The sequence below is a fragment of the Eucyclogobius newberryi genome, unplaced genomic scaffold, assembly GCF_026437365.1.
Source record: "Eucyclogobius newberryi isolate DKJ021-1_F unplaced genomic scaffold, fEucNew1.0.hap1 SCAF_7, whole genome shotgun sequence".
NCBI lineage: Eukaryota > Metazoa > Chordata > Actinopteri > Gobiiformes > Gobiidae > Eucyclogobius > Eucyclogobius newberryi.
In genome coordinates, this window is record NW_027316389.1 from 6,535,908 (window position 1) to 6,597,857 (window position 61,950).

The 61,950-nt window shown below is 43.5% G+C and overlaps 6 protein-coding genes and 1 non-coding gene across 7 annotated transcripts; 1 reads left to right on the plus strand and 6 right to left on the minus strand.

The window, feature by feature from the left end:
• Positions 1 to 534: 534 nt before the first annotated feature.
• On the plus strand, positions 535 to 7,118 carry kcnj11l (potassium inwardly rectifying channel subfamily J member 11, like). Its single transcript, XM_072435697.1, has 6 exons — positions 535 to 700; positions 1,925 to 2,164; positions 3,041 to 3,310; positions 4,417 to 4,624; positions 6,015 to 6,244; positions 6,743 to 7,118. The coding sequence occupies exons 1-6, from the start codon at positions 542 to 544 to the stop codon at positions 7,007 to 7,009; spliced, it is 1,374 nt and encodes a 457-aa protein (XP_072291798.1). The 5' UTR covers positions 535 to 541; the 3' UTR covers positions 7,010 to 7,118.
• Positions 7,119 to 10,571: 3,453 nt separating this feature from the next.
• Positions 10,572 to 14,865, minus strand: cd59b (CD59 molecule (CD59 blood group) b). Its single transcript, XM_072435204.1, has 3 exons — positions 14,712 to 14,865; positions 12,755 to 12,856; positions 10,572 to 10,943 (listed from the first exon to the last, which is right to left on the minus strand). The coding sequence occupies exons 1-3, from the start codon at positions 14,770 to 14,772 to the stop codon at positions 10,738 to 10,740; spliced, it is 369 nt and encodes a 122-aa protein (XP_072291305.1). The 5' UTR covers positions 14,773 to 14,865; the 3' UTR covers positions 10,572 to 10,737.
• An 11,845-nt stretch (positions 14,866 to 26,710) lies between these two features.
• Positions 26,711 to 45,640, minus strand: prdm11 (PR domain containing 11). The gene is made up of 6 exons (XM_072435599.1): positions 45,590 to 45,640; positions 34,447 to 34,725; positions 34,072 to 34,139; positions 32,476 to 32,663; positions 31,285 to 31,695; positions 26,711 to 29,359 (listed from the first exon to the last, which is right to left on the minus strand). The coding sequence occupies exons 1-6, from the start codon at positions 45,638 to 45,640 to the stop codon at positions 27,219 to 27,221; spliced, it is 3,138 nt and encodes a 1,045-aa protein (XP_072291700.1). The 3' UTR covers positions 26,711 to 27,218.
• Positions 45,641 to 46,862: 1,222 nt separating this feature from the next.
• Positions 46,863 to 46,934, minus strand: trnam-cau (transfer RNA methionine (anticodon CAU)). Its single transcript has one exon. It is a non-coding gene; the product is annotated as a tRNA-Met (tRNA).
• Positions 46,935 to 49,010: 2,076 nt separating this feature from the next.
• Positions 49,011 to 51,032, minus strand: LOC140349116 (dispanin subfamily A member 2b-like). Its single transcript, XM_072435341.1, has 2 exons — positions 50,817 to 51,032; positions 49,011 to 49,178 (listed from the first exon to the last, which is right to left on the minus strand). Exons 1-2 carry the CDS (start codon positions 51,015 to 51,017, stop codon positions 49,026 to 49,028), a joined length of 354 nt encoding a protein of 117 aa, XP_072291442.1. The 5' UTR covers positions 51,018 to 51,032; the 3' UTR covers positions 49,011 to 49,025.
• A 216-nt stretch (positions 51,033 to 51,248) lies between these two features.
• LOC140349055 (dispanin subfamily A member 2b-like) lies at positions 51,249 to 57,186 on the minus strand. The gene is made up of 2 exons (XM_072435262.1): positions 56,874 to 57,186; positions 51,249 to 52,205 (listed from the first exon to the last, which is right to left on the minus strand). The coding sequence occupies exons 1-2, from the start codon at positions 57,072 to 57,074 to the stop codon at positions 51,993 to 51,995; spliced, it is 414 nt and encodes a 137-aa protein (XP_072291363.1). The 5' UTR covers positions 57,075 to 57,186; the 3' UTR covers positions 51,249 to 51,992.
• A 1,415-nt stretch (positions 57,187 to 58,601) lies between these two features.
• Positions 58,602 to 60,381, minus strand: LOC140349569 (interferon-induced transmembrane protein 1-like). Its single transcript, XM_072435954.1, has 2 exons — positions 60,144 to 60,381; positions 58,602 to 58,860 (listed from the first exon to the last, which is right to left on the minus strand). The coding sequence occupies exons 1-2, from the start codon at positions 60,354 to 60,356 to the stop codon at positions 58,651 to 58,653; spliced, it is 423 nt and encodes a 140-aa protein (XP_072292055.1). The 5' UTR covers positions 60,357 to 60,381; the 3' UTR covers positions 58,602 to 58,650.
• Between the last annotated feature and the right edge of the window lie 1,569 nt (positions 60,382 to 61,950).

The window sequence follows — 61,950 nt, forward strand, 5'->3', positions numbered from 1 at the left end:
CGCTTGAGCAGTGTCTGGGCTCGGAATTTAATAAATGTTATTTTAAGGAAGTCGAGATGATTTGGAGAATCGATAATCACGATTGTTCAGGTCACAATGTATTTGAAAGAAGTAATACAAAAATCAATATCATTGCTTTTTTTGTAGAAGGTTGGATTTAATAAAGCTGGACTTGTGAATGCAAATGAAGGATTTCACGGTTGTTTGGACAAAGTGCCAACAATCATGATTACCGTATTTTCCGGACTATAAGTCGCACCGGAGTATAAGTCGCACCAGCCATAAAATGCATAAAAGAGAAGAAAAAAACATATATAAGTCGCACTGGAGTATGAAATTCGGTTGCAAGTGTGAAAATAACATATAATATCACATATAAGTCGCTCCGGAGTATAAGTATATAAGTAGAAATATAAGTATAAGTCGCACCCCAGCCAAAACTATGAAAAAATACTTATAGTCTGGAAAGTACGGTAATGGTGAAATTAAGACTGCTCTAAACTCAATGGTGTAGTTCCTCTTTGTGTCCAGCAGGTGGAGCATGTTGGCCCGTAAAGGTCTGCTGCCCAACGGGTTCCTCTTGACCCGTCTGGCAGAGAACCAGAACCAGCCCAAGAGCACCCGGACCCGAGCACAGAGAGCCCGCTTCATCACCAAGTCTGGATCCTGCAACGTGGCTCACAAGAACATCAGGGAGCAGGTACCACACACACCAGGGAGCAGGTACCACACACACCAGGGAGCAGGTACCACACACACCAGGGAGCAGGTACCACACACGCACCAGGGAGCAGGTACCACACACGCACCAGGGAGCAGGTACCACACACGCACCAGGGAGCAGGTACCACACACACCAGGGAGCAGGTACCACACACACCAGGGAGCAGGTACCACACACACCAGGGAGCAGGTACCACACACGCACCAGGCAGCAGGTACCACACACACCAGGGAGCAGGTACCACACACACCAGGGAGCAGGTACCACACACACCAGGGAGCAGGTACCACACGCACCAGGGAGCAGGTACCACACACGCACCAGGGAGCAGGTACCACACACGCACCAGGGAGCAGGTACCACACACACCAGGGAGCAGGTACCACACACACCAGGGAGCAGGTACCACACACACCAGGGAGCAGGTACCACACACGCACCAGGGAGCAGGTACCACACACGCACCAGGGAGCAGGTACCACACACGCACCAGGGAGCAGGTACCACACACGCACCAGGGAGCAGGTACCACACACACCAGGGAGCAGGTACCACACACACCAGGGAGCAGGTACCACACACGCACCAGGGAGCAGGTACCACACACGCACCAGGGAGCAGGTACCACACACGCACCAGGGAGCAGGTACCACACACACCAGGGAGCAGGTACCACATACGCACCAGGGAGCAGGTACCACACACGCACCAGGGAGCAGGTACCACACACGCACCAGGGAGCAGGTACCACACACGCACCAGGGAGCAGGTACCACACACGCACCAGGGAGCAGGTACCACACACGCACCAGGGAGCAGGTACCACACACACACACACACACACCAGGGAGCAGGTACCACACACACCAGGGAGCAGGTACCACACATGCACCAGGGAGCAGGTACCACACATGCACCAGGGAGCAGGTACCACACATGCACCAGGGAGCAGGTACCACACACGCACCAGGAAGCAGGTACCACACACACCAGGGAGCAGGTACCACACACACCAGGGAGCAGGTACCACACACACCAGGGAGCAGGTACCACACACACACACACACACCAGGGAGCAGGTACCACACACACAAACACACACACACACACGGTCCAAAACTATAAAATAAGGTGTGCCTTATAGTCTGGAGAATACGGTATGTACAAACCTCCTCATGGTCCTCTCCTCGTGGCTCTCAGGGCCGGTTCTTGCAGGACGTCTTCACGACGATGGTGGACCTGAAATGGCAGCACTCGTTCCTGATCTTCACCTCGGCGTTCCTCTGCTCCTGGATGCTCTTCGCTATGGTCTGGTGGCTCCTGGCGTTCGCTCACGGCGACCTGGAGCCTCGCGACCCCAACGGAGAGCCGGGCCCCGTGCCCTGCGTCACCGCCATCCACTCCTTCACCTCAGCGTTCCTCTTCTCCATTGAGGTCCAGGTGAGCGCCTGGTCCGAGTTTGTAATATCGCTGGTCTTTTTGTCCTTGCTTCGTCCCGCCTCTTCCTCTCTCTCCGTCCCATCTGTCTCCTCTCTCTCTCCGTTCCCTCTCATGCTCCGTCTCCTCTCTCGCTCTGTCCCCCCTCTCGCTCCAGCCCTCTGTCCCCCCTCTCGCTCCAGCCCTCTGTCCCCCCTCTCGCTCCGGCCCTCTCTGTCCCCCTTCTCGCTCCGTCCCTCCTCTCGCTCCGTCCCCTCTCTGTCCCCCCTCTCGCTCCGTCCCTCCTCTCGCTCCATCCCCTCTCTGTCCCCCCTCTCGCTCCGGCCATCTCTGTCCCCTCTCTCGCTTCGTCTCCTCTCTCGCTTCGTCTCCTCTCTCACTCCGTCTCCTCTCTCGCTTCGTCTCCTCTCTTTCTCCGTCCCCTCTCTCGCTTCGTCTCCTCTCTCGCTCCGTCTCCTCTCTCGCTTCGTCTCCTCTCTTTCTCCGTCCCCTCTCTCGCTTCGTCTCCTCTCTCGCTCCGTCCCCTCTCTCGCTTCGTCTCCCCTCTCGCTCCGTCTCCTCTCTTGCTCCGTCTCCTCTCGCTCCGTCCCCCCTTTCGCTCCGTCCCCTCTCTCGCTCCGTCCTCCCTTTCTCGCTCCGTCCCCCCTCTCGCTCCGTCCTCCCTCTCTCGTTCCGTCCTCCCTCTCTCGTTCCGTCCTCCCTCTCTCGCTCCGTCCTCCCTCTCTCGCTCCGTCCTCCCTCTCTCGCTCCGTCCTCCCTCTCTCGTTTCGTCCCCTTTGACATCTTTTGCGTTTTATCCATGTTTTAACGGGGCTCCCTCGTCATAAACACCCCTGCAGTTGTGTCTAGCTTCGTTAATCCCGTCGATCCGCTCCTCAGGTGACAATCGGGTTCGGCGGGCGCATGGTGACGGAGGAGTGTCCGCTGGCCATCACGGTCCTCATCATTCAGAACATCCTGGGCCTCATCATAAACGCCGTGATGCTGGGCTGCGTGTTCATGAAGACGGCGCAGGCCAACCGCCGCGCCGAGACGCTCATCTTCTCCCGGAACGCCGTGATCGCGCCCCGAAACGGACGGCCCACCTTCATGTTCCGACTGGGGGACCTGAGGAAGAGCATGATCATCTCGGCCACCATTCAGCTGCAGGTAAACGGGGAGAATGGGGTTCAACAGGTGGAGTTCAGGACGAGGGCGACCACCTCAAAAAGGGGGACAGGTCATGGGATTTGGTGGGACAGACCGACATGACTTGATGTAATAACACACTTATATTATATATATATATATATATATATATATATATATATATATATATATATATATATATATATATATATATATATATATATATATATATATATATATATATATATATATATATATATATATATATATATATATATATATATATATATATATATATATATATATATAGTATATAAGTGTGTTATTACATCTCTTGAGCATAAGAGAGAAGAGAAGGGGAAAGAGAGAGATGGAGAGAGGGATGAATAAATGGAAGAGGAGAGGGATAAAGGGAAGGAGAGAGGAAAGGATGAGTAAAAAGAATGATGATAAAGAGGAGAGGGGGAGGAAGAGAAGAAGGGAGGGAGGGAGGGTGGTGTAGAGGGAAAATATGAAGAAGAGGAAAAGCAGAGGAAGAGGAGCGGTGGAGCTGATGGGTGAACGAGGGAGGAGGAAAGAAAGGAAAGTGAACGAGCGGAGGAAAAAGAATAAGGACGGGAGAGAGGAAGAGAGAGCGAGAAGAGGAAAGAGGGAGAGAAGAGGAGTAAAGAAGGAGAGGGGGAAATGAGACGGAGACAAGGAGCAGAAGTGGAAACGGAAAGGAGGAGAGGAAGAGAAGGGAAGAGAGGATGTGAGGTGCAGAGGGAAAGATAGAGGAATAGTAAGGGAGGTAGAGGAGCGGTGGAGCTGAGGGGGTAACGAGGGAAGAGTAAAGAAATGAAAATGAACTAGAGGAGGAAAAAGAATGAGAGAGGAAAGAGAGAGAGAGAAGAGGAGGAAAGAAGGAGGGGGGAAATGAGATGGAAAGAAAGGCAGAGGAGAGAGAGAGACAAGGAGCAGAAGTGGAAAGAAGGAGAGGAGAGAGAGGACATGAAGAGAATTCAAAGACATTATCGAGGTCGAATCAAACGTCGGCAGATGTTAGACGTGCGGGACGCGGGACGGTAGCCCAAACGGCACGACTGTGTTTCACCCTAAAAGGACGACATCCCCGCCCCCTCCCGCAGGTGATCCGGCGCACGGTGACGACGGAGGGAGAGGTGATCCCGGTGTGCCAGCTCGACATCCAGGTGGAGAACCCGCTGCGCTCCAACGGCATCTTCATGGTGTCTCCCCTGGTCATCAGCCACACCATCGACCGCGGCAGCCCCCTGTACGAGATGTCCCAGCACAGCCTGCCCACCGAGGACCTGGAGATCATCGTCATACTGGAAGGTAAAGGCGAGGGGAGGAGACAAGGGGCGGGGCGGGGGCAAAGGCCGCCGTCGGACGCTGAAACTAGCCCCAGAGGTTTGGATGGAAATGTGTTATGAGCTGTTTTTATCTGTTTGTGTGGAAAATGGAGTAATAATAATCGGGGTTACTATGTAGTTGGGCCTCAGAACTCCTGCCATGGATACAACCAGTAGCCATCTCCTGGAGCGCCCTCCTGGCAGCGAAAAAGGCCCTCTCAAAATGCACCCACGATCAAGGACCGGACTGACATCATAAAGGACGTTCGTAAAATGGAGAACAAATTACATTCTGACTTAATTTGAAAATGGACAAATTTGACAGACTTTGGACTAAATGGAATGTTTTTTGTGGGTTTTCTCTTCTTTTCCCCCCTTTTTTTTCTGTTGATGAGCGCAATAAGCGACCAAGCCTTTGAAAAACAGGTCAAAACAAGCGACCCGAGATCCACAAAAATATGAAAAAACGTATTCAAACTTGTGTGTCGAGCGTTTATGAGAAGTGCACGTGGTTAATTGTATATTTTTGCATAAATAACCACTTTAAAACGGTCTGTATTTCAGTAAATGTTTAGCCTAGCAGCGAGAAACGGAACTGTCCCTGACCCTGACACGGTCCCTGACACGGTCCCTGACACAGTCCCTGACACAGTCCCTGACCCTGACACGGTCCCTGACAGGGTCCCTGACCCTGACACGGTCCCTGACACGGTCCCTGACCCTGACACGGTCCCTGACACAGTCCCTGACCATAACACGGTCCCTGACACGGTCCCTGACCCTGACACGGTCCCTGACACGGTCCCTGACACGGTCCCTGACACGGTCCCTGACAGGGTCCCTGACCCTGACACGGTCCCTGACACGGTCCCTGACAGGGTCCCTGACCCTGACACGGTCCCTGACACGGTCCCTGACACGGTCCCTGACACGGTCCCTGACCCTGACACGGTCCCTGACACGGTCCCTGACAGGGTCCCTGACAGGGTCCCTGACCCTGACACGGTCCCTGACACGGTCCCTGACAGGGTCCCTGACCCTGACACAGTCCCTGACACGGTCCCTGACACGGTCCCTGACACGGTCCCTGACCCTGACACGGTCCCTGACACGGTCCCTGACCCTGACACGGTCCCTGACACGGTCCCTGACCCTGACACGGTTCCTGACACGGTTCCTGACACGGTCCCTGACACGGTCCCTGACCCTGACACGGTCCCTGACACAGTCCCTGACCATAACACGGTCCCTGACACGGTCCCTGACCCTGACACGGTCCCTGACAGGGTCCCTGACAGGGTCCCTGACCCTGACACGGTCCCTGACACGGTCCCTGACACGGTCCCTGACACAGTCTGCCGTGTGCGTTGCAGGAGTGGTGGAGACGACAGGGATCACGATGCAGGCGCGCACCTCCTACACTCCCGATGAGATCCTGTGGGGGCGCCGCTTCGTCTCCATCATCACAGAAGAGGACGGCCGCTACTGCGTCGACTACTCCAAGTTCGGGAACACGGTGCCGATCCGCATGCCCTCGCTGAGCGCCAAAGACCTGGACCTGACCAGAGGCGTGCAGGACAGCGGCAACGATGCCCATCTACAGGTAAAGGCACCCATCATCGTCATTATCATCGTCATTATCATCGTCATTATCATCGTCATTATCATCGTCATCATCATCGTCATTATCATCGTCATCATCATCGTCATTATCATCGTCATTATCATCGTCATCATCATCGTCATTATCATCGTCATTATCATCGTCATTATCATCGTCATCATCATCGTCATCATCATCGTCATTATCATCGTCATTATCATCGTCATCATCATCGTCATTATCATCGTCATCATCATCGTCATTATCATCGTCATTATCATCGTCATTATCATCGTCATCATCATCGTCATTATCATCGTCATTATCATCGTCATTATCATCGTCATCGTCATCGTCGTCATCATGAACTCATTGCCCCCGATCTCCGTCCGCTGCTTCTTTAAAAATGTCCTTTTACCCAATAAAATATGTAAAATAAAATAAAACGGCCGACCATTGCGCTCACATAAATAAGCCCCGTTGTGCTTTTCCGCTCAGGGCTGGGGTCTCGTGCGAGCGGGACGAGGCGGCTTCAGGAGAGGCCGAGGCGGGGGAGAGGGCGCCCAGCCGTGGTACGCCTCGGTCCACCCGCCGGCACAAACGCAGTCTGAAGCAACACAGGGCATTCTGAAGGGCCGCCACCACCAGCAGGGGGAGCCGTCCGCCGCCAACGGTGGCGAGCGCAGGGGGCAGAAGAAGACGGTGACGCTTGAGGTGATCGGACGGCAGATGGAAGAGGACTCGCTCGGAGATATCAGCGACTGAAACGGGACGAAACCAGGTCCAAACTACGACGGAGCCCGGACTAAACCAGGTACAAATACTGGACGAAGACTAAAGGAAGAAAACACCAACTGCAAAAAGACAATGGCACATAAACAGGACCAAATCAGGACTATATTAAGATGAAGAACGGAAATAATAAAGATTAAAATAATTAAATATGACATGCCAAGGACTAAACCAGGACTGTTAAACCAGACAAGGCGGGATCAAACCAGCGCGACATCGAAACAAAAGGACTACCGTATTTTCCGGACTATAAGTCGCACCAGCCAAAAAATACATAATAGAGAAGAAAAAACGTATATAAGTCGCACTGGAGTATGAGTGGTATTTTTTGGGGAATAATTTTTGATAAAATCCAAGACCAAGACCAGACATTTGATCTTGAAATGCAGTTTGAAATAATAACAGATGAGAGAACATGGTGAATAGGTGTACGTATGCTAACGCTAACACCTTCAGCTACATGACGTATGCTAACGCTAACACCTTCAGCTACATGACGTATGCTAACGCTAACACCTTCAGCTACATGACGTATGCTAACGCTAACACCTTCAGCTACATGACGTATGCTAACGCTAACACCTTCAGCTACATGACGTATGCTAACGCTAACACCTTCAGCTACATGACGTATACTAACGCTAACACCTTCAGCTACATGACGTATGCTAACGCTAACACCTTCAGCTACATGACGTATGCTAACGCTAACACCTTCAGCTACATGACGTATGCTAACGCTAACACCTTCAGCTACATGACGTATGCTAACGCTAACACCTTCAGCTACATGACGTATGCTAACGCTAACACCTTCAGCTACATGACGTATACTAACGCTAACACCTTCAGCTACATGACGTATGCTAACGCTAACACCTTCAGCTACATGACGTATGCTAACGCTAACACTTTCAGCTACATGACGTATGCTAACGCTAACACCTTCAGCTACATGACGTATGCTAACGCTAACACCTTCAGCTACATGACGTATGCTAACGCTAACACCTTCAGCTACATGAGGCACAAACAGAACTGTGGTAAGTGTCTGGTATGTTAACGTAACATATGAACAGTTATTCAGATAACTATAGCATAAAGAACATGCTAACAAGTTTAGCAAAGCATCAGTTTTACCCCAAATCACTAAATCCATTGAATTCTTCTTCCTCTGTGTCACTTCTAAACAACTCCACAAACTCCAGAGGTAGAGGAAGTGCAGATTCTTCTTCTGCGTCGCCTAGAGCCTAGAGCGCCCTAAATTGAAAATAAACAGGACTAAACCAGAACTAAATGAGCAAAGACTATTCCATCTAAACCAAGACGTAAACCAGCAAAAAACAAGTCTAAACCATGAATAATGACCAGTCTGGGCCATAACAAACCTAATAAGCTTAATAAGCTCTTCATTCCCTTGTGAAACTGTTTTTGTCTTTACTATTTAAAATGATTGGCGGGTTTCGACTCGCATTTAGCGCCTCTTTGTGTCTAATAGTTAAACTTTCCAAAGCACAAAGTCTTATTCATTTTGTCGTTGATGTCTAAATGTAAAAGCATAACGGCACAGTGACTTTTCAACCACCAGCCATTGACTTTTACTGCCATTTGCCTGTTATTTATGTATTATCTATATTAAATATTTTATAAGAGAACGTTCGAGTGGCCTTTTAATGCTGTTTGAACCGGTGGCGTAACAAATGCTAAAATGTCAATATTAGCACGTGGAGGATGTACAATATACTGGTCTGAATATGATGATTTAAACGTAAAAACAAGAAAATATAACTCCCGTTTTGTTAATGAAGGAAGTTTGAAATTGTCAATCTTTATTTATGAAATTGTCGGTAAAGGTTTCGGAGCAGAGTTCAGACATTTGACTTTGTTTGTGTCGAATGAAAAGGCGGAAATGTCTGTGGTGTTTTTCAGGGCTGCACGATTTTAGAATATTTCTGGCAAGTACTGGGATTTGTGAAGTTGTAAAATCAGGATTCAGGTCTCGGTGCACATTTTACACGCGTTAACGACCGAAATATGCTGAAAAGAAGGGAAATACAGCAGTTTGTAAAGGTTTGTAAAGATTTTGAAAGCTAGGTTTGTTGATTTACTGTTTGGTTAGGAAAAAAATGAATAGGAATAGTCACGTTATTTTCTTTATTTTGATTTTTCCTTCTTTTTTTGCCATTTCGCCCGGCCCGATCTCCTGGTACAATGTTACAAGCAAATAAAATAATAATCCAGCTCAAAATCTCAACACCGACTACAAATTAGTAAAACATTTGTAAAAAAATAACATACTTTTTGTGGCGCGTGTACAGTAAATGCCAGTTCTTATGTCACGGTGGTAGCTCGCCGTTTTGATAAATGGCGAGCTACCAATAAAAGAAGGCCTGATTTTATTTATTTTGTATAATAATAATAATATAAATAATATACGTGAGACGAGTCAAAGAATCAGATGAAGTACACAGAAAGTGCCAGCAGAGGGCGCATAACTTCCAGTGGAATTGAATATAGTTAAATGTGTAAATTGTGCGCTAAATGATCCAAAAGAGATTTAAAAACACAGAGGAGCACATTCTGGATTATATGTATTGTACTTAAACGTGTGGAAATGAAACTAAATCTACTCCATTATATACATTATTTATTTGTCTATGGGAGTTTTTTATTTATTTATAGGAGATCTTCTACTGAAAGTGTTTTTCAGACTTCCTATAAGTGATCTGTTCTTCTGTATCTACCTCTGTATCTACCTGCGTTGCACCAATGAAATTTCCCCATGTGGGACAATAAAGGAATATCTTATCTTATCTTATCTTATCTTATCTTATTTATATAACATTAGCGGTTCCCAGACTTTTCACACCAAGAACCACCTGAGAAAACGTTTGGCCCTGGTCGTACCGCCAGGTCTAAACCAGGTCTAAACCAGGTCTAAACCAGGTCTAAACCAGGTCTAAACCAGGTTTAAACCAGCTCTAAACCAGCTCTAAACCAGCTCTAAACCAGCTCTAAACCAGCTCTAAACCAGCTCTAAACCAGCTCTAAACCAGCTCTAAACCAGGTCTAAAATGGGACTAGTCTAGGTTTAAAGGGTTGGCTGTGGAGTTTTACTTGGATCGACTGAGAAAAGCTGTTCCTTGAAGATGAACGTTAAGAGAAAATGAACAATGCACCAACGTGTTTATTTGTAAGTATTGATATATTTGCATGTGAAGCGATACTCTTTAATACCTCAGACAGTATCAGTATATTTGGTATTATGCGCTTATGAGACCTTTTAAAGGGGAAAGATGAAGTAAAATGGACTTTAATAAGCTTTTTCACATTGTTATCTTGTAAAGCAGTTGTGTTTTGATTGATTGTAATTTTACACTTCAGATTTGAGCGCTCGAAACATTTCTAATCTCACCCACCACCTATCCCCGCCCACTCTTTAGCACCTATTTAAAAGATTGAAAACGCCAACTGATGTCACATTTTTCAACAAAGTAAATAAAATCATGTTATGGTAAAAAAAATTGTCACTATGAAGAATTTTGAACTTTTATTGAGCCATTTTTTTTTTTCAAATCAATATTACAGTTTAAAATGAACAAAATGTATAATCCTGATGACACATGTTAAATTTGTACACAAAGTACTCTCCCTCCACAAAAAAGCACAATACGTCTCCTTTAAACACCGAATGAGCCCGTCTAGAGCCATGTTGTCCAGGCGACGACGGCGGCGGCGGCGGCGGTGAGCACAGAGGCGGAGCCGGCGGCGGTGGAGGCGGAGCCCGAGTTGCAGAGGTTGGAGCTGCAGCAGCGATACGTGATGCCGCTGATGGACGGGAACATCTGCTGCAGCCGAGAGTTGTCGCAGTCGGTGTAGCGCAGGCACTGACGGATGGTTTTCCCGCCTGCGCAGACGGATAACAAAGGTCACACAAAGGTCACACAAAGGTTACCGCCTTCAGAGAGGCCGACGAGGTAAATGCACAGTCACAAGAGCAGATTAAACACTAAAGTGAAGTCTAAACCGCACATGATGTATTTAACGTACAGATTGAAGAGTATTAAAGCGTTAAATGTGGGGAATTTTGAGTATCGTTTTGTTCGCTCGAGTCTCATTGTTTTACTTTTTTACTTTGTTACATTCTACTACTGCCGTATTTTCCAGACTACAAGTCGCACCCTTTTTCATAGTTTTGGCCGGGGTGCGACTTATACTTATATTTATACTTGTATACTTATACTTATCCAACTACAGTTTAATTTGATTTCCCTTTCAAACTGTGAATTAAGGAAGTAGGTATTTAAACTTTTCTAACGCATTTCTAGCTCTCACAAATCCTTTGGAACATCACGAGTTTTCACATACCGTGTTTTCCAGAGTATAAGTCGCACCATCCAAAAAATGCATCATAGAGAAGAAAAATACATATATAAGTCGTATTTCGGGGGAAATTGATTTGATAACATTCAAGACCAAGAACAGACATTTCATCTGGAAATGCAGTTTAAAATAACAACAGATGAGAGAACATGGTGAATAGGTGTACGTATGCTAACGCTAACACCTTCAGCTACATGACGTATGCTAACGCTAACACCTTCAGCTACATGACGTATGCTAACGCTAACACCTTCAGCTACATGACGTATGCTAACGCTAACACCTTCAGCTACATGACGTATGCTAACGCTAACACCTTCAGCTACATGACGTATGCTAACGCTAACACCTTCAGCTACATGACGTATGCTAACGCTAACACCTTCAGCTACATGACGTATACTAACGCTAACACCTTCAGCTACATGACGTATGCTAACGCTAACACCTTCCGCTACATGACGTATGCTAACGCTAACACCTTCAGCTACATGACTTATGCTAACGCTAACACCTTCAGCTACATGACGTATGCTAACGCTAACACCTTCAGCTACATGAGGCACAGACAGAACTGTGGTAAGTGTCTGGTATGTTAACGTAACATATGAACAGTTATTCAGATAACTATAGCATAAAGAACATGCTAACAAGTTTAGCAAAGCATCAGTTTTACCCCAAATCACTAAATCCATTGAATTCTTCTTCCTCTGTGTCACTTCTAAACAACTCCACAAACTCCAGAGGAAGAAGAAGAGCAGATTCTTCTTCTGCGTCGCTTAGAGCCTAGAGCGCCCTCTTGTGGTTGTCAGTGTGAAAATAACTATCACATATAAGTTGCTCTGGAGTATAAGTCGCACCACGGCCAAAACTATGAAAAAAGGTGCGACTTATAGTCCAGAAAATACGGTACTTTGATTTTTTTGGCCCCTAGCACAGCTTTGTCAGACACAAAGGTGAAGCCGGGTGACGTCCCTAAACATCCAATCCAGTTCTGATGCAAAGTGTCCAAAACCTCATCTAGTGCTCGAAACGATACAACGCTTAATAATTACCGTATTTTCCGGACTATAAGTCGCACCTTTCTTCAGAGTTTTGGCCAGGGTGCGACTTATACTTCATACTTATATTTATACGTGATATTATGTTATTTTCACACTTGCAACCGCATTTCATACTCCAGTGCGACTTATATATGTTTTTTTCTTCTCTATTATGCATTTTTTGGCTGTGACTTATACTCCGGTGCGACTTATAGTCCGGAAAATACGGTAGCTGAAGCCCGTGCAGAGGTCGGACTTTGCTCCTAAAGCCTCTGGAGTGTTTCTGGAGGACCTCTTTCGCTGATGGAGATGCAGGAGTCTTCGTAGGTGCACTCCTGGACGTTCTGGCAGCGGCCGGTGTAGTCAGAGCATTTGTAACAGCGCAGACCCAAACCTGAAGAGACGAAAAAGATTGAAGCTTTCAAGGTGAGACACAGCAGTCAAACTATACAATCCAATCTGCACTTAAAGATGTTTTATTGTTTCTTTTTATCAACTCGCATCCATAGATTTACTGTATGTGGGACAATGTGAATTCTGAGGCTGTTTTCTCAAAAGGCATTTTTCAGTGGACGGATTGTACAGAAGGATTTGTTCACATATAATTCCGAGCCTTATTTATTAAAGTTTCTCCAAACAATATGTACATTTTAATTATCCAGCATCCCCAGTGTTGTGACTCTAATATGTCAGCAAAATTAAGCATTTAAACCTGGTTCTTAACATTTATACTTTCCAAATATGTTCAATTTTCACATGAAAAAGTTCAGTTTTCATGTATAAATATATAGTTTTTTACATAAAATTACATAATTGCTAAAACAACAACAAAACTGGAAAAAATCACTAAAGTCTGAACAGAGTAAAACCAGGATTTAAAATGTCTCTGACAAAAAACACTTGACAAGTTACACTTTCGAGTCCTGAGTCAAGTGTCACAACGACATTCTGGAAACCTCACACATTTGGCTGGTTTACAGGTTGTTTTAGTCCCTGTTCACCACTGTTTTTGTCCCTTTTGACTCCTCATTTAGTTTGGGTGAAGCGGGTCCTGGTTTAGTCCAGGTTGAGTCTCTGTATTAAAGTCCTTGTTTAGTCCTGGCTTATTCCACCTGCTGCACTCGCCTGTGTGGACGGGTTTGACCGCTTTAGCCCGATATGATATGTCCTGGTTTATTCCTGGTTAGGTCTTTGTTTATCCCTGCTTTAATCCTGCTTTAGTCCTGGTTAAATCCTGGTTAAATCCTGGTTAAATCCTGGTTTAGTCCTGGTTTAGCCCTGGTTTAGTCCTGGTTCAGTCCTGGTTTAGCCCTGGTTTAGTCCTGGTTTAGTCCTGTTTTAGTCCTGCTTTAGTCCTGGTTTAGTCCTGGTTTAGTCCTGTTTTAGTCCTGCTTTAGTCCTGGTTTAGTCCTGGTTTAGCCCTGGTTTAATCCTGGTTTAGCCCTGGTTTAGCCCTGGTTTAGCCCTGGTTTAGTCCTGCTTTAGCCCTGGTTTAGTCCTGGTTTAGCCCTGGTTTAGTCCTGGTTTAGCCCTGGTTTAGTCCTGGTTTAGTCCTGGTTTAGTCCTGGTTTAGCCCTGGTTTAGCCCTGGTTTAATCCTGGTTTGGTCCTGGTTTAGCCCTGGTTTAATCCTGGTTTAATCCTGGTTTAATCCTGGTTTAGCCCTGGTTTAATCCTGGTTTAGTCCTGGTTTAGCCCTGGTTTGGTCCTGTTTTAGTCCTGCTTTAGTCCTGGTTTAGTCCTGGTTTAGCCCTGGTTTAATCCTGGTTTAGCCCTGGTTTAGCCCTGGTTTAGCCCTGGTTTAGTCCTGCTTTAGCCCTGGTTTAGTCCTGGTTTAGCCCTGGTTTAGTCCTGGTTTAGTCCTGGTTTAGTCCTGGTTTAGCCCTGGTTTAGCCCTGGTTTAGCCCTGGTTTAATCCTGGTTTGGTCCTGGTTTAGTCCTGGTTTAGCCCTGGTTTAGCCCTGGTTTAGCCCTGGTTTAATCCTGGTTTGGTCCTGCTTTAGACCTGGTTTAGCCCTGGTTTAGCCCTGGTTTAGTCCTGGTTTAGTCCTGGTTTAGTCCTGGTTTAGCCCTGGTTTAGCCCTGGTTTAGCCCTGGTTTAATCCTGGTTTGGTCCTGCTTTAATCCTGGTTTAGTCCTGGTTTAGCCCTGGTTTGGTCCTGGTTTAGCCCTGGTTTAGCCCTGGTTTAGCCCTGGTTTAGCCCTGGTTTATCCCTGGTTTAGCCCTGGTTTAGCCCTGGTTGCGCTCACCTGTTTGGACAGTTCCCAGCAGCAGCAGCAGTAGCAGCTTTAATCCACTCCTCTGGTTCATGTTGGTCCTTCAGAGGTCTAACCCGGTCTGTGGCCCGGTCTGAGTCCCCGGTCCAGATCCTCAGAGCCGGTCTTTGTCCCGGGACCACAAAGACCCACTGTCCCCCCCCACACACACACACACACTATCACATACCCCCCTCCCCCGAGACCGACGGGACAAGAGGCCGTCCCCGAACTCTCTATGAATCTTTTTTTACGCCGTTTTTCTTAAAGACTGCTTTTATTGTCTCCTCATTTGCATATGAAAACAACCTCGCCCACTCGTCTATGATCTCAGAATGAGCTTAAAATATGAAAATGAAGATTGTTTGGAGAACTAGAGCATGATTGACGTCCTCTTTCCTGGTTTTGTGTACAGCGTTAGTGGTAAATAATAATCTGCGGTTAAATGGATTTGCGTGAGACCGGAGCCGCTCTAAACCAGACCAAACCGGGACCAAACCGGGACCAAACCGGGACCAAACCGGGACTAAACCGGGACTAAACTGGGACTAAACCGGGTCACTCGCACGCAAACAAATCGCGACTAAACCCGGAACTCGTCCTAAACTAGACCCGGACTAAACTGGGACAAGAACGGGACCAAACCGAGCCCGCATCTGGACTAAACATGGGCCCGAACCAGGATCCAACCGTACAGATGCTATCGCTTTGTCTGCGACGTTACAGGTCAGATCTGCGGAGAGGCAAGCGGGAGTGTTTGGTGGTAATTGAAACACTCAAGATGCTGCGATATGAAAGAGTCTTGGCAAAGCTACAGCAGCTCGGAGGAAAGCAGGAGGCCGTCCCTCTAGAAATGTTCCGTAGTGCACCTTTAAAGCTGTTGCACGACGCCTCTCTCTCCGGGTTTGGTTTTCAGCGTCGTATGAATGAGTGAAGTTTAAAAGAGTTGGATCAAAGATGGGAACGGAGAGACCTCTTCCTCTGTTCCTCCCACAGCCGCCGACGCTTCAGATGAAACACTGCAGCAACAGATCAAAGCTACAAGACTCTCACAGGAAACGATAGTTAATCATGTCCCAAGTCGAGGTCTGGAAAGTCCAAGTCATGTCCCAAGTCGAGGTCTGGCAAGTCCAAGTCATGTCCCAAGTCGAGGTCTGGCAAGGCCAAGTCATGTCCCAAGTCGAGGTCTGGCAAGGCCAAGTCATGTCCCAAGTCTCTGACCCAAATACACTGAAAGTTAACCCATGACCTTTGAGTGCCTTGAAGGTGGGACAGCACTACACAAAACACCGTCATATATTAGTTTGTATTATATATAGAGATAAAAACAGCAGAAATGACCGTTTGTTGCGGTCAAAATAAGTGTTTATGTTTCAGGCCTTAAGGCTGTAAATATGATTGATTTCATCTCGATTGTGTTCACGGAGAATGTGCCACATTCTGTCTGTTTATGACTTTTGGGCAGAATCTTCTCTTTTCTTCAAAGGCCAGAGCTGTCAGTGGGACGATGCGTCGGTTTGGCATCTGTCTGTTAATGAGGTCACAGACGCCACGGAGACACTGACCGTGTCTCACTGTTAATGAGGTCACAGACGCCACGGAGACACTGACCGTGTCTCACTGTTAATGAGGTCACAGACGCCACGGAGACACTGACCGTGTCTCACTGTTAATGAGGTCACAGACGCCACGGAGACACTGACCGTGTCTCACTGTTCGTGAGGTCACAGACGCCACGGAGACACTGACCGTGTCTCACTGTTCGTGAGGTCACAGACGCCACGGAGACACTGACCGTGTCTCACTGTTCGTGAGGTCACAGACGCAGCTCACTCAGATTTAGACCATTAAGATTGTGTTTATTAGAAAAATTTACACTGCAAATGTCTCGTACTTCACAAAGACTATACCGAGACTAAACCGAGACTAAACCGAGACTAATCCGGGATTAATCCGGGACTAAATCGGGACTAAATCGGGACTAAATCGGGACTAAAGCGGGACTAAAGCGGGACTAAATCTGGACTAAACCAGATACAAACTTCCAGGAGTCCACCAGAGTGAAACCAGGACTAAAGCCCCCGCCTAAGGCCCAAAGTCACTGGGATAGGCTCAGTCACTCGTGAACACGCTGTTTCAAATGAAATTAAAAGAATTAAATAACCAAACCTCGGAACTCGTGTCCAGATAAATACATTTGCTCCCATTATCATAATTTTTAGATATTTTTGACACATATTTTCTAATGATTTGACCCTTTTTGAAGCCAGTGGGTTTTCAGTGGTCTCCTTTTGACCCGGAATGACCCCGGGTGAAGTGCAGTGAGAAGAGTGTCCAGGGCTGGCATAAGGAGCCGGGCTTTTCTCTGCAATTTGTCACTGTTTTTGAGACTTGAAGCTCTGATAGATCCTGATTACATCACACTGGGAACAGCCCTCAAAACCAGGACTAAACAAGCACTAAACCGGGTCTATACAAGCACTAAACCGGGTCTATACAAGCACTAAACCGGGTCTAAACAAGCACTAAACCGGGTCTATACAAGCACTAAACCGGGTCTATACAAGCACTAAACCGGGTCTATACAAGCACTAAACCGGGTCTAAACAAGCACTAAACCGGGTCTATACAAGCACTAAACCGGGTCTATACAAGCACTAAACCGGGTCTATATAAGCACTAAACCGGGTCTAAACAAGCACTAAACCAGGACTAAACAAGCACTAAACCGGGTCTATACAAGCACTAAACCGGGTCTATACAAGCACTAAACCGGGTCTATATAAGCACTAAACCGGGTCTATACAAGCACTAAACCGGGTCTAAACAAGCACTAAACCGGGTCTATACAAGCACTAAACCGGGTCTATACAAGCACTAAACCGGGTCTATATAAGCACTAAACCGGGTCTAAACAAGCACTAAACCAGGACTAAACAAGCACTAAACCGGGTCTATACAAGCACTAAACCGGGTCTATACAAGCACTAAACCGGGTCTATATAAGCACTAAACCGGGTCTAAACAAGCACTAAACCAGGACTAAACAAGCACTAAACCGGGTCTAAACAAGCACTAAACCGGGTCTATATAAGCACTAAACCGGGTCTAAACAAGCACTAAACCGGGTCTATACAAGCACTAAACCGGGTCTAAACAAGCACTAAACCGGGTCTATACAAGCACTAAACCGGGTCTATACAAGCACTAAACCGGGTCTATACAAGCACTAAACCGGGTCTAAACAAGCACTAAACCAGGACTAAACAAGCACTAAACCGGGTCTAAACAAGCACTAAACCGGGTCTATATAAGCACTAAACCGGGTCTAAACAAGCACTAAACCGGGTCTATACAAGCACTAAACCGGGTCTAAACAAGCACTAAACCGGGTCTAAACAAGCACTAAACCGGGTCTATATAAGCACTAAACCGGGTCTAAACAAGCACTAAACCGGGTCTATACAAGCACTAAACCGGGTCTAAACAAGCACTAAACCGGGTCTATACAAGCACTAAACCGGGTCTAAACAAGCACTAAACCGGGTCTAAACAAGCACTAAACCGGGTCTATATAAGCACTAAACCGGGTCTAAACAAGCACTAAACCGGGTCTATACAAGCACTAAACCGGGTCTAAACAAGCACTAAACCGGGTCTAAACAAGCACTAAACCGGGTCTATATAAGCACTAAACCGGGTCTAAACAAGCACTAAACCGGGTCTATACAAGCACTAAACCGGGTCTAAACAAGCACTAAACCAGGACTAAACAAGCACTAAACCGGGTCTATACAAGCACTAAACCGGGTCTATATAAGCACTAAACCGGGTCTATACAAGCACTAAATCGGGTCTAAACAAGCACTAAACCGGGTCTAAACAAGCACTAAACCGGGTCTAAACAAGCACTAAACCAGGACTAAACAAGCACTAAACCGGGTCTATACAAGCACTAAACCGGGTCTATATAAGCACTAAACCGGGTCTAAACAAGCACTAAACCGGGTCTATACAAGCACTAAACCAGGTCTATACAAGCACTAAACCGGGTCTAAACAAGCACTAAACCGGGTCTAAACAAGCACTAAACCAGGACTAAACAAGCACTAAACCGGGTCTATACAAGCACTAAACCGGGTCTATACAAGCACTAAACCGGGTCTATATAAGCACTAAACCGGGTCTAAACAAGCACTAAACCGGGTCTATACAAGCACTAAACCGGGTCTAAACAAGCACTAAACCGGGTCTAAACAAGCACTAAACCAGGACTAAACAAGCACTAAACAGGGTCTATACAAGCACTAAACCGGGTCTAAACAAGCACTAAACCGGGTCTAAACAAGCACTAAACCGGGTCTATATAAGCACTAAACCGGGTCTAAACAAGCACTAAACCGGGTCTATACAAGCACTAAACCGGGTCTAAACAAGCACTAAACCGGGTCTAAACAAGCACTAAACCAGGACTAAACAAGCACTAAACCGGGTCTAAACAAGCACTAAACCGGGTCTATATAAGCACTAAACCGGGTCTAAACAAGCACTAAACCGGGTCTATACAAGCACTAAACCGGGTCTAAACAAGCACTAAACCAGGACTAAACAAGCACTAAACCGGGTCTATACAAGCACTAAACCGGGTCTATACAAGCACTAAACCGGGTCTATATAAGCACTAAACCGGGTCTATACAAGCACTAAATCGGGTCTAAACAAGCACTAAACCGGGTCTAAACAAGCACTAAACCAGGACTAAACAAGCACTAAACCGGGTCTATACAAGCACTAAACCGGGTCTATACAAGCACTAAACCGGGTCTAACCAAGCACTAAACCGGGTCTATACAAGCACTAAACCGGGTCTAAACAAGCACTAAACCGGGTCTAAACAAGCACTAAACCAGGACTAAACAAGCACTAAACCGGGTCTATACAAGCACTAAACCGGGTCTAAACAAGCACTAAACCGGGTCTATACAAGCACTAAACCGGGTCTATACAAGCACTAAACCGGGTCTATACAAGCACTAAACCGGGTCTATATAAGCACTAAACCGGGTCTAAACAAGCACTAAACCGGGTCTATACAAGCACTAAACCGGGTCTAAACAAGCACTAAACCGGGTCTAAACAAGCACTAAACCAGGACTAAACAAGCACTAAACCGGGTCTATACAAGCACTAAACCGGGTCTATACAAGCACTAAACCGGGTCTATACAAGCACTAAACCGGGTCTATACAAGCACTAAACCGGGTCTATACAAGCACTAAACCGGGTCTATACAAGCACTAAACCGGGTCTAAACAAGCACTAAACCAGGACTAAACAAGCACTAAACCGGGTCTAAACAAGCACTAAACCGGGTCTATATAAGCACTAAACCGGGTCTAAACAAGCACTAAACCGGGTCTATACAAGCACTAAACCGGGTCTAAACAAGCACTAAACCAGGACTAAACAAGCACTAAACCGGGTCTATACAAGCACTAAACCGGGTCTAAACAAGCACTAAACCGGGTCTAAACAAGCACTAAACCGGGTCTATATAAGCACTAAACCGGGTCTAAACAAGCACTAAACCGGGTCTATACAAGCACTAAACCGGGTCTAAACAAGCACTAAACCGGGTCTAAACAAGCACTAAACCGGGTCTAAACAAGCACTAAACCAGGACTAAACAAGCACTAAACCGGGTCTAAACAAGCACTAAACCGGGTCTATATAAGCACTAAACCGGGTCTAAACAAGCACTAAACCGGGTCTATACAAGCACTAAACCGGGTCTAAACAAGCACTAAACCAGGACTAAACAAGCACTAAACCGGGTCTATACAAGCACTAAACCGGGTCTATACAAGCACTAAACCGGGTCTATATAAGCACTAAACCGGGTCTATACAAGCACTAAATCGGGTCTAAACAAGCACTAAACCGGGTCTAAACAAGCACTAAACCAGGACTAAACAAGCACTAAACCGGGTCTATACAAGCACTAAACCGGGTCTATATAAGCACTAAACCGGGTCTAAACAAGCACTAAACCGGGTCTATACAAGCACTAAACCAGGTCTATACAAGCACTAAACCGGGTCTAAACAAGCACTAAACCGGGTCTAAACAAGCACTAAACCGGGTCTAAACAAGCACTAAACCAGGACTAAACAAGCACTAAACCGGGTCTATACAAGCACTAAACCGGGTCTATACAAGCACTAAACCGGGTCTATATAAGCACTAAACCGGGTCTAAACAAGCACTAAACCGGGTCTATACAAGCACTAAACCGGGTCTAAACAAGCACTAAACCGGGTCTAAACAAGCACTAAACCAGGACTAAACAAGCACTAAACCGGGTCTATACAAGCACTAAACCGGGTCTAAACAAGCACTAAACCGGGTCTAAACAAGCACTAAACCGGGTCTATATAAGCACTAAACCGGGTCTAAACAAGCACTAAACCGGGTCTATACAAGCACTAAACCGGGTCTAAACAAGCACTAAACCGGGTCTAAACAAGCACTAAACCAGGACTAAACAAGCACTAAACCGGGTCTAAACAAGCACTAAACCGGGTCTATATAAGCACTAAACCGGGTCTAAACAAGCACTAAACCGGGTCTATACAAGCACTAAACCGGGTCTAAACAAGCACTAAACCAGGACTAAACAAGCACTAAACCGGGTCTATACAAGCACTAAACCGGGTCTATACAAGCACTAAACCGGGTCTATATAAGCACTAAACCGGGTCTATACAAGCACTAAATCGGGTCTAAACAAGCACTAAACCGGGTCTAAACAAGCACTAAACCAGGACTAAACAAGCACTAAACCGGGTCTATACAAGCACTAAACCGGGTCTATACAAGCACTAAACCGGGTCTAACCAAGCACTAAACCGGGTCTATACAAGCACTAAACCGGGTCTAAACAAGCACTAAACCGGGTCTAAACAAGCACTAAACCAGGACTAAACAAGCACTAAACCGGGTCTATACAAGCACTAAACCGGGTCTAAACAAGCACTAAACCGGGTCTATACAAGCACTAAACCGGGTCTATATAAGCACTAAACCGGGTCTAAACAAGCACTAAACCGGGTCTATACAAGCACTAAACCGGGTCTAAACAAGCACTAAACCGGGTCTAAACAAGCACTAAACCAGGACTAAACAAGCACTAAACCGGGTCTATACAAGCACTAAACCGGGTCTATACAAGCACTAAACCGGGTCTATATAAGCACTAAACCGGGTCTAACCAAGCACTAAACCGGGTCTATACAAGCACTAAACCGGGTCTAAACAAGCACTAAACCGGGTCTAAACAAGCACTAAACCAGGACTAAACAAGCACTAAACCGGGTCTATACAAGCACTAAACCGGGTCTAAACAAGCACTAAACTGGGTCTATACAAGCACTAATCCGGGTCTAAACAAGCACTAAACCGGGTCTAAACAAGCACTAAACCAGGACTAAACAAGCACTAAACCGGGTCTAAACAAGCACTAAACCGGGTCTAAACAAGCACTAAACCGGGTCTATACAAGCACTAAACCGGGTCTATACAAGCACTAAACCGGGTCTATACAAGCACTAAACCGGGTCTAAACAAGCACTAAACCGGGTCTAAACAAGCACTAAACCGGGTCTAAACAAGCACTAAACCAGGACTAAACAAGCACTAAACCGGGTCTAAACAAGCACTAAACCGGGTCTAAACAAGCACTAAACCGGGTCTAAAGCCGCCCTTATTTTTTCACCCGTCTTTACAGTTTAGACCTGGTTTAATCTCGGTTTAGTCCAGGTGTAATCTTTTTAGTTCATTTTTTTGTCCTGGTTTAATTGACTCTAGCTCTCCCTGGTTTGAGTTTGACTTGTTTAATCTTGTTTATTCCTGCTTCAGCCCGTTTGGCCCCGCTACAGTTCCTGTTTGGCCCCGTTTCAGCCCCTCTTTGGCCCCGTTTCAGTCCCTGTTTGGCCCCGTTTCAGTCCCTGTTTGGCCCCGTTTCAGTCCCTGTTTGGCCCCGTTTCAGCCCCTGTTTGCCCCCGTTTCAGCCCCTGTTTTGCCCCGTTTCAGTCCCTGTTTTGCCCCGTTTCAGTCCCTGTTTGGCCCCGTTTTGGCCCCGTTTCAGCCCCTGTTTGGCCCCGTTTCAGCCCCTGTTTGGCCCCGTTTCAGCCCCTGTTTGGCCCCGTTTCAGCCCCTGTTTGGCCCCGTTTCAGTTCCTGTTTTGCCCCGTTTCAGTCCCTGTTTGGCCCCGTTTCAGCCCCTGTTTTGCCCCGTTTCAGCCCCTGTTTGGCCCCGTTTCAGCCCCCGTTTCAGCCCCTGTTTGGCCCCGTTTCAGCCCCTGTTTGCCCCCGTTTCAGCCCCTGTTTTGCCCCGTTTCAGCCCCTGTTTTGCCCCGTTTCAGCCCCTGTTTGGCCCCGTTTCAGCCCCCGTTTGGCCCCGTTTCAGCCTGCTGTGGCTCTGTACCAGGCGGGGACGAGCTCGTTGGCAGCTGCAGACTCCTTCACAGACGCTCTGTGTTCAAACTGCAGCTCAATGAACGACACGAGCGCGAACATAAAGAGCCATAAACACAGACTCAGAGACACTATAGACACTGCAGGCCGCGCCCGTTACACCAGACAACACCATTCACACACTTTAAACTGATTATTTGTGCTCTTTTAGTGCTCTGTGGTTGAATAGGTTTGTATTGTGATGTTTTTTATGTCCGCTCAGCACTTTCCTCAGTGATTCACATGGTGCAGCAGAACACTGGGAAATGTACAATCTTAAACAAGACAATAAGTGAAAAAGTGATTGAATTAAGTTGTATACTACTTTATTTGAGTTAGTTTTGACTTTTGAAAATTACGATTGCCAAAAGAACAAGTAAGTTTTGTTGTTATTTCAAGTGTAGTCGTTTTTTTTTCTCTTTTCAAGTGATAAAATGCTTGTCTTTTTCTTGTTTTAATATATTTTATGCTTGTTTCATTGGCAATCTCAAGATAAATACGACTTATTTCCAGCCCTTAATAACTTATAGATGGTACTTTTTCTAATGTTGTGTATTTACCTCTCATAGTACTTCTAATGTTGTGAGTACTTGGTTTAAACAGTTATATATTCATACAGCTCTTTGTTTCCTCGTTTAAACTTCTCCATAAATCAACCTTTTTTATTGTTTTTATTTATAGTTTCCTTGACGCTGAACGTGATTTGAATATTTATTTTCTGGTCAAATACAAACGCATTTTGATTGATTGATTGATTGAACCAGGTGTTTTAGTAGCTTTTTTGTCATTTTATTTTAATTCTTTATTATATATTCTTTGTTTTTATTCTTCAGTTGTTTTGAGTAGCTTTATCTGATTTATCTTTGTTTAGTCATTTGAGATCATTTCAGTGACTTAATCCCACCAAGAAAAATGGAAATTAATTCAATCAAAGTGTGACATCTTTCATTAAGGAGCAGGACTAAACCGGGACTAAACCGGGACTAAACCGGGGCTAGACCGGGCCTAGACCGGGCCTAGACCGGGCCTAGACCGGGGCCAGACCGGGGCTAGACTGGGTCTAGACCGGGGCTAGACCGGGGCTAGACCGGGCCTAGACCGGGCCTAGACCGGGCCTAGACCGGGGCTAGACCGGGGCTAGACCGGGCCTAGACCGGGCCTAGACCGGGGCCAGACCGGGGCTAGACCGGGGCTAGACCGGGCCTAGACCGGGGCTAGACCGGGGCTAGACCGGGGCTAGACCGGGCCTAGACCGGGCCTAGACCGGGGCTAGACCGGGGCTAGACCGGGGCTAGACCGGGGCTAGACCGGGCCTAGACCGGGACTAGACCGGGACTAAACCGGGACTAAACCGGGACTAAACCAGGGCTAAACCAGGGCTAAACCAGGGCTAAACCAGGGCTAAAGCCGGACCAGAACAGGATCAAACATTGGGTTCATAAAACATATCAAAACAAGAAATGATTCAAACCATGTGTGATACGACCTTTTAGCTCAGAAATGTTTAAATACACTTTTTGACATAGATTGATTACATTTTATTGCGTTTATAATAGTTACTCTGCATCTGCGCAGGTTTGTGTCAAAAGTCCGATCTATAATTGGATAAAGTGTTAACGTTTTACACAATGTATTAACTTTGTGACGTCGGATCACTTTCCCTTCTGTTTTCGCTCATTTAAACCTTCACTTCATCGTAGTTTCTCTGACTTTTGTCCAACACTGTGAGAAATTCAGCGGAAGACGTTACCGTGGCGACCTGAACAATGAGTACGATTGACGAGTCCGGAAGAAAACGCAAGAGTGAGAAAGAATAAACATATTTACGTAGAACCGAGCACAAACTAGAGCTGCTGAAGCGTTCATTTATTACGCTGGAAAGACCGAATTTGACCTTTTCTGAACAGTTTTATTGAACTTTATCAGAACTAAAAAAAGACCACGTTTTAAAGAATCTACTGTTACGTTGAGTTTAAAATTACGTTATATTGTAAAGCTGCAGAACACATCTCAATTAAACAGAAATAACTGCAATAATCAACCGCAAAGACTGCATTAAATCACAAAATAACTAAATATGTGGTTGAACATGTAGTTTAGAGCTCTGAAATTCACAAGATTCTAGTTTTAAAATGTATTTTTAATTGTATTTATTTATGTTTTTATTAATTTTATTTATATTTTTGTTCCTTTTTCATGAATAATATATTAATGAATAAAAAGATTATCTTTTTTAAATGTATTTATTTGAATTATATCTATTTTTTATTTATGTATATTTTTTGTAATTTTTCATAAATAATAAATATGAAAAAATAAATCATACAAATAAATATGTTTTAAAAATCACAAAATTTTCATCAGTTTATATTTTTGTCTTTCAGATGTTAAAACACATATCGCAAAATCGTGCAGCCTTATATTGTGTAAAAAGTAGTATTATGTGTGTTCTTTTGTCATAATTTTACATCATTTTCTTTCTCCTTTCACAAAATGACTTGAAACGTGGACAAAATGCTCAAAAATGCAAAGTTTATTTGGCAAAACCGGAGCACGTGACGTCGTTTTACAGCTGTCGCGATTGAACTAAACCGTGCTGAGATTTAAAATCGAGACTTTGACCGTTTTATCCTTTTTATCAGTTTTATCGTAACGTCTGAAGCGCCAAAAGTTCATCCATGCAGTCTTCCCCTCTCCTGGTTTAAGGCAAAGCTAAATGAGAAGATCGTTATTGTCGAGGCTTCATGCAGAATCATATTTAGACACAAACATAAAAGAAAAAGAACTGTACATTTGAAGTGAATAAATGATGGCACAACAAAACAAAATCTGTCTTACTCTTTCCTAACAATACCACATTTCATCAAGCACATTTTGAGTATTTGAGTATGGCACGTGAAGTAAAACGACTGCAAAATAAACTACAAACATGTACAAATCACCTGTATACCAGCAATGGACATATTATTATAATCTTTTATGAGAATTTAGACATTTGGACATCTACAGTGGAGACTCTGGATCCCCGTGTATCTAAAGCCTTTTCAAAATCCTCTGTACAATATTAGAAGGTGAAAATACTCTTCAGCGTCTTCTGTCGGTGGAAATGAACGACAGGGAAATCCTCTTTTCGCGATAGTCGTGAGAAAATGTGTGATTGTTGCCAGTTGAAAGGACTTTTAAGTAAATATGAGTTGAACATTATGTTTGTGGAGCCAGTTCTGAATAAATAATGTGGGTTTCTATTCATGATGTTTCTGTCACAAACGGTTAAAAAGGCCCTTGTCCTCCATCGGAGATTATGACGGCATCAAATTCTAGAGAAATTCATAGATAAATAAAACACTTTCCTTTAAAAAAATAATAAAAAAATCCTTTAAAACAAAAAAAAACACTTTCCTTTAAAAGTTAAAAATATTTATTAAAATGAAAAAAAAAAGAAAAAAAACAACAATTTAAACTTCAATTCAATTTAGCTGTTGCTTTTCTCACATCATTTTTATTCAACCAGGAGAACCTCATTGAGATCATTGTCTTGGCATTAAAACAAACAAATATATGAAAGAAGAAGAATGGCCTCAACGCCATTTAGAATTTAACATCTAAATCATACGGCGTGTTTGGAGGGGCAGGGTTGAATAAATGATAAAGAATATGCAATAATAGAGTGCTAAAAGTTCACCACAATATCTCCTTATATTAATCAACCTCGATTTCCTATTACTAAAAAAACAAATGGCTTCATCTTAAATCTGAACTTCACACAACATGCTTTGAACAGAATTGGCTGTAGACCAGTTGATTTAAAAAAAGAAAAAAACAGCAATCTTCAATACATCTTAATTCAAATATAGTTATTACCCACTTCCCAATCCAAGTGGAACCAAAGTAAACACACACAGGTAGAACACGCAAACTCTGCAAACATCGCTCCCTCAAAGTCCGGAAACTTCTACCTTGGAAAATGTCTTGTAACGTAACGTAATCTCTAAATATCTGTGTAAAATTCCCTTTCGTTGCTATTCTGTTTATCGTTCATCATCATCTTCGCCGCCATCGCCGTCGAGATGGCCTCGCTCTGCCCCGACTTCTCCTCGAACCAACTGTCCAGCGCCCGTTTGGCGTCGAAGCCGGCGATGGGCGGCCCGTTCACCGCCAGCGTCAGCGCGTCGTTCATCTGCTCGGGCGTCGGCCGGGTCCGGTGGTTCCGACACGCCTTCAGCAGAGCCACGCGCCCCTTTTCGCAGCGGGCGGCGGAGCTCGGCAGCGCGTTGGCGAACTGCGCCACCCGGCTCAGGATCTGGTAGCGCTGCTTGTGCGCGCGGACGTGGCCGACGACGTCCTTGAAACCGCCGGAGTTGAAATTGAACTTCAGCCCTTGCCATTCGCAGGCGATATTGTTCCTGGCGTCGGAACACGTCAACTCTTGTCTCATCGAAGGAAGCATCTCCAAATGTCCGCAAAGGGTCTGGATTTCCTCCTTGCCGAAAGCGTGCAGTTCCTCGCTATTCTCCGGCCACGCGGTTAGGTCGAAAACCTTGCACGCCTTGACGAAGGGCCAACTCTTCGATTCGAGATGTTGACTCAAGATCGCTCGACTTTTCTCGCAGATCTTTTCGCGTATGGATTGAAATTTGGATTCCGCGACGAGCAGGTTTTTCGGATCCACACCGTTGAAACTCTCGCGAAAGTTGTCCTCGAACTCTTGGAGGTACTCGCCCGGCGAATCGACGAGTTGGCCCAGCTCTCGGACGGCCGCTTCGATTTCGTTTCCCACTTTGGACACCAGCACGTGCTCGCCTTGGAAAGTCAACGCCAACCTCGACAACACGGCAATTACGTCCAACATGAAGTAGATCAGTTTGACCGATTGGTAATCCAGAAGGAATTGGAGAAGCGTTAAAGCGACGGCAGAAGAGTCGGCGCGCTGAGTTTGCGCGCTAATTTCTTTCAAGTGGGCGACGACTTCGAAATAATCTTTTATTAGAGCGTTGAGCACATTCGGTTCGCCTATGACCCAGCGAATTGCCCGAATATCGCCTAAAGAGTCCGTTTCTTCGGACAAAGTTGGCGCCGCGTCCCTCAGCTCGGACATCATTCGAGGAGAGTATCGGTAAAAACTCAGCAACTGCTTGAGGTTGTTTTCCAACTCTTCCAAACAGGGAAGCTCTTTGCCGCTGATCGCGTCCAGAATTTCGAGATGCGGTCGACTGATCACGACGGGAAGACACAAGATCCACGGGAAAATCTTCTGCAAAGCGACATATAAATCTTTTCTGGTCGCCGACGAGATGCTCGCTCCGTCCACGCCAAAGCCGACCACTAACAACTCCTGAAACTGCAAGCCGATGACACCGAAGGCTTGCTCCAACGCTCGGAGATAGCCCTCCACGTTCCCGATCGACAATCTCTGCAGCGATAGGAGTTCGATATTGGGTGAACCTTCATTCGTCAACAACTGGACGTAAACCGCTACGGTGTCGGCGAACAGATCGTTGTTCGGCGCATCCATGATGACGCTTAGAAATGGCGACAGTCGCATTTTCTCCACTAAATCCTCCCTCAGGGCTCTTGCGATGTGATGTATAAGGATCTGGCAGTCTCCCTCGTTCATGTACTGGTCCACGAGTTTGAGTTCGCACTTCTTCAGCAGCTCCGCCAGTGGACGCAGTTCGGAATACGGCCGTCCTTCCAACGCCAGGTGGTACGCGGAGTTGAACAAAAACGTCATGTTCCTGCACATTTCTTCGGTCTTTTCCGGATGCATTCGCAGTTTGTAGAGCTGGAGGCATTTCTTGTGCAAGTTGCTCTGGCTGTGGAGTTTGATGGTGTGGATTTTGAACTGCCGCGAACCGATGATGAAGGCGGAGGTGCGCGAGGACTGGACCGTGTACTGGCGGCAGACGTGGCACCACATTTCGTTGAGCGTCGGGGAGTATCGGAGGAACCAGAACTTCTTCAGCCATTCCTGTTTGAAGCGGCGGATGCGTCGCCCGCCGGCGCACGGGGCCTTGGAGGAGGAGTCGTCCGGGGAGAAGACCAGGTCCGCGGACATGGATTCGTCGGCGGAGTCCAGGTCCTGCTCGTCCTCGTCAAAAACGACTTGAGACGGCGTTAGAGACTCCATCACTGGAAAATAAGGCAGAAAAAGTGTGTGTTTTTAGGTGTAAGCTACAAGGTCAGTAGCTTTCTTCAGATCTTAGCCAGGACCTCGTCGGGAGAACCTTAAAAAAGCTTAAAAATATGACGTTTGTTTTACGGTAGCTTCATCTCGTTTCAATCTTTTGGCCCCGTTTACCTCGTCAACGTGCAGTTTTCTTATTCCACCGACTTATTTAAACTCTTGTGTGCTAAACTTATTCCAAACTTATTCTGAATTCAAGGCACTTTTATTTCTAGTAGACCTTTTACTCCAGATAGTGTATTGTAAAATCAGAAAATGTGACTAAATAGATTTAACCTATACCGTATTTTCCGTTCTATAAGTCGCACCTTATAGAGGTCGCACCTACCAACTTATATTTATACTTGTATACTTATACTCCGGAGCGACTTATATGGTATTATTTGTTATTTTCACACTTGCAACCGCATTTCATACTCCAGTGCGACTTCTTCTCTATTATGCATTTTTTGGCTGGTGCAACTTATACTCCAGTGCGACTTATAGTCCAGAAAATACGGTATATTTATAAAAGGCATTTTGTTGGATGAAACTCGTAAGGAAGCAGCTGCCAACGTCAAACAGCAAATCTATCCAACTAGAGAGGTTGAAAAGGAACCATGCTTAATCGTTTGACAGATTTACAGCGAAGCGTTTTTTATTTCACATGAACCAGGAAGTGCAGGGTATATTCCCCAGTACCTATGCTCCTCCCCTTTTCTAAGAACGGGGGCACTATGCTAATACTAGCATAGGCTACTGGTTCAGGTTCAACATCCCCCAACGTTGTGCATAAATGTATAGTTTTACGGCATAAAATATGGCAGCATATGACCCTAACCCAGGTCTCGGGGAACATACATGCGTTTGCGATGACGTCATACATCCGGGACTTCCCCATAGCGGCCATTTTGAAAGGGGCACGCGATATACTAGCAACCACCACAACTGCGTCCTTTTCTACGGCATAGTGAGCTACAAATACTTTGATTCTTTAGACGATAACGGCAAACTAAAGTACATAACAAAGCTCTCATTCCTTGGTCTGTCAGAGCAATGTCTTTACAGAACGCAGGTTTTTGGCATTTTGGCCTCATAAATTCTGGATATCGTATGTAGTAGACGTGCTGTTGTGCCCCTTTCAACATGGCGGACTCAGTTGCTACTCTACAAGTTCTCAGATGTGCGAACGCATGTATAGGGCTAACTCCTGGAGTGCACTGTTAGCATGCTAGTTGTTGTTAGCTTCAGAGTGATGGTAAAACTCCATCGGGCCTCTTAAAGTTTTCAAAAGTGCTTTGAAACTCATAGCAGTTAATAAATAGGATGCTAGGAATATGTCAGGAAAGTGACCGCTGAAAAGAGTTTAAATTCATCTGCTGGTTCCCCAAAATGTTTACAATATCTTTCTCTATAGTGGGCGCTATTGCAAGTTGTCTTTTATTATCGTAGCATGTATTAATGAATGGGCTACACCAGGTTTGGTTTTACTGTCTGATGCTGCTCAAATGAATTGCCCTTAGAAGGATAAATAAAGTAATCTGACATTTTCCCAGCCTCGAAGGAAAAACAAAACAAAAATCAAAAACAGAACTAGCATCATTTTAAACTGATAGTATCTCATAAGTCCAAATGTATTCCACACTTTCTCACTTGAGTCCTAATTATTCACCCGGACGAGTTTGCGATTAGTTCTCACGACGTTCAGAGGCCAGAGCGACGCGATAACGCTAACAACGACTAGCATGCTAACGCCGCACTTCCTGCTTTGTGGAGAATAAAACGCTCTTTATCTAGATGTAATTAGATGCACTTAGCCACAGTCTCATTTTGACTCTGAGAGCAGCTTATATAATAAGATTTCCTCGCAAAGCTCATTCCGGAGCCTCACCTCGGTACTCTTCAACAGGCGCGTGTTCGTCGCACGGAGGCTGGTCGTTCGTGGGCGCGGCCTGTTGCCCCCGGAGACGCTCTATCTCCGCCTCCAGCTCGGCGACCCTCCGTTTCAGCTTCACGCAGTTGGGACAGAAGGACGTGGAAGGTTCCTCCGGTTCCCGCTTCACCTCCGGCACGCACCGGCCGCCGCACAGGCCGCCGCCCTGCTCCGTGTTGGTCGAGGCCTGGCTCTGGGTCGCACAGGCGCCCGCTGCGTTCAGGGACGGGGCCCGCGGCGGGATCGTGCACTTTTTCTCCCGAGAGGCCTCTGAAACGTCATTGAAAACCAGATGGACTTTCTTTCTCTTTGCAGGAGGCTGGTCTTCGGAGTCGTCCCCCGTTTCAGCGTTGGATGAGACTCCAGGACCTGCGCAAATAACATTTAGGCTTTTTTCAGGTATTTAGTATTAAACTATAACATACGTGGATCATGATTTTACGGCTTGTTTGTAGTAAACCGCAAACTTGGTCTAAATTGCCTCAATAACAGAAACGGGTTCATTGATTTCCTGTTCAAAACTGGACAATACAGTATTACTTTGTATGAATCCTTCAAAATAAAACATGATAATCAAATCTGATTTTACATAATATTCTTCCTTACTTTTGGATGTCTTTGCATTGGTATTTCACATCTTTTAAGGGAGAAGTAAGTAGCATTTCTACCTTTACACTCGTCTGTTCTCTGACAATGTAATTCCACAAGAGAGCAGCAGGGGGAGCTATTTAGTCCTGCTTTAAGTTCAAGTGTACTTGGAGTTGTCAAAAGTATAAAAAAAATCAGATAGGAATGTATAAAGAATGACAATAAACTAATATCAACACTAGATACTCCTTTGAACAAGTATCAATGGTTAAAAAAGAACACAAACAGCACAAAATGTTGACTTTTCCTCAACCGTTTTAGAATGATCTTACACTAGAATAAGACCACATGTTAACGTACACACAAAAATATTATTTCCTGTTTAAAATGAGAGTCTATTGTCTAAAAAAATAGCATTTGTTGTTATCATTGTGGTATCAAAACACACGTAGGTATAAAGTATCGAGCCAGTTCCTTACTATTGGACTTGGGTTTGAGATTTTAGCATTTATACCTGAGAAAGCCGGAACGTTGCCCGCTATAGCGCCTCCTCCCGCTCACCTGTCTGCAGCGTTTCCTCGATTTTCTCCCGGGACACGCTGTGCAGCCTCTGGATGTACTCCGGGCTGTACCACACTCTGAGCCTGTCTCCGGCCACCAGGGGGCGACACGCTCTGAAGTAGATCTGTTTACCGCGCTGAAAGGCCGTGAGGTTGTGGTCTCCGTCGTCAGAAGACGTGTGCACGAACCTGGACCGACAGAAACCAAAAGGTGCATCGTCGGTCGCATTTCCCGGGAGTGCGGGCAGGAGACTCAAGCTAGCTTAAAGTGCCCCCTACAGGTTGGACGACTCATTGAACTCAAATGCAGTCAAGTTTTTTAAAATTTTGCAAAAAGTTCTACAAATTTGATCCCAGAATAGCAATTTTTTTTAGGTTTATAATTTCACTTCCTGTTTGTAATTGATGACATCACACTAGGAGATTACCCAGCAAACACTGGGCAGAAACTCATCTAATGTCACGATTTGAAAATATATGAGAGCGACTTTATTTTTGTTGAATTGTTGTTTAGAGAGTCAAAAAAGTAGTTTATTTTGTGCAATTTATGCTTAAACTTTGTCTGGAATGAGTTGACCCTTGTGTGATGTCACTTCCTGTCATTTTCTGCAGTTTTTTTTTTTCAAGTTACCTCCACAAATACCTGCTCGATTGGTGTATAACTATCATTTATATGTACAACAGCTTTAAATACACCAAATAAAGTGAAAATTAGAAAATCGTAAAAACCTGTCACACGGCCCTTTAAGTGACACATTATGCATTCTTTCAATTGTTGTCCTTTAAACCTGCTCTTGAACACTGTTTCTACAGCATCGCACGTTTTAAAACTTAAATTACCGTATCTACTGAAAGCGTACGTTACTTTATAGCAGTAAGGCGTTTCCTCATCAGGAAGTTTGTTGGCACTCCATCTACTGGCAGCAGAGGGAACGATTTAGGGACTGAAACAGTTATTGATCAATCGCGACTAAAACGCTATTGAGATCATCGTAAAACTAATTCCGTAATCGAATAATCGTTACCTGGACTAAACACAAACTCCAAAGAGGATTTATGACTCGAACAAATACACGATGACTTCAGAAGACGTAGGAAACAGGTACGATTATTGTTTTGCACCGTTTCAAACTGAAAACAAATCTGATATTCACGGGCATTTCGCATTCCAAACAACTAACCAATTAATTTAAAGAATAATCGCTCGAATAATTGATTGACAAAAGTAACTGCAGCCCTAAAAACGGCACAGGAGAACTGCAAATGTGGAGTTTTTGTGAGCCTCAGGAAGGAGAGGACTTACTCAACAGAATGAATGAAACTAAAGCAACTCCAGGTCTGTTTTTGCTGAGGAAACTATTTGATTACACGTTAAAATCTCCTTGTGTGTGTCTTTTAACGTTGTATATTTGTTGTTTGCGTTCAGGTTTAGGTGCAGTTTTAAGTTTCGGGCTTTGGAACAAGTGGAACCGGACGAAACGCTGAATATTTGAGCGAATCGCAGGGGGAAATCTGCAGATGCAACATGCAAACTCCAGGGTCACGACGACCGCTCGTGACATTTGTAAAGCAGATTTTTGTTGAATAAAATAAGCACCTCATCCAGTTTGCTTTGGTCTCGTCGCTGCCATCGATCGACTGGTAAGTGTTGTTTGCGTCGACGATCTGTGGAAACATGTGAAACGTCTGATTTCAATGTCGCTTCTGTTAAAATAATTCAGTAAAAATACTCTGTGAAAAATACAACGTCACCAAAGTGTACGTTGTATTTTTCACGGAGAAACACATTTTAAAACATGTAATTTTGTCCATACTCATGAACTTATGGTGTTGTTCTGTTACTTGTGAGTGTGAGATTGTTAGTGAACACATTAACTTAAAAAACAATACATTATTATATATATTAGCTGAAACATGTGTGTGGAAGAGTCAGCCTGGAGCACAGTTTATTATAAAGGGGAAAAACACTTACGATCCAGGAGAAAAAGCCGGATGAGCGATCTTTGGTCACCAGTTCTCCCTCGTAGGGCCCGAACACTGCCCCAAGAGGAAAACCGGGGCCGGTGCAGCGGACGTCCACCTCGTGCCCCTCGGTGAAGACGTCTACACCAGCAGGGGGCGTGAGAGAGGCCCTGCCCACTGTCCCCACGGCCACCGGCGTGTCCTGCACCAGCACTGGACGACCGTGGACGGGACAGCGCTCTGCGAAGTGCAGCTGGCACTGCTCACAGACTGAGGACACGGAGGGACACTGTGAGTGACAAGTCCTCAAGAGGCGGGACTAAGAGGTCACATGCACAAGGTCACATGCACAAGGTCACATGCACAAGATCACATGCACAAGGTCACATGCACAAGATCACATGCACATGGTCACATGTACATGGTCACATGCACAAGGTCACATGTACCCGGTCACAGGCACAAGGTCACATGCACAAGGTCACATGTACCCGGTCACAGGCACAAGGTCACATGCACAAGGTCACATGCACAAGGTCACAGGCACAAGGTCACATGCACAAGGTCACATGCACAAGGTCACATGCACAAGGTCGCATGCACAAGGTCACAGCCACAAGATCACATGTACAAGATCACATGCACAAGGTCACAGGCACAAGGTCACATGTACAAGGTCACATGCACAAGGTCACATGCACAAGGTCACAGGCACAAGATCACATGCACAAGGTCACATGCACATGGTCGCAGGCACAAGGTCACATGCACAAGGTCACATGCACAAGATCACATGCACAAGGTCACATGCACAAGGTCACAGGCACAAGATCACATGCACAAGGTCACATGCACATGGTCGCAGGCACAAGGTCACATGCACAAGGTCACATGTACAAGGTCACAGACACAAGATCACATGCACAAGGTCACATGTACAAGGTCACAGGCACAAGATAACATGCACAAGGTCACAGGCACAAGGTCACAGGCACAAGGTCACATGTACAAGATCACATGCACAAGGTCACATGCACAAGGTCGCATGCACAAGGTCACATGCACAAGATCACAGGCACAAGGTCACAGGCACAAGGTCACATGTACAAGATCACATGCACAAGGTCACAGGCACAAGGTCACAGGCACAAGGTCACATGTACAAGATCACATGCACAAGGTCACATGTACAAGATCACATGCACAAGGTCACAGGCACAAGGTCACATGTACCCAGTCACATGTACCTGGTCACATGTACTCGGTCACATTACTAGAAATTGTACTTCTAGGAGTAACTTTCACTCTTACTTGAGTAAAAGTGTTTCTCGTCTGAGTAAATCTAAGCGATAAAAGCTATGTTGACATTTGTGTTTCTTGCACTGCTTCTTCAGATATTATTTAGATTTTTCTCATTTTTGTGTCTCTCCTTTGAAAGTTTGAGCATCAATTATAGTTGTGTTACGTCCCGACAGTTACTCTTTAAATGACACTTACTTGAGTAATAGTTTCCCCAAATAAATGTAACTCTTTCTTGAGTAATTTCTCGGACCACTAATATTATTTTGAAGTAACTTTACTCTTACTTGAGTACACCTCTACTCTTCCCACCTCTGCCTGTAGCAATGGCAAATAAACTGGACGGAATTCAGCCCGAATCTGCACTGCACTTATTCACCAGCAGGGGCGTCACAATATCAGATTTTAGCGTTACGATTATTGTGAGAAAAAACATTTTGCTTTTTTGAAAACACAAAATGCCAGATTAAAAAAAGTTATTTACATTTAGGTCTATTTTTGGGCGATAAACTAGAATTACTTAGTGTGTTTGAGAGGTTTTCACCATTTTCACCTTTTTTTAACTTTATTTGGTTTATTTATTTATACCTGTTGTACACATAAATTATAGTTTTATGCAAATAGAGTTGGTATTTGTGTGGAAAACGTTGAAAAATCTGTAGAAAATGACAGGAAGTGACATCGCTCTAAACATTAATTCACCAAAATAAAGTCGCTCTCAAATCAAATTCAAATTAAAATAATTGTGACATTAGATGAGATTTGGCCCAGTGTTTGCTGGGTAATTTCCTCATGTGATGTCAATTACAAACAGGAAGTGAAATTATAAACCTAAAAAATGTGCTTTTCTGCAATATTTTTTTTTATAATTTTCAGCAAAATTCTAAATAACTGTATCTTAACTGCATTTTAGCTCAATGCGTCGTCCGACCTTTAGGGGGCGCATTAACTTCGCTGTTGTAACATCGCCGTTTCCGTGACGGAGGACGGCGTCTGAGCCCGTGACTTACACCAGAGGTCGAAGGTCAGCTCGCTCATGACAGAAGCATGGTCCGGTTCCAGCTCTGCACCCGCTGTGGAAACGACACCAGGACATGTACTTAGAGACTGTTTTAGGTTTCAGCACGTAAACAACACCAGGACATGTACTTAGACTGTTTTAGGTTTCAGCACGTAAACAACACCAGGACATGTACTTAGACTGTTTTAGGTTTCAGCACGTAAACGACACCAGGACATGTACTTAGACTGTTTTAGGTTTCAGCACGTAAACGACACCAGGACATGTACTTAGACTGTTTTAGGTTTCAGCACGTAAACGACACCAGGACATGTACTTAGACTGTTTTAGGTTTCAGCACGTAAACGACACCAGGACATGTACTTAGACTGTTTTAGGTTTCAACACGTAAACAACACCAGGACATGTACTTAGACTGTTTTAGGTTTCAGCACGTAAACAACACCAGGACATGTACTTAGACTGTTTTAGGTTTCAGCACGTAAACGACACCAGGACATGTACTTACTGTTTTAGGTTTCAGCACGTAAACAACACCAGGACATGTACTTAGACTGTTTTAGATTTCAGCACGTAAACGACACCAGGACATGTACTTAGACTGTTTTAGGTTTCAACACGTAAACAACACCAGGACATGTACTTAGACTGTTTTAGGTTTCAACACGTAAACAACACCAGGACATGTACTTAGACTGTTTTAGGTTTCAGCACGTAAACAACACCAGGACATGTACTTAGACTGTTTTAGGTTTCAGCACGTAAACGACACCAGGACATGTACTTACTGTTTTAGGTTTCAGCACGTAAACAACACCAGGACATGTACTTAGACTGTTTTAGGTTTCAGCGCGTAAACAACACCAGGACATGTACTTAGACTGTTTTAGGTTTCAACACGTAAACAACACCAGGACATGTACTTAGACTGTTTTAGGTTTCAGCACGTAAACAACACCAGGACATGTACTTAGACTGTTTTAGGTTTCAGCACGTAAACAACACCAGGACATGTACTTAGACTGTTTTAGGTTTCAGCACGTAAACGACACCAGGACATGTACTTACTGTTTTAGGTTTCAGCACGTAAACAACACCAGGACATGTACTTAGACTGTTTTAGGTTTCAGCACGTAAACGACACCAGGACATGTACTTAGACTGTTTTAGGTTTCAACACGTAAACAACACCAGGACATGTACTTAGACTGTTTTAGGTTTCAGCACGTAAACAACACCAGGACATGTACTTACTGTTTTAGGTTTCAGCACGTAAACGACACCAGGACATGTACTTACTGTTTTAGGTTTCAGCACGTAAACAACACCAGGACATGTACTTAGACTGTTTTAGGTTTCAGCGCGTAAACAACACCAGGACATGTACTTAGACTGTTTTAGGTTTCAACACGTAAACAACACCAGGACATGTACTTAGACTGTTTTAGGTTTCAGCACGTAAACAACACCAGGACATGTACTTAGACTGTTTTAGGTTTCAGCACGTAAACAACACCAGGACATGTACTTAGACTGTTTTAGGTTTCAGCACGTAAACAACACCAGGACATGTACTTAGACTGTTTTAGGTTTCAGCACGTAAACAACACCAGGACATGTACTTAGAGACTGTTTTAGGTTTCAGCACGTAAACAACACCAGGACATGTACTTAGAGACTGTTTTAGGTTTCAGCGCGTAAACAACACCAGGACATGTACTTAGACTGTTTTAGGTTTCAGCACGTAAACGACACCAGGACATGTACTTAGACTGTTTTAGGTTTCAGCGCGTAAACGACACCAGGACATGTACTTAGACTGTTTTAGGTTTCAGCACGTAAACGACACCAAGACATGTACTTAGACTGTTTTAGGTTTCAGCGCGTAAACAACACCAGGACATGTACTTAGACTGTTTTAGGTTTCAACGCGTAAACAACACCAGGACATGTACTTAGACTGTTTTAGGTTTCAGCACGTAAACAACACCAGGACATGTACTTAGAGACTGTTTTAGGTTTCAGCACGTAAACAACACCAGGACATGTACTTAGACTGTTTTAGGTTTCAGTGCGTAAACAACACCAGGACATGTACTTAGAGACTGTTTCAGGTTTCAGCATGCGACATGAGGACATATACTTATAGACTGTTTTAGGTTTCAGCACGTAAACAACACCAGGACATGTACTTAGAGACTGTTTTAGGTTTCAGCACGTAAACAACACCAGGACATGTACTTAGAGACTGTTTTAGGTTTCAGCACGTAAACAACACCAGGACATGTACTTAGAGACTGTTTTAGGTTTCAGCACGTAAACGACACCAGGACATATACTTAGAGACTGTTTTCGATTTCAGCACGTAAACGAGACCAGGACATGTACTTAGAGACTGTTTTCGGTTTCAGCACGTAAACACCAGGACATGTACTTAGAGACTGTTTTAGGTTTCAGCATGCGACATGAGGACATATACTTAGAGCAGGAGTAAGACTGTTTTGGGTTTCAGCGCGTAAACGACACCAGGATATATACTTAGAGACTGTTTTAGGTTTCATCACGTAAACAACACCAGGACATGTACTTAGAGACTGTTTTAGGTTTCAGCATGCGACATGAGGACATATACTTAGAGACTGTTTTAGGTTTCAGCATGCGACATGAGGACATGTACTTAGAGACTGTTTTAGGTTTCAGCACGTAAAAAACACCAGGACATGTACTGAGACTTTTAGGTTTCAGCATGCGACATGAGGACATACTTAGAGACTGTTTTAGGTTTCAGCATGCGACATGAGGACATATACTTAGAGACTGTTTTAGGTTTCAGCATGCGACATGAGGACATATACTTAGAGACTGTTTTGGGTTTCAGCGCGCGACATGAGGACATATACTTAGAGACTGTTTTGGGTTTCAGCGTGTAACACCGGACACAGTTTGGAATGGGGGTGAAGAGCGGGGAGAGACAGGAGGAACAGGTATTTCAGTTTGAACCAATGTATAAAAAACAGTAAACAAACTTAATACATGCTAAGATTCTATGGTTTTTAACATTTCTATGGAGATGGTATTGCTCTGACTAGTGCTTATATATATATATATATATATATATATATATATATATATATATATATATTATAGTATTTTTTTGAATTTTAAGAATATCAAATTGTCAAGAAAGAGTCACAAATCCTGTTTAGAGAAGAGTCAAGAGAGTCACTGATCCCGTTTAGAGAAGAGTCAAGAGCGAGTCACTGATCCCGTTTAGAGAAGAGTCAAGAGAGTCACTGATCTCGTTTAGAGAAGAGTCAAGAGAGAGTCACTGATCCCGTTTAGAGAAGAGTCAAGAGAGTCACTGATCCCGTTTAGAGAAGAGTCAAGAGAGAGTCACTGATCGTGTTTAGAGAAGAGTCAAGAGAGAGTCACTGATCGTGTTTAGAGAAGAGTCAAGAGAGAGTCACTGATCGTGTTTAGAGAAGAGTCAAGAGAGAGTCACTGATCCCGTTTAGAGAAGAGTCAAGAGGGAGTCACTGATCCCGTTTAGAGAAGAGTCAAGCGAGTCACTGATCCCGTTTAGAGAAGGGTCAAGAGAGAGTCACTGATCTCGTTTAGAGAAGAGCCAAGAGAGAGTCACTGGTCGTGTTTAGAGAAGAGTCGAGAGATTCACTGATCCCGTTTAGAGAAGAGTCAAGAGAGTCACTGATCCCGTTTAGAGAAGAGTCAAGAGAGAGTCACAGATCCTGTTTAGAGAAGAGTCAAGAGAGTCACTGATCCCGTTTAGAGAAGAGTCAAGAGAGAGTCACTGAGCCCGTTTAGAGAAGAGTCAAGAGAGAGTCACTGATCGTGTTTAGAGAAGAGTCAAGAGAGAGTCACTGATCGTGTTTAGAGAAGAGTCAAGAGAGAGTCACTGATCGTGTTTAGAGAAGAGTCAAGAGAGAGTCACTGATCCCGTTTAGAGAAGAGTCAAGAGGGAGTCACTGATCCCGTTTAGAGAAGAGTCAAGCGAGTCACTGATCCCGTTTAGAGAAGGGTCAAGAGAGAGTCACTGATCTCGTTTAGAGAAGAGCCAAGAGAGAGTCACTGGTCGTGTTTAGAGAAGAGTCGAGAGATTCACTGATCCCGTTTAGAGAAGAGTCAAGAGAGTCACTGATCCCGTTTAGAGAAGAGTCAAGAGAGAGTCACAGATCCTGTTTAGAGAAGAGTCAAGAGAGTCACTGATCCCGTTTAGAGAAGAGTCAAGAGAGAGTCACTGAGCCCGTTTAGAGAAGAGTCAAGAGAGAGTCACTGATCCCGTTTAGAGAAGAGTCAAGAGAGAGTCACTGATCCCGTTTAGAGAAGAGTCAAGAGAGAGTCACTGATCCCGTTTAGAGAAGAGTCAAGAGAGAGTCACTGATCCCGTTTAGAGAAGAGTCAAGAGCGAGTCACTGATCCCGTTTAGAGAAGAGTCAAGAGAGAGTCAATGATCCCGTTTAGAGAAGAGTCAAGAGAGTCACTGATCCCGTTTAGAGAAGAGTCAAAAGAGAGTCACTGATCCCGTTAAGAGAAGTCAAGAGAGAGTCACTGATCCCGTTTAGAGAAGAGTCAAGAGATAGTCACTGATCGTGTCTAGAGAAGAGTCAAGAGAGAGTCACTGATCCCGTTTAGAGAAGAGTCAAGAGAGTCACTGATCTCGTTTAGAGAAGAGCCAAGAGAGAGTCACTGATCCCGTTTAGAGAAGAGTCAAGAGAGAGTCACTGATCTCGTTTAGAGAAGAGTCAAGAGAGAGTCACTGATCCCGTTTAGAGAAGAGTCAAGAGAGTCACTGATCCCGTTTAGAGAAGAGTCAAGAGAGAGTCACTGATCCCGTTTAGAGAAGAGTCAAGAGAGTCACTGATCCCGTTTAGAGAAGAGTCAAGAGAGAGTCACTGATCCTGTTTAGAGAAGAGTCAAGAGAGTCACTGATCTCGTTTAGAGAAGAGTCAAGAGAGAGTCACTGATCCCGTTTAGAGAAGAGTCAAGAGAGAGTCACTGATCCCGTTTAGAGAAGAGTCAAGAGAGTCACTGATCCCATTTAGAGAAGAGTCAAGAGAGAGTCACTGATCCCGTTTAGAGAAGAGTCAAGAGAGAGTCACTGATCCCGTTTAGAGAAGAGTCAAGAGAGTCACTTATCCCGTTTAGAGAAGAGTCAAGAGAGAGTCACTGATCCTGTTTAGAGAAGAGTCAAGAGAGAGTCACTGATCCCGTTTAGAGAAGAGTCAAGAGCGAGTCACTGATCCCGTTTAGAGAAGAGTCAAGAGAGAGTCACTGATCCCGTTTAGAGAAGAGTCAAGAGCGAGTCACTGATCCTGTTTAGAGAAGAGTCAAGAGAGAGTCACTGATCCCGTTTAGAGAAGAGTCAAGAGAGTCACTTATCCCGTTTAGAGAAGAGTCAAGAGAGAGTCACTGATCCTGTTTAGAGAAGAGTCAAGAGAGAGTCACTGATCCCGTTTAGAGAAGAGTCAAGAGCGAGTCACTGATCCCGTTTAGAGAAGAGTCAAGAGCGAGTCACTGATCCCGTTTAGAGAAGAGTTAAGAGCGAGTCACTGATCCTGTTTAGAGAAGAGTCAAGAGAGTCACTGATCCCGTTTAGAGAAGAGTCAAGAGAGAGTCACTGATCCCGTTTAGAGAAGAGTCAAGAGCGAGTCACTGATCCCGTTTAGAGAAGAGTCAAAAGAGAGTCACTGATCCCGTTAAGAGAAGAGTCAAGAGATAGTCACTGATCGTGTTTAGAGAAGAGTCAAGAGAGTCACTGATCTCGTTTAGAGAAGAGTCAAGAGAGAGTCACTGATCTCGTTTAGAGAAGAGTCAAGAGAGAGTCACTGATCCCGTTTAGAGAAGAGTCAAGAGAGTCACTGATCGTGTTTAGAGAAGAGTCAAGAGAGTCACTGATCCCGTTTAGAGAAGAGTCAAGAGAGAGTCACTGATCTCGTTTAGAGAAGAGTCAAGAGAGAGTCACTAATCCCGTTTAGAGAAGAGTCAAGAGGGAGTCACTGATCCCGTTTAGAGAAGAGTCAAGCGAGTCACTGATCCCGTTTAGAGAAGGGTCAAGAGAGTCACTGATCTCGTTTAGAGAAGAGTCAAGAGAGAGTCACTGATCGTGTTTAGAGAAGAGTCGAGAGTCACTGATCTCGTTTAGAGAAGAGTCAAGAGAGTCACTGATCCCGTTTAGAGAAGAGTCAAGAGAGTCACTGATCCCGTTTAGAGAAGAGTCAAGAGAGTCACTGATCCTGTTTAGAGAAGAGTCAAGAGAGAGTCACAGATCCTGTTTAGAGAAGAGTCAAGAGAGTCACTGATCCCGTTTAGAGAAGAGTCAAGAGAGAGTCACTGATCCCGTTTAGAGAAGAGTCAAGAGAGAGTCACTGATCCCGTTTAGAGAAGAGTCAAGAGAGAGTCACTGATCCCGTTTAGAGAAGAGTCAAGAGCGAGTCACTGATCCCGTTTAGAGAAGTCAAGAGAGAGTCACTGATCCCGTTTAGAGAAGAGTCAAGAGAGTCACTGATCCCGTTTAAAGAAGAGTCAGGAGAGAGTCACTGATCTCGTTTAGAGAAGAATCAAGAGAGAGTCACTGATCTCGTTTAGAGAAGAATCAAGAGAGAGTCACTGATCCCGTTTAGAGAAGAGTCAAGAGAGTCACTGATCCCGTTTAGAGAAGAGTCAAGAGAGTCACTGATCCCGTTTAAAGAAGAGTCAAGAGAGTCACTGATCCCGTTTAGAGAAGAGTCAAGAGAGAGTCACTGATCCTGTCTAGAGAAGAGTCAAGAGAGTCACTGATCCTGTCTAGAGAAGAGTCAAGAGAGTCACTGATCCTGTCTAGAGAAGAGTCAAGAGAGTCACTGATCCTGTTTAGAGAAGACTGTTTCTTTAATTCGCCTACGCAATAAAAAAAAAAAGGAAAAAACAACAACTCGTCCGTTTCGCTTTAAAGTCGCACTTTCGTCTCCAAACTTGTCTCTAAACTTCCGTGTCACCGCGGGTCACGTGCGTCAGCGGCGCACGCACGTGACCCGCGCAGGATTTTTTTTTTTTTTTTTTTTTCTTTTTCTTTTTTTTTTACCGCATTCAGAGGCCGGTGGGCGAGCGGCTGCAGCTTTCGGGAGCCATGTTCACTTTCACTGTCAGTAGCCACGGAGGAACGGGAAGGAAGCACGGACCGCGTCTCTCCCGCTGCTGCCGCCGCCGCCGCGCGCTCCGCCGCCCGTGCCTTGCGCTCGCAGACGCGGACTCACCTCCAGCCGCGCGCCCCGGAGCCAAACTTTGCACCGCGGAGAGAGGCAGGAATGGCCGGCGGGACTCAGTCGCCTCGCCGAGCGCTGGCCACCATTTTTTTTAGCACAGGAAATGACATGCGGCGGGAGGACGGAGGGAAAGCGAGTGCGCACCAACCTTAGAGCTGCGGCGTGCGGCGCAGCGCGGGAAAGTGCGCGGCTCTAAGGGCTCTAAGGTCACGTGTCTAACTCGTCCTGACTTTTCTCAACACGTTTAAGTTTGGAAATCATTTTGAAACAGTTTTTAAGACCTAATATAAGTCAATCACGTGTTTTACGCAATATGAATCTGAAAAATATGACTAAATTGTGGCGTTGATGAAGTTTGTTATCTTAAGTTCAGGAGCAGGACCACGCCCCTTCCTGCGGCGACACTATTTAATCATCGGGATCACATACACCTGTGTTCTGACTTCGTGCCCCTCCTTTTTAATTGTTCTAATTCTTCTACTTTATGTCCTAGTATCGAGGCCCGGGAGGCCACAGAAGCCCCAAAACGGCATCAACTTCTGTACATTTGTGTCGTTCGTGTTTCTCACCAGCCAAAAAACACTGTGCGTCGTAGCTGGGGGCGTGGTCCTCGCTAGTGAAGGTTAAAGGAGACACATTAAGCAAAAATAAACTCTAATAAGCTGTTAACCGGGTTACAATGGCGCTTTTTCATCATTCGTCCCGTCAAAGTTGTGTCATGATTGATTTCGGTGCGTTGGAGTCATCCCGTACGGTCTGCGCAACGTCCTGTTTTCACCTATCCCCGCCCACATCCCTGCACTCAGTTGTGATTATTTAAAAACTGAAGATTCTGAGTGAAACGTGTTCTAAAATGTCTTAACATTTTTCAACACAAAACAAACTAACCATGTAAATGACAATCTGCCGCTTGTTACGGCGAAATGACAGTGAAGAGGCGGGGCTTATCAGTTCTGCCCTTTTGAACAGGAAGTTGATGGAAATGTGTTAAATAATAAGTTGTTTTAGATCAATTATTGCAGTTTTACGATGAACATGCAAAACAATCGACACATAATCTAATAAGTCAAAAGAGTAATATGTCTCCTTCAAAAGTCCTATATTAAGCATTATACGGCTTTTAAATACTTATGGAGTGTAAGACTTTTCCCGCCGTGCTGTACAGAGGAGTGAAGCAGGGTAAATTAGGCGAAAACAATAGCCAATATAGCGTTGAAGTAAAATTGTATGTGTAGGTCTGTTATTTGAGTGCAGAAATGATCAAAATGAGTCACGTGAAGGTGTATGAATATATTTATTGTACACACAGTAAATGTCCCCCTTAAATACAAAATAAGAGTCCAAATCTGGGACCATTCCTGAGACCCTGGAGCTTCTGTGGAGAAAAAGGATGCACTGAAACTCATTTAAAACCATTTACATCCTAATTTAAAGCGTGTAAAACAATCAAACTTAATAGTAGAAAAAGCTTCAGTTGTAGTCTGTACTGTAGTTCAGTTTTTTCTACTATGGAACACGCCTGGACGAATGAGGGATTACACCGACAATCAAACTTAATGGTATTGTGTTTGTACCTCTGGGCCTGAGGGGGCAGCGTTCCAGTGTGTTCCATCACAACTTTCCATGATCGCTACAGTGTAAAAATGAGCTGAGAAAATGTTAGAATTTGACGTTTATCTGCCGGATTGTCGGGTTTATGGGCCATGATGGCGCTGTAATACCGGATCGAGCCACATGAAACAAAAACTGGCACAAAGTCTTGATGAGAAATGAGAAAGCGGCGCCATTATTCCACACCAAAGACGTGATTTTTGTCAGTTGAAAGGACAATTAAATGACAAAATGACAAGTTTGTGCGGCGCCAAACCCAAATAAACAGTGATCAGGCTCAGCGTTTGTGGATTTCTTATTTTACTTACTTTGAAAACTGTGAATCTCCCAAAATGCCAGATCTATAAACATGCAGGAACACAGAAAAAAATACTATTAATACTTACAGGAATGGGTAATAAAACTATGAACGCGGCGATCAAGGTGCATTAAAGTTATCCACAAAGAAATGTCAACAAGGCAGAGCTGGCGATGCAAGAAAAACATCAGATTTGTCCACTTTGAATGGTAAAAATAATAACTGACTTAAAAAAAAAAAATCCGACTCAAAACGTGAAGAAATACGTCGTAAACTCGTTGAATTATATTGAAAAGTGCGAAATCAGTGCGAGGCAAACAGCGCCCTCTGTTGTCCATTGTGTAACAGTAAAAATAGTATCTTTTGTTTAATCTAAAGTAATAATCTGTGTTTTAAGAGAAAAATAATCGTGTCCAGTGTTTCCCTTTTTATTCATCTTCATCAAAAAAGCATATTCCTTTCTTTTTCAAGGGAATGCCGGATGTTGTAAGCTTTTTAACTATTATTATTATGAAAAATTAAGTGGAATTATTTCTTCTATGACTTTAAAGTGACAGGTTAGACTACACATTTCATTCAAACGCAGTGAACATTGTTATACTTACGAATTTGCAGCAAAATTTAGCCTTATTTTCCCCAGTTGAACAATTTTAATATATTAATATACTTCCCGTTATGTCAAAATATAATGGCAGACAAGAAGAAAACACGGCTTTATCATCAATTTATTTTAATTCATTAATGTAAATATTTTTAACTTTGCTGTATCGCTGTAACTTTTCAGTTTCTTCGAACGTCATTTATGGGAAGAAATAAGTGTTTCAAGTGAAAAAACAAACGTGTCCAGTCGCAAAAAAAGACAATAATAACTTCTAATTTATGTAAGAAAACATTTATAACAATCTGTAAAAGTTCCTTGCGTGTGGGTGTAAAAGTGTTAGCAGAGGATGGTTTCGATCCATCGACCTCTGGGTTATGGGCCCAGCACGCTTCCGCTGCGCCACTCTGCTGACGTGATGACGCGGCGGAACGTGCCTATATCAAGCGTACGTCACATGTCACGTGCCACTGCCCATTCACAACACGCGGGATGATTGTAAACTTTACCGCGTGCGGAGACGGCAAGTGTTCAGGAATACTGGAAGTTTAAAAAATAAAGACTAAAGGATGAAGTATAAAGAATAAAGTATAAGTAAAGTCTGTGACGTATAACGACAGTAGGTGGCGGTAATGTAACACTTGGATAAGATAAGATAATCCTTTATTGTCCCACATGGGGAAATTTCATTGGTGCAACGCAGGAAGATACAGAGGTAGATACAGAAGAACAGATCACTTATAGGAAAAACACTTTCAGTAGAAGATCTCCTATAAACAAAAACTCCCATAGACAAAGAAATAAATACATAAATACCATTGCATGTGAACACGACAGTAATTGCACATGAATATGTGTCACGACAGCACATAGATTGCACATGAATTTCACAGTAATTAAACATATGACAGAATTGCACATCAGTATTAGGTTAGGTCAGTATTGCGAGTGTTCAGTACTAACAGTTTTTGTTATAAAGTCTGACAGCAGCAGGAAGGAAAGACCTACGGAACCTTTCCTTCGCACATCGAGGGTGGATCAGTCTGTCACTGAAGCTGCTCTCCAGAGCGGAGAGAGTGTCCTGCAGGGGGTGACACTCATGGTCCAGCATAGATGTGAATCTAGCCAGGACCCTCCTGTCCCCCACCTCCTGCAATATACAACCGCCATAAAACACCAAAGAAGAAGTTATTGTGTATTGGGTTATTCCACAACAATAGGACATTTTTGTATTAAACAAATTGAATCATATTTGCACCATTTCCAAAAGTTTAAACCAAAAAGCCATTTATACTTATGAAAACTGTATGTAAATGTTTTTGATGTATAGAATGTAACTAATTGTAATATGCTCCGCCCCCTTGGCATTCCCTTAACTGTTTATCCGTCATAAATGTTTTGTTCGAAAGAATTTTGACAATAAATCAAAAAAACCAACCAATAGGACATTTTGAGTCACAAATCTTTAGTCTGTATTATACCAATTTGTGCACTAAAGTCTATGTTCAGCTGCTTTTTCAAATACATTGAGAGGTTTATTTTAAAGTGAGTGGAAAATAAATGTTTTACTCAAGTATGAAGAGTAAACAAGTATTTAGGGAAACTAAGTGAACATAAAGCAAACATCACAAGGATCTTTCCAGACGGACTCCGCCCCTTCTTCTCTTGACCTTTCATCTGGACTAAAGGAAAACCGTGAAAGCTAAAGGCCCTTTCCAAGTTTACCTTTACAGTAGATGAACAAATATTTGGTCCATCCGGTGTTAAATGTCACCCAAAGTAAATACATTTCTCTCAATAACGCCGCTTCAACTTAAGCATTCATTTTGTTGCTGTGTCACTACCGCCATCGTCAAAAATGACTTCACTCAGAACAGTAAATCAGGAAATGCAAGAATGTAATAACTTTAGATCATTTTACCAAGCTTTGTTGTTCAGATTAAATTGCTCATTAGCTTCTACATACTTCAAACATAATGAGGTTTATGTGAAAAAGCACCACCGTCCCACTACATTTTTGAATAATTTGAGTTTGTAGCTTTTGGAGAGGATATTTGTCATTAAATAATAAATAACAATACGTCTTAAAAACAAATCAGATTAAACATTCATGGTGGATGTGCTTTTAGATTGCGTTTAGATTGAGCTCTAAATCTGCTAAATCTGGACATCGGATTCACTTTCCACCTGCTCGTGTCATCAAAAAGTGTCTCTGGAGATAAACTTGAGAAATACACTTTATTTTAAAACCCTTTCAACGTTTACAATGATCATTAAAGTCAAATACGCTTGATAAAATGGTAAAAACATGCTTTTGTACATGACAAGAGACTAATACACACCCGAAAATCATAGCTTTGACTATACTTTGTGATTTTACTGAACAGTTGATTGTGCAAACGCTGTTTTTAAAATGCAACGGTTTAACACATTATCCAAGTCATAATCTGAATAAAGATTTAGAACGATTACGAGATGACGGATAAATCTTGTATTGACAGCATCAATAACGCCGAGGGAAGAGGACGCAGACGACGATCAGAGTAACGAGGAAGGAGAGACAGAAAAGCACGGTGGAAATGATGTTCAGGGTTTGAGCCGTCGATCCGTGACTTCGGGCGCCTTCGATGTCGCCCGCCACCTTCCTGTCCCGCGCCTGGACGGAGAAACAAAAGGTCAGTCGCCACCGATAATAAAAGACATTTCCTCAAAACCCAAAAGAAATACATCAAAGGAACAGTTTCGGACATGATTGGCGGCATGAGGAGTGGCCAAAAACGGTCTTCAAGTAAGAGTAACGTTACTTCAAGTGCAAAGTAGCGGCCCAAGAAATGACTCAAGTATGAAGAGTAAATAAGTACTTGAGGGAAAGCGCCTATTGCGGTCGAAGTATAAAGTCAATAAATAAATGGGAGTGTCTACAGAGCCGCGGCGCGAGGCCGAAACTGCCATGTTATGTTGTGCCGCGGCTCCTGCGGCGCTATTTGACCGCGCCGAGTTAAGGTTAGGGTCAGGGTTAAGATTAGGGTTAAGGTTAGGGTTAAGGTTAGGCTTAAGATTAAGGTTAAGGTTAGCCATGAGGCTATATGGCAGTGCTGCGGTTCCTGAAACTGCTGGGCCATTTGACCGCGCCGCAGCTCTGCAGCCACGGCCAAAAATAAAACCTGTCAACGAAACGTAATTACTGTAATGAGCCTGTTGTAAATACGGCAACCCTGAGAGTAACTGGCTGTGCGCAACATCTGATTTACAGTAAATGCAATTGGAAGGATGAAACATAAAACACACGACATGAGGTATTTTCAAAAATCTATATCGTATCGTAGCGTTTGAAGTAAGTGTTCTTCTGCTGCTGCCTGACACGTCCCTCAAGTGCACACTGGGGCCGGCAGCAACGACAGCAAAGCCATTTCAAAGGAGTTGTAGTGTTTGGGGGCAAAAGCGTAAAGGGCGATTCGAACAACAGACCCTCTGGTGATGAAGCATTGAAGATGGGGCGTGGCTGGAGCCTCCAACATGACAATGACCTGAAGCACACAGCCAGGAGAACCAAGGAGTGGCTCCATAAGAAGCATATCAAGGTTCTGGAGTGGCCTAGACCGTCTCCAGACCCAAATCCATCAGAAAATCTTTGGAGGGAGCTGAAACTTCGAGTCGTTCAGTTGACAGGCCTGAAACTTGACAGATCTAGAGAAGATCTGTGTGGAGGTGTGGCCAAAATACACAATACTACAGGAAAGTTTAACCTCTGTAACTGTAAACAAAGGCTTCTACCAAATATTAGCATTGATTTTCTCAGGTGTTCAAATACTTATTTACAGCAATAACTATGCTATACTTTAAAAATCATACAATGTGATTTCCAGATTATTATTATTTTTTGATTCTGCACCAACGATGAATATTTCAGACCCCTCCGTAATGTATCAGTGGGAGAACTTGAAAAATTTGTTTGAATACTTATTTTTGCTCACTGTAAAAGCAGATTTCATGTCAGAAGTTCCACAGGATCAAAGCACTTCCAAACACGCCACGTTCACCTTCAAATCGTCCTCCACGTTCATTCTCCTCGCTGACACGACAAGGATATCGACTATTTGAAACACATTCACCAGAACGGTCTGAAAACACGCCGTTTAGAGCAAAACATCAGAAGAAGTCGGGTCCAAACCAGTCACGCCCACACGGTTTGTATTCCAAACTTCCCCTCGCGCCAGGAGAACCGGAAAAACCTGCAGGACCGACACAGGTGGAACAACTAAATGCAAACACTTAAAACCTGCGTCGCACTGACCTTGACGGAGAAAATGAGGGCAACCAGTCCCAATAAGAAGGGGTTGTAGTAAATGCAGCAGATGAGGGACCAGATCAGGTGGTCTCGGGGCATCTCCCGCTCCACATTCACTCTTGTGATTTGCTGGACCATCACTGCATTTTCGCCGTCAGTGTAAACCATGTTGGTCTGCAATGGGCGCCGGTCGGACGGGACGCTCATGGTGCCGTTGTAGTAGTAGTTGAAGTATTTGTAGTAGTTGTCTCTTCCAGGTGACTGTGGAGTAGCAGGAAGTGTCTCGAGCCTTTATTGGTAGCTTTCGTTTTCCTTCATTTGTATCACAATTTTTTTAAGCAATAGAACAAAGGGTTAAACGCAGCGTGTCTTAAAGGCACAGTACGCACAGAAAAGCATGTTTTTGTTTGTTTATTTTCATTTTTGATAGTTTTAAATATCTAGTTCCATGGAATGACTAATTACTTTAACATTTGAAAGTACACATTGGGAAACTCAAGCTCTCAACTTGTGCACAGCAGCTGGTGGCTAAGCTAATCGCTGTTCACCGCTAATAACTTATGCTAAGCCTTTGTGAACATGTGAATTAGAAAATGAACAACCTTTTATAGTAAAGACTGTGCGATAGTTTTTATGGGAAGATTACTTCAGTTTAATTTAATTTGTGTTCTTTTTAAATGCTTCCAACAGTGTAACAGAATTAGCATTAGCATTAGCATTGAGACACAAACACATCCACCACAACTCACTGTTCGCTCACTGATCTTATGCTGTTTACTCGTTTTAGACGGGACTAATTCTATCTCTAAAACAGGAAGTACTGACGCTAACACTGAGCTAGCTGCTACTAGCAATGACAACAGCGCTAGTTTTTCATCTGAAACCAATGGAAGTGAAGCAACGTCTTTCATACAGGACCACTTTACATATGCAGTCATAAAAAGGCAATTTCTACTGTGAAACAACAACAGACGAGACAATACGGCTCAACAAACACTTTTCTAACATTGTCTAGCCACAAAACCAAAGTCAAACTGAAACACAACAAACAATTTTGTTCATGCATCAAACAAAGAAAAGGAGAAGTGTACGAGTTACAAAATAAGAGCGTAAAAGCAGGTGATATAAAACTGAAGCCTATTGTGGCGACGTCGCACCTCGAAATGTAAGTGACAGTTTGTTTTAGCCGCCGTAACGTCCGTTGTCGTAATAGGTGTGGCTGGGCTGAACATTTGACATTGCGTTAACGACCCTAGTCACGAAGACGGCAGCGGCGATCACGGCGATGATGACGGAGAGACAGAAAAGCACGGTGGAAATGATGTTCAGGGTCTGAGCGGTCGATCCGTGACTTCGGGCGCCTTCGATGTCGCCCACCACCTTCCTGTCCCGCGCCTGGACGGAGAAACCAAAAAGTCAGTCGAGACATTTCCCCACGACCAAAAATCCAAACCACAATCGAATGAACAGTTTTAGATGACGGTATGAGCTTTCCAGACGGACGCCGCCCCTTCTTCTCTTTAACTTTGAAGTAAAAAAAAAAAAAAAAAAAAGGATTATTATAGTTACCGTATTTTCCGGACTATAAGTCGCACCTTTTTTCATAGTTTTGGCCGGGGTGCGACTTATACTCCAGAGCGACTTATATATGATATTATTTGTTATTTTCACACTGACATCCACAAGAGGGCGCTCTAGGCTCTAAGCGACGCAGAAGAAGAATCGTCACTTCCTCTGGAGTTTGTGGAGTTGTTTAGAAGTGACACAGAGGAAGAAGAATTCAATGGATTTAGTGATTTGGGGTAAAACTGATGCTTTGCTAAACTTGTTAGCATGTTCTTTATGCTATAGTTATCTGAATAACTGTTCATATGTTACGTTAACATACCAGACACTTACCACAGTTCTGTCTGTGCCTCATGTAGCTGAAGGTGTTAGCGTTAGCATACGTCATGTAGCTGAAGGTGTTAGCGTTAGCATACGTACACCTATTCACCATGTTCTCTCATCTGTTATTATTTTAAACTGCATTTCAAGATCAAATGTTTGTTCTTGGTCATGGATTTTAGCAAATCCATGTGCAATTACTGTCGGGATCACATGCAATGGTATTTATGTATTTATTTATTTGTCTATGGGAGTTTTTATTTATTTATAGGAGATCTTCTACTGAAAGTGTTTTTCAGACTTCCTATAATTGATCTGTTCTGTTCTTCTGGATCTACCTCTGTATCTACCTGCGTTGCACCAATGAAATTTCCCCATGTGGGACAATAAAGGAATATCTTATCTATCTTATCTTAAATACTTTTCCCCAAAAATGCGACTTATACTCCAATCCGACTTGTATATGTTTTTTTCTTCTGTATTATGCATTTTTTGGCTGGTGCGACCTATACTCCGGAGCAACTTATAGTCTAGAAAATATGGTATTGCAGTTGCTGAACCCATGAATCCCACCCATTGTGGTCAAATAAACCTGCCAGTGAAATGTAATGACTGTGATGAGCCTGTTGTAGCCTAAATACTGCCCTCTTGAGGCCCCTGGTGATCATGGGGCCCTAAGCAATTGCCCTTCTTGCCCGTTGTGTAGCTACGCCTCTGCAAATAAGAGTAACTGTCTGGATGTAACATCTGATTTAAGTTAATGTGATTGGACGGATGAAACAAAGGTGTTTTTTTAAAAGGATAGATAAAACTAAATCATATCTGAAGGAGCAAAACAAGAAACAAATGTTCAAATCATTGAATATTGTCAACGTAAAGCTTTCGTCACTTGTAGATTTACTGTTAACATAGTGGGAAGAGGAAGAGTGGGAAGAGGAACTAAAGAGAACTGTTAAAGTCAACTAAATTACTCAAGTAGGAGTTAAAGTACAGCGTCCAAAAGCAACTCAAAAGTATTTTCAGTGAACATGTCAGAGTACTTCCCACCTCTGCTCACTGGCACTGCTCATAGACATGTTCAAGAAAATACATGTTTGCAATGAAAGGTTGAACATCTCAGGCAATTCATTCGCATTTTTACACCAAACGAGATCTTGTCGTTTCATAAAGTCGAGGATCTTTTTAAATCAAGAGGTCAACAGCCACTCTTTAGTCAGTAAAAGCCTACATTTCTTTATTATTAATGACAAAAACACTACGATGACAAACTCTGACGGATGCTTTTATTGCACTGGACACATACAACGCGTGTTCGAGCAGGCTTGCCTCTCCACAGACCTGACCTTACTCTGTGATTATAATAAACCTCGCAGCAAAGCCTAAATCTGTTGCGAAATGTGGTTTTAACTTTCCATTTCCAGTGAATCTTTCAGTGAGTACTTTTATCTGACTGAGAGCAGGCGCACCTTGTGTTATCGACATCAGTGACGTTGTTTGCTCAAGTCCCGGCTTTGAGCAAACAAACTGTATGAACGACTGAATAGAAAATACTGTTGACCAAAATTCAAATTTCCAATTTATTTGGTGTATTTGTACCTGTTGTACGTATAAGTTATAGTTTTACACCGATCGAGCAGGTATTTGTGGAGAAAACGTTGAAAAATCTGTAGAAAATGACAGGAAGTGACATCACACCAGGGAAACGCATTCCAGTTTATGCAGAATTTACACAAAATGAACAACTTTTTTGACTCTCTAAACATGAATTCAACTAAATAAAGTCGCTTTTATGTATTTTTATGTGTCAAATTAAAAAAAGGACAGGACGGGACAGGACAGGACGGGAACCATGAATCGATTCGTTTGTCGCTTAATTATTCATAATTTTTTTAAAAACCCATCAATATCACAACCATCTTTATGCAACCGGTTCACACATTACTATAATCACACAAACTTGTTCTTTTGTTAATGATTATGCCGAATATACCTTGTGTTTGATTGCGTTTCAACACAACTCAGAGCGCGTTTCAACACAACTCAGAGCGCATGTCAACACAACTCAGAGCGCATTTCAACACAACTCAGAGCACATTTCAACACAACTCAGAGCGCATTTACACACAACTCAGAGCGCGTTTCAACACAACTCAGAGCGCGTTTCAACACAACTCAGAGCGCGTTTCAACACAACTCAGAGCGCGTTTCAACACAACTCAGAGCGCGTTTTAACACAACTCAGAGCGCGTTTCAACACAACTCAGAGCGCGTTTCAACACAACTCAGAGCACATTTCAACACAACTCAGAGCACATTTCAACACAACTCAGAGCGCATTTCAACACAACTCAGAGCGCGTTTCAACACAACTCAGAGCACATTTCAACACAACTCAGAGCACATTTCAACACAACTCAGAGCGCATTTACACACAACTCAGAGCGCATTTACACACAACTCAGAGCGCGTTTCAACACAACTCAGAGCGCGTTTCAACACAACTCAGAGCGCATTTCAACACAACTCAGAGCGCGTTTCAACACAACTCAGAGCGCGTTTCAACACAACTCAGAGCGCGTTTCAACACAACTCAGAGCGCGTTTCAACACAACTCAGAGCGCATTTCAACACAACTCAGAGCGCGTTTCAACACAACTCAGAGCGCGTTTCAACACAACTCAGAGCGCGTTTCAACACAACTCAGAGCACATTTCAACACAACTCAGAGCGCATTTCAACACAACTCAGAGTGCGTTTCAACACAACTCAGAGCACATTTCAACACAACTCAGAGCGCATTTACACACAACTCAGAGCGCGTTTCAACACAACTCAGAGCGCGTTCAACTCAGAGCGCGTTTCAACACAACTCAGAGCGCGTTTTAACACAACTCAGAGCGCGTTTCAACACAACTCAGAGCGCGTTTTAACACAACTCAGAGCGCGTTTTAACACAACTCAGAGCGCGTTTCAACACAACTCAGAGCACATTTCAACACAACTCAGAGCACATTTCAACACAACTCAGAGCGCATTTACACACAACTCAGAGCGCGTTTCAACACAACTCAGAGCGCAACTCAGAGCGCGTTTCAACACAACTCAGAGCGCGTTTCAACACAACTCAGAGCGCGTTTCAACACAACTCAGAGCGCGTTTCAACACAACTCAGAGCGCGTTTCAACACAACTCAGAGCGCGTTTCAACACAACTCAGAGCGCGTTTCAACACAACTCAGAGCGCGTTTCAACACAACTCAGAGCGCGTTTCAACACAACTCAGAGCACATTTCAACACAACTCAGAGCGCATTTCAACACAACTCAGAGCGCATTTCAACACAACTCAGAGCACATTTCAACACAACTCAGAGCGCGTTTCAACACAACTCAGAGCGCGTTTCAACACAACTCAGAGCGCATTTCAACACAACTCAGAGCGCGTTTCAACACAACTCAGAGCATATTTCAACACAACTCAGAGCATATTTCAACACAACTCAGAGCGCGTTTCAACACAACTCAGAGCACATTTCAACACAACTCAGAGCGCGTTTCAACACAACTCAGAGCGCGTTTCAACACAACTCAGAGCGCATTTCAACACAACTCAGAGCGCGTTTCAACACAACTCAGAGCATATTTCAACACAACTCAGAGCACATTTCAACACAACTCAGAGCGCATTTACACACAACTCAGAGCGCGTTTCAACACAACTCAGAGCGCGTTTCAACACAACTCAGAGCGCGTTTCAACACAACTCAGAGCGCGTTTCAACACAACTCAGAGCGCATTTCAACACAACTCAGAGCGCATTTCAACACAACTCAGCGCGTTTCAACACAACTCAGAGCATATTTCAACACAACTCAGAGCGCATTTCAACACAACTCAGAGCGCATTTCAACACAACTCAGAGCGCGTTTCAACACAACTCAGAGCGCGTTTCAACACAACTCAGAGCGCGTTTCAACACAACTCAGAGCGCGTTTCAACACAACTCAGAGCGCGTTTCAACACAACTCAGAGCACATTTCAACACAACTCAGAGCGCGTTTCTCAGAGCATATTTCAACACAACTCAGAGCGCGTTTCAACACAACTCAGAGCGCATTTACACCCAACTCGGAGCGCGCTACACAGCTCGACTCCATCACTTTGTGCGTCGCACTGACCTTGACGGAGTAGATGAGCGCGGCCAGTCCCAGGCAGAACGGGTTGTAGTAAATGCAACAGATGAGGGACCAGACGAAGTGGTCCCCGGGCATGACCCGGGCCACATTGACCGTCGCGTCCTGTCGGACCATCACGGCGCATTCCCCTTCAGAATAAAACATGTTTTCCTGCAGCGGGACACTGTCGGACGGGACGCTCATTGTGCTCTTATTGTAGTAGTAGTAGTAGTAGTAGTAGTAGTAGTAGTAGTAGTAGTAGTAGTAGTAGTAGTAGTAGTAGTAGTAGTATCTTCTTCCACTGATGATGATCCAGGTGTGGCGGGGGAAACAGGAAGTGTCTGGAGCTTTTATTGGTCGCGGTAAGATTCGGTTTTCATTTCCCCTGAAGGGGCTGGGTGTGTCGGGACCGTTTTAACGTTAAGCAGCCGATGAGGATTAAAGGGCCCCCATGTCAGGTTTTTACCACCTACTTTTTTGGACCGTGCTTGGTGTGTTTTTATCTGCGGTGACTATAAATGACAGTTTTACGCCAATCGAGTGGCGATTCTGCGGAGAAAACGGGACAAATCTGCGCAGGAAGTGACGTCACACCAGCGACACTTGGCGTTTATGCGGAATAGTTTGAGGAGATGTGACAGTTGACCCTTTTTTGACGCGCTAAACATTATTTCGACATAATAAAGTCGCTCTCATGGATTTTTATGTGTTCAATAGAGAAAAAAGTAACATTAGATGAGTTTTTGCCCAGTGGTTGCTGGGTAATTTCCCAGTGAGATATCATAAAATACAACAAGGAAGTAAAATGATAAACAAACAAATTAATAATAATAATAATACTAATAAAGACAAATTAAAAATAAATTATTAAAAAGATAAACCTTAAGAATGTTCCTTTCTGGGAGAAAATGTGTATAATTTTAAATAACTTTTGTATAATTTTATATATTTATTTAAACTGCATTTTAGTTCATGTCTTTCAAGAACAAAACTAAAGCCTGTAAGTTAAAACAAAAAGTAGAAATAGTATTTCCCACAGATGCAGTTAAATTACTTTGTTGAGGAATTGTGAATAAACCAAACACACAAACACTTTGATAGTCAAATGACTTTATACGCTTTTTACGCCTTTGAGAAAAGACTGTGGTGTTTGTTTGGAGACTGCCAGTACTTCAGTGACTGTTTCCATGACAACACATGCAAATACATGCTGCTTGGTGTAATCGGGGAATGCAACTTGCCATGGCTTGATTTCTTTCACAACTCCACATTATTGTAATCTATTTGAATCAGTTTTTTGACAATTTGAATCTGGTTTTGACCATTTGAATCAGATTTTTTAACACTTGAATCAGAATCTGTTTTTTACTATTTGAATCTGTTTTTGAATCTGTTTTAGACCATTTAAATCTGTTATTTTGACCATTTCAATCAGTTTTTTGACCATTTCAATCTTTTTTCTTTTTCAATGTTACTTAAACCAGTGGTGAAAAGAAAATCTAGTCGAACAATGTAATGTTTTTGAAAAAGAAAAATGTTTTACTTACTCGCACTACACATTACTGATACAAGCATAATTACAAGAAAAAAGTATTGGACTGATAAAAGCATATTAAAAAAACTTTAACAGTCTTTAAATCATGATCTCGGCTATAGTATGACATTTTAAATGATCTGTTATTTATCATTTATAATAATAATAATAATATTTTTTTGTTGTAGTAACAACCGAGGCACAAAAACCTAAAAATCTCTTCTTCCTTTTTTAGAATACAACAAATTATGTGTAACTTTGATATCCTCCATAACCATAACCTCTGCCATAACTGTCATAAATGTGTGAAATCTTAGCCGTGAGAACTGAGAACATGATCACAACAGTGATCACGGAGAGAACGAAAAGCACGATGGAACATGTGTTCAGAGTGCTCGCGGTCGATCCGTGTCTTTGGGCGCCCTCGATGTCGCCCGCCACCTTCCTGTCCCGCGCCTGGACAGAGGAAACACCGCACATTAGGAGGAGAGGTCCTGGTTTACAATTACTGGGAGAAACATCAGGATTTATTAATTATTTAAAAAGAAAGAAATGTATATCACAGGCACTTATATTGTAGCTAAATGTCCAGCATAATATTAAGTGTACAAATAGTTTAAGGTGCACTTTATTGTCCTCGTATTGTACCTTTGTTGTCTACATCTGTCGGTGCAACATAAAACAATGAACAATAATTAAGCAAAATATTTCAAATAAGGCATGCATTAAAGAAAAACAATTTAAATTGAATAAAAGGAAACAAATAGACCTGTACCAGGGATGTCACGATTATCAGGTTAATCAATAATTGTGATTATTCAGGACATAATATAATTGTAAGAAAAAAATAATAATCGTGACAATTTTAGAAACAAATTGGTATTTTTCGTTCAATATTCAGCCCAAAAATAGACCTAAATTTAAAGAACATTTCTGCTTATCAAATGTAACTTTATTTTGGGTTTCAGAAAGTAAATTTTCATAAACTTGTGAAGAGTGACACGTCAGACCACAAACATGAAAGAAAATGAAAGAAAACTAGATAATCGCCTGCATTCTTGCGTAAAAGTACTACATGTGTGTAGTAAAGATTTTATTCTTGTTAGGCCCATGGAATGGAATGTTCATTCCATTGAAGGCTCGAATCTGTTGTTCAAAAGTAAATGTCAAAAGTAATAGCCCCCCTAAGACTGTGAAAGGGATCGTAACGAGGTATAACTTGTTGAAATCGGTGAAAGTGTTAAGGAGTTGAAACATGTCAAAAATCAGGACAATCCTGGAAAAAATACAAGAACATACAGTGTCTGCTTTATGACATAAGCAGACGCTCAATTAAAGATTTCCCTGTTGTTTGGTCAGAGTCACAACGATCGTGAACAATCGTTAAATCGTGATGTTTTTCCCCCCAATAATCATTAGCGTAAAACGTGATATCGTGACGTCCGTAGTATGCATACAATATTCTAGTATGTACACTATAGTATGTACACAATATTCTCCAGGGCTTGAGCTCGTCTCAGGACCACTTTAGCTGGAGGACTTGACCTGTTGTGCATGTTCTGAGTTGACGACCACAGGGACGACACCCAACACTAAGGCTTGGACTCCCGACCTTCTCGCTGCGCCCCAAATGTATGAATCATTCCTCAGCTCAAGAATATTGCATGTGGTCATATTCACAATTATATAACGGTAATATAATTATTTATTAATGTCATTAATACTTAAATGACACTGACCTTGACGGAGTGAATGAGCGCAGCCAGTCCCAGGCACAAGGGGTTCCCGCAGTAGAGCATAATGAAGAGCGAACAGAGGAAGTGGTCCCTGGGCATCTCCCTGGTCACTTGTACTCTTGTGTGATGGACCACCGTAGGGTGCCCCACGTAGGGGTTGTACGGGGGGCACACGTTCCCCGTCTGTAAGGGAACACTTTCAGGCTGAACCTGCATCTCGCTGCAGTAGTTGTGTCTTCAGCCTCAGAGGCAGGTCTGAGAGAAGGTTCAGGAAACGTTCCAAACATTTATAGACGCCACAAATGTTTGTTGTCCCTTTTCTCTGAAAGAAGAAACGGCACGCAGGAAAAGATTAGCTTTTATTTTGACAGTTATTAAACAAATACACATAGGAAAGAGTCCATCACTTTTTAAACTAAACAGTGATCTAAATATAGAAATATATTTAGAATTCCTAAATAATTAATTAATTAAATTTTTGTTGTTGTTGACAAATTCAATTCAATCCAATATAATTTATTATTGTGATGCCCAATATCACAGCAGTTGCTGTAGGGCTGAACTATTTTGGTATAATATTGTGTTTTTGTTTCGTTTGCAAAGAAAATGAATGTCCTTAAAAATATAGAACTTTGAGGTTTTCCAACTGTGAAAAACGGAAAATGCAATTTCTATTCAATTGCTGTTTTTAGTTCATTTAAAAGGGGCAGAACATCTGTTTAATTAACAGTTTAGGACAACGACAGTCACTACTTCACCTGAATCCTGAAAAAAGATGACAGCCTGGTACAATAAGAATAGAGAAAAAACTCAAATATGATTTTTACATTTGTAGCAAACAAGTTTCACAACTCAAACCTTTATCTTCTTCACTAAGGAAGTGGTGAAAGTGTGATTCTGGGCAACTGCCTTATGGAACCAAAATGTACTTTCAAACCATTTTTAATCAGAACCCATTTAAAAATAATTAAAGAATCAGTTTCTGTCTATGTTAAAGAGGCCGACACAGTTTCTTCTTTAAAATGTGCTCATGAGCCAAAGTGTGAACAGGTCAACTGTGAATCATATTTTTGATGTAGTTTATTTTGTAGCGTTAGATCACAGATATTCTGTAACATTGTTAAAACATGTATATATGTTGAGAGACAAAAGATGTGTGTTTAATGTAGTGGAAATGTTTGTCTGTCTTAGTCAGTTGGTTTCTGTGGTTTAGGGAGGAAGAACATCACTTTAACACTTTATGTAGCGTATCATGAGAAGTAGGCCATGACCCCAAAGCCAAGCTCGTTCCGGCCACTAACTAATTTTGTATTTTTTGTAATCTCAAATATATGTTCCTTACTGGGTCAAATGTTCTCCACCTGAAACTTGCTCAATAGCAAGATACAAGAGCCTGAAGTTGGGTAAATGCTCAGATTTGTGACTTTTTGGCATATTTGCCATTTTCAAGTTACTATTACTAGATAACTGAAATAGATGGAAATCTCAAACTCGGATTCCAGAGCATCATCAATGTAGCTGTATTATAAAATCAAATTTTCAAAAAGAGCTATTAAAAACTTTTGAACAGTTTTTTGCCACATTTCACAATTAACTTTCTCAAAATATTAATATTTTTCTATGAATTTTCAACATCAGTGTAGAATTGCTGAAAGTTGGGCAGAAATTATCATTTTAGCATTTTGCCACTTTCAATACATTTTAATTATTTAATATCAAAGATATTAAATAATTAAAATTAAAAAGTTTAAATAATTAAACTTTCAGTATGGTTCAGGCAAGGTAAGTTTATTTGTGAGCACATTTCATA

Bases quoted from the DNA above. Each gene is read 5' to 3' on its own strand.
- kcnj11l (XM_072435697.1), top strand. From the start codon at position 542: ATGTTGGCCCGTAAAGGTCTGCTGCCCAACGGGTTCCTCTTGACCCGT. The intron at 701-1,924 runs GTACCACACACA...CGTGGCTCTCAG, and splicing joins ACAAGAACATCAGGGAGCAG to GGCCGGTTCTTGCAGGACGT. The intron at 6,245-6,742 runs GTAAAGGCACCC...TTTTCCGCTCAG, and splicing joins GCAACGATGCCCATCTACAG to GGCTGGGGTCTCGTGCGAGC.
- cd59b (XM_072435204.1), bottom strand. From the start codon at position 14,772: ATGAACCAGAGGAGTGGATTAAAGCTGCTACTGCTGCTGCTGCTGGGA. The intron at 12,857-14,711 runs GTGAGCGCAACC...TCGTCTCTTCAG, and splicing joins GCTGGGAACTGTCCAAACAG to GTTTGGGTCTGCGCTGTTAC. The intron at 10,944-12,754 runs GTCCTCCAGAAA...CCGTCTGCGCAG, and splicing joins CATCTCCATCAGCGAAAGAG to GCGGGAAAACCATCCGTCAG.
- prdm11 (XM_072435599.1), bottom strand. From the start codon at position 45,640: ATGGAAAGTTGTGATGGAACACACTGGAACGCTGCCCCCTCAGGCCCA. The intron at 34,726-45,589 runs GTACAAACACAA...TGTCACTCACAG, and splicing joins CTGCCCCCTCAGGCCCAGAG to TGTCCCTCCGTGTCCTCAGT. The intron at 29,360-31,284 runs GTGAGGCTCCGG...CTTATTTTCCAG, and splicing joins GCCTGTTGAAGAGTACCGAG to TGATGGAGTCTCTAACGCCG.
- LOC140349116 (XM_072435341.1), bottom strand. From the start codon at position 51,017: ATGAGCGTCCCGTCCGACCGGCGCCCATTGCAGACCAACATGGTTTAC. The intron at 49,179-50,816 runs GTCAGTGCGACG...TTCTCCGTCCAG, and splicing joins CCCTCATTTTCTCCGTCAAG to GCGCGGGACAGGAAGGTGGC.
- LOC140349055 (XM_072435262.1), bottom strand. From the start codon at position 57,074: ATGAGCGTCCCGTCCGACAGTGTCCCGCTGCAGGAAAACATGTTTTAT. The intron at 52,206-56,873 runs GTCAGTGCGACG...TTCTCCGTCCAG, and splicing joins CGCTCATCTACTCCGTCAAG to GCGCGGGACAGGAAGGTGGT.
- LOC140349569 (XM_072435954.1), bottom strand. From the start codon at position 60,356: ATGCAGGTTCAGCCTGAAAGTGTTCCCTTACAGACGGGGAACGTGTGC. The intron at 58,861-60,143 runs GTCAGTGTCATT...TCCTCTGTCCAG, and splicing joins CGCTCATTCACTCCGTCAAG to GCGCGGGACAGGAAGGTGGC.